Source organism: Vigna angularis, chromosome 7 (assembly GCF_016808095.1).
Source record: "Vigna angularis cultivar LongXiaoDou No.4 chromosome 7, ASM1680809v1, whole genome shotgun sequence".
Classification (NCBI taxonomy): Eukaryota; Viridiplantae; Streptophyta; class Magnoliopsida; order Fabales; family Fabaceae; genus Vigna; species Vigna angularis.
The window spans coordinates 650,430-716,650 of NC_068976.1; the positions used below are offsets into that span (position 1 = coordinate 650,430).

General features: G+C 35.2%; 1 protein-coding gene and 1 long non-coding RNA gene across 2 annotated transcripts; both read left to right on the top strand.

Moving 5' to 3' along the window:
* The first annotated feature begins 35,332 nt into the window (after positions 1-35,332).
* LOC128197989 (uncharacterized) lies at positions 35,333-36,133 on the top strand. The gene is made up of 3 exons (XR_008250772.1): positions 35,333-35,468; positions 35,928-35,959; positions 36,060-36,133. It is a non-coding gene; the product is annotated as an uncharacterized LOC128197989 (long non-coding RNA).
* A 4,283-nt stretch (positions 36,134-40,416) lies between these two features.
* On the top strand, positions 40,417-41,793 carry LOC108336849 (uncharacterized). The gene has a single exon (XM_017573297.1). It carries the CDS (start codon positions 40,417-40,419, stop codon positions 41,791-41,793), a length of 1,377 nt encoding a protein of 458 aa, XP_017428786.1.
* Positions 41,794-66,221: the final 24,428 nt, after the last annotated feature.

The following is a 66,221-nucleotide window of genomic DNA, read 5'->3' on the forward strand; positions in this document are numbered from 1 at the left end:
AATTTACCCTGTCTTTTCTCTAGAAATTCTAACTCCCTACCCATCTATCGAACGATCAGACACCGCTTGAGAGTTCCTTGAGGCGAGATCTTCATTTCTACCCGATTGAATTTAGCTATAGAGAGCAAATAGAGATCTTAGACCTCTACGAGGAATTTTATAGTTTTTAGAACCGTTGAAGCGTTAACCAGGTAAGAGAAGCTAGTTTATTTGGTTTGGATTTGGTATGCATGTGATATTTGATGTTTATATGATGATGTGATGATTGATTTGTGAACTTCAATTAAATCCTGAAATTTTGTATGTTGGGTGCTTGAAAAGGGTGGTGTGTTGAATTGAAAACTTATGGATGTTGGTGTGTAGTTGGTTTGTTGATGTGAAAAGTTGTTTATTGATGAATTTGTGAATGTAGATTTAGTGAATCTGAATTGATGTATTTTTACATAACTTTGGTTTGGAATAAATTATAAGAAGGGTGAGTTTTGGGCATAAAATGAGGGTTTTGACAAGTAAAATTCTAAGATCATGGTTTTAGGGAAAATCTGTAGTTTTGAGAATTGTCTTGGGGTCATTTGGGACTTAGTTGGTCTCTTATTATACTAAAAATCTTGTGGTAAGCGTCTAATAGATCGTTTGGTAAGGAGTCGTCTAGTAAGGAATCGTCTGGTAAGGAGTCGTCTGGTAAGGAATCATCTGGTAAGGAATCATCTGGTAAGGAATCATCTGGTAAGGAATCATCTAGTAAGGAGTCTTTCGGTAAGGTGTCCTCTGGTAAGGATTCGTCTACTAAGGATTTGTTTGGTGATAAGTGTTTGGTAAGAAGTGGTCTGGTGATAAGTGTTTGGTAAGAAGTCGTTTGGTGGTACGAGTTGTCTGACAATAACGAAGTTGTTGGGAACCTTGAATTTGGGGTTCTAAACATCGTATTTTTGGACGTTCTTTAGGTCGTTTTGGACTCTTCCCAAGACGTTGTTGAGGGTTTCCAAGTCCTTTTTCCATGCCTAGTGTGTGTGCCGAGTTGCTGTGAAGAAAATTGTTTTATGGTGTGATTTTGTTTACGGTGCATATGTTTGATAATTGTTGTTGCTTTTGGAATGGTACGAGTATGTTGTAAGAATGAAATATGGGTGTGTGAGAAGAATCTCAAGGGGAGATTCTATGTTCAAGAAAGTTGTGGTGAATGCTTGATAGAGACTTTAGAGAGAAGTTATCCTGGTATTTACCAATCATTCAACTCATGTCAAGTGAATGACGTGGCAGAGAGAATGGAAAAAGGTCTTTACCCTAGCCCTTTGGATCGTGTAAGGGAAGATTAACCCCATGAAGAAGTAGGTCGTGTTACGCTTGTTTATGACTCTACAAAGTATAAATACTACCATGGGTGTAAGCTTTTACCGAAGTCTATGTCAGCATCATATCCAGATCATTGAGGGGAGAGGTTTAATTGTGATATGATCACGTGTTTTGTGAATGATGATATATGATTTCTTATATTAAATTATAATATGTTTATTTCTTTGTATACTAGCTTACCCTTACTTTTGTGTTGTTTGTTTGTGTGTTTTATAATCTCTTTGGTAATGATCACCATTTGATGTGAGCAAATGATGTTGTAGATGTTAACCCGTTGTTGATGGACCTAGAGGATATCGCCGAGTAATATTTAGAGTTTAACATATAAATATGTATGTAGATGCAGACATATAAACACTTAAAAGTTTTGTATAACAGTTTACCTCTTTTGAAATAATATGTGTTTAGGAGATTCTACTAATATGTGTTTTTATTGATGTAGTTATTACTTTTGATAACTGTAACGATAAACTACATATTTTCTTGTCTATATACTATGTTCTATCAAATATGTAATATTTTGTTTAATAAATTACTATATTAAATGAGATGTTAGACACGAACATAAGTTCATTACAAATTTTTTCTTAACAAACAACATTTTTACGGAAGAGTAGCCAATGTTATTCATGAAGTTTGAGAATTTTTGTAACGTCAAATAAAAGAGGGACAAAATTATAGTTTAGTCTAAATAATATGATATGAACGAAAAAGATTTCCCTGTGAATTAAGTGTTCAAAAGATAATTACTTCATACTATAAATAAAAAATGAAATAACATATCTATATTTAAAAAAAAATAATATATCTATATAAAGGAATTTTATTTTGGTGTTTATTTTTGTTTTTCTACTTTTACCTTTTATGTTACTATTTTATTTAAATTTAATTGAACTTTTAAATTTAGATCTATATATAAACACTAGTATAGTAAGGGAAAATGACAACAATTATTTTTTGCTATAGGTAGCGGTTCCGCAACTGAGGCATATACAGGCAAGGCGAAAAGGGTAAGCTTTTTGCCTTGGTTACGAACTGAGGCAAAAAGGGGTAGGATTTTGCCTCGGTTCATACATAATCGAAGTAGTAGCATGCTTTTTTTTTCTAGACTTTAGGCTTCAGTTCGTATAGAGAAGGCGATGAAGAATGGCCAACGGCCAACGACGACAACGACAACTAGTGGAGCAACCGCGAACAGCAAGCATGCTAGAGGAGACGAGATCACAGTGTTGAGGCGGCGGAGAGGACTGCACGACAAAACGACGATGGCGGTGCAACGATGCAGCGGAGCTGGAGACACGAAGGAGATGACACCACAACGAGACGATAGCAGTGCAGTGGCGGTGCAGACGCGAAGGAGACGACACCACAACGAGACGACAGTGGCGGTGCAACGGTGCAGCAGCGGAGCAACGACGGTGGAAAAGTATAGGAGATGACACCAAGACGAGACGATAGCAGTGCAACAGCGGTGCAGACGTGAAGGAGACGACACCACAACGAGATGATGGTGAAGGTGCAATGGTGGAGCAACGACGGTGCGACGAGGAACTTCTTTGGAGACGCGAAAGGGAAGAGGAAGAACACTGCGTGAGAAAATGCATTCGCGTTTAGTGTTCTGAATTTGAACATACGCAGAGGTTATTACCTTGGTTAAGTAAAAGAACCGAGGCATATACTCCAGAGAAAATATTGAAAAAAAAAATCAAAATTCCAAATTTGAAATTATTTCACACTATACGCACCGGTTCGAGGTTAAACCGACGTAGAAAGGTCCTACAGCACCGATTTTACTAAGAACCGAGGGAGTATGTCCTATTTCGAAAAGCTTGTCATGTGAAAAGACATATTTGCAGGGAGAGGCAAGAGTTTCTACCTCGATTGGTCAAAGAACCGAGGCAGTATACCCTTTTAGACATCGGTTCCTAAGGAACCGAGGCATATAATTTTACTAAAATTACAAAAATGCCATCGCATTTTGATAAGCTTGTAAAACCACTTTTTCTACTAGTGAAAAAAAATTTATTTTCTGGTGTTTTTTTTTTCACTTTTATCCGCGGTTACTGTTAATTTAACTGATTTTTTAAATATAACATTCTTTAGATTAAATAAACAAAAGTCATCTACTAAATAAATAAAAATTATTTACAAAATAAATAAAAACTATCTACAATTAAATTTTATCTATACCTCTCTCTCTCTATATATATATATATATATATATATATATATATATATATATATATATATATATATATATATGAAAAATTTATTTTTGTTATCCAATTTTTTTTTCTACTTTTATAATTATATTCTATTTAAATGTAACTAATTTTTAATTTAACAATTTTTTAAAATAAAATAAATGAAAATCATTTACATAATAAATAAAAAATATGTATAATTAAATTATAAAAATGATTTATATTTATTTTTATTATTATTATTTTGTTAATTTTTATTATAAAAAAAAGGTGAAGACACATGTAGGTAAGTGTTTTCACTTGTACCTATAAATTAAAATAATTTTATGTGTTTTGTTTGTGTACATATTTTTTTGGTTAAACGCTCATTTGGTCCTCATATTTGTGTGTCAATCTCAAGTGGGTCATCGTTTTTTCTTCGGTCTCAATCGGGTCCTTAAACTTGTTAAAATAAGCCAATTAAGCCCTCTCCGTTAATTTAGCAGTAACGTCGTTTGCCTGAGCTTAGCTGTACTTTGTTTTAGCTGACGAGACATTGTTTATTAAATTTAATTGGTGTTGTGTTGTGTGAATAGATTGCCACGTGTGATGGTCTTAGCCCTAAAACTTAATATTTATTGGAACCCTGATTTCCAAAGTCTTTTACATCACCATTTTCGTTACGAAGAGTTCTGGAAGCACTGTTGAAGTGACTCAATGTCTGGTTCTTCTTCTTCTTGCAAATGCATGGGTTGGGTGTAAAACCCATATGCTTTTGTGGTCGACCTGCTGTCTTTCGCGTTGCCAGAACCCCTAAAAACAAGGGCAAAATGTTTTGGGGTTGCCCTAACTTCAAGGTGAGTTCAATGGAAGCAGAAATGTGATTTATTGTCTGGTTATGATTTTCCACAGGGTGGGAGTTTTGATTTCGTTGACGAGGGAGTGTGTTTTGTTCTTGCATAGGTTGACAGTGAAGATTTCGTTGGATGCAACTTCTTTGAGTGGTGCATTGAAGAATTAATTGATCCTCCAAATGTGGTGAATGTAGAAGACAGTAGTGCAAGTGCAAGGAATGAAGAAGTGGGCAGAAGTTTGATGAAGATGGAAGAAAGTGTGATGAAGATGGAAGAAAGAGATGTTGAAAAGTTGAAAATTGGCTGTTTGGAGAAAAGTGTAGTTGTTTTGGAGAATAGGATTAAGGTTTGAATGGGGATGGTGTTTCTTACATTTGTTTGTAATGTAGTTTGGATATCAATCTTGATGAAACTAGGTTGATGAAAGTAGGTTGATGAAAGTAGGTTGATGAAAGTAGGTTGACATGAATTTAATTTGAAATTTGGACTGATGTTTGGAATGATGATTTGGAATGATGTTGTCTTTTTAATTATAAAGTTGTTTTGGAATTATGTAGTTGTCTTTGCAAAGGTATCATCATAAAGAAACTTTTTGTTAGTCAGTGCATTAGATAAAAAGTGGACTTCATTATAATTTAACAAACCTGATATTACTTCATCAATCTTACTCAGTGAATAACATAAACCTGATATTACTTCATCAATCTTACTTAGTGAATAACATAAGAAAAGAAACCTGATATTACTTCATCAGTACATATTACACCAAATATGTCTTCATCAAGTACACTTAGTAAGAAAAAAGTGATACTACATTTCTTCATCACTAAATATGTCTTCAGCAATACACATTACAAGAAAAAAAAAAGCAAAAGCTGATATTAGGGTTGTTCCTTCATCAGTACAAATTAAATATGACTTCATTCATGACAGGGACATTCAGCAGACTCCCGAGAAATAGGCACATCTGTTGGTGGAGGTATTGTGATTTGTGTTTGTTGACTAGGTTGGTCAACAAGCACATCTGGTGGAGGCACATCTGGTGTTGTAGGTCATTGTGGACATGATTTTTTGTTGTGTCCAAGTTGTTTGCAGACAACACAAGTTTTTTTGCTCCCACCCTTTCTTAATTTAGTGTCATTCTTCTTCAACTCCCAAGGCTCTAGTCTTCGTTTTTTCTTGGGTCTTCCTGGCATTGTCCTCTTCTTTGGGGGTAATACATCTGGATATGAAGTTATGTCCCAAACAAGTTGACCATTAATAGGATAAATGATGGTGTTGTAGGTCTCTTCATAAGTAGACTTCCTAAACCAATGGCCAATGTAGTCTTCTGCATTTAAATTCAAGAACTTCATTGCGGTTATGGCGTGAGTGCAAGGAATGCCAGTAATTAACCACTTTCTACAACTGCACTCCTTGTTTTCAAGATTGACAACAAATTGCTCCCCAAATTGTGAAATGTGTAAGATTTCAAATAATTGATGTGATGACCATCTGACATGTGCAAAAAAAAATAACAACACAGTTAGCAACATCTTCTTAATGATGAACAGAAAATAATTGTAGGTGTGAAGTTACCTTGGTAACCAATATCTGGTTAACCATGACTGCTTTTTCAAATCTGTTGAGAACCTAAGGGCACACAAAACCTTGATATAAAGCCATTTTTGTCCTGTTCGTAGCCCATCTCTTCATGATGTAAACCCTAATGTCTTCTAACATAGTGATAAGTGGCTTATACCTACTACTAACCAGCACACTGTTGAAGCCCTCACACATGTTGTTCACAAGAGTGTCAGATTGTGATCTAGGAGTGAATCTAGATCTTGACCAAAACCTGGCAGATTTAAATGTTAGTAAATATAACTGTGAAAGCAAATATAACAGTAAAAGAACAACTAGGTTTGGAGAAAAACAAGTATACTTACCTAGGTGGAATTGCAATCAAGTATTTAAATGCGTCTACATTTATCTCTTTAATTTTCCTCATTTCAGCCTCCCATAGTTGTGGATATATGGTTGTTGTTGCCCTCCACATCAAACATTTAAGGTTTTTTCCAAGAAATTTCTTTTTGAAGTTGGAATACAAATATATGACACAAAATCTTTGGTCTACCCTGTTACCAATGAGGAGCATTGGTAAATTTGAAGATAAATGATTTTGATGATGCTGAAAGACGATAGATTGTGATAATTGTTTTAAAAGCACTTTGTAGATTATAAATGTATTAGGAAAAGCCTTAAACATGTAATACTTAGAAAAATTCGTATTTCTAGAACTGTTACGCATTTAATCGATTATTAGAAGCTATAATCGATTATCCTGAGTCCTTCTGGAAAATCTCGTTGCTCTAGAATAATCGATTATTACTCCAAATAATCGATTATCACTAGTTCTGATGAGAACTGTCAAAGTCTCTGGAATAATCGATTATTCCTCAGGATAATTGATTATCACTTTTGAAAAACCCTATAACGGACTCAAATAATCGATTATCACTAACAATAATCGATTATCTGTGGCAGTTATAATTCATCTCTGCGAACTTAGACCAGTTGGCTATATAAGTTATTTCCAGAACTCTTAGAAAATAACTCTGAGCTTTTGAGAATACAGTGTGATCTGAGGAAGTTCCATAAGCTAGTTCATTCCACTGCCTAGTCTCGTGAAAAGGAGACGCTCACGCTTTGTGGGTCAAAGGTCGGAGCGATTCTCTTCGAGTTGGCAACGCTACTGTTCTTCCGGTTCGTTGGTCGAAGGAAGAACTGTTCTGCACTGTTCCGGTTCGTCAGTCGAAGGAAAGTGTAGATTGCTTGCTTCCAGTTCGTTGGTCGAAGGAAGGTTTTATCTTTCTGTTTTTATCCACTCTTAATTGTAATTTGTTGAAACTGATTTTAGTGAAATCGTTAATCACTTTTTATAGTGATTAACAACTGGACGTAGATTCTTTTGAATCGAACCAGGATAAAAATTCAGTGTGTCAACTTTTCTATTCCTTACACTCGTTACTGTTTTATGCACATCAATTGTTTGTTAAATTTTCTCTAAGAAAATTGATTTTCTAAAACGGACCATCATAACTTGATTTGTGACCGTAACACGCTTTCCGAGTATTTTATTCCGCTGCGCAACTCTATAACGATACCGATTGTTCCGACATACCCCAGGTAGAAGATCTTGAATTGCTGGAAAAAGTCCCTACAATTTCATATACTAAAGTCAGCTGAGTTATTTCTGATGTAGGTTGTAATTAACATTTGTTTTGAGTGACTAACCTTTTGTTGTTTTGAGTTATTTCTGATGTAGGTTGTAATTAACATTTGTTTATCCTTTAATAGCCATTATTTTAAATTAAAATAATTATATTTTCATTTTTATCCTTTAAATAACCATTAATATGAATTTAATTAATTTACAAATTTAAATAATTACTTTACTATTTTATCCTTTTAATAACATTTTTTCAAATTTAAATATTTATTTATAAGAAAAACTGTTTAATAATAAAATATTATACACAATATTTTATAGTTTAATAAATTTTTGTTAGAATAAAAGAAAAGCGACACACATATATTTCCGCTAGTGTTTATAATCAGAATTGTGAATGTGACATCCCAAAATATATAGTATAAACTATATTCAAGAGAAGCTACATGCATGATAAAATAATACAATTATCCATCTAAAGTATAAAGTGTTACCTTTACAGTCATCCAAAAACAACTATAAATTTAAACTTTATATATACATACTAAAGGATACTCCAAAATATACACAAACGTCTACTAAACTAAGCCAACTACTCAGCAGCATCACCTCCATCCAAAGCTTGCTCCAGAGAAACCTCTTCTTCCGCTGCTCACATCCAAAGGATGATCATTGCAGAAGAAGAACATCAGAACATACAAAATACAAGCACACAACAGGGTAAGCTAGTTTAAACAAAGATTAATCATACATCAATTTATTTAACTTCATACAATCATACTATTCATTCACATTACATAAACTCTTCCCACATAACACCACACTGACTTTGACTGTCCGGACTTAGAATGATTGCCGAGCTATGGCGAGTCGTGCACTCGTGGTGGGTTCTATTTCTTTGCAAAGTCATTGCCAATGGGTTTCACCCTACCACACTCACGAGGTTAGTCCGTTATCACTCACCTTGGGCCATATTGGAAGCACTCAAGACTAGGATCTCCTGCTACTCCTTATGACATGGATCAATCCTGTCTACTTGAGAATGAAAGACCATTTGAGTGTAAGGATAACCCCCAAGACTAAGCTCCTGCATTCATTCTAAACTTACTTGTATCTCAACTAGAGATTGCACTTTGAATCACAACATAACACACCACCATGTCTCCTCTCCTTGAGGATCATGGAATTACGTCCATTAACCATACTTTGAACTTTACACTTTGGAACCACCAACTTACACTTTGAAATACAACATACACTTTGAAATACAACATACATCAATAACTAATTATATTACATGATACAACTTCAACTTACTTCATACAACTCATAATGTTTCATTTAGAACAACTTAAGATCAAAAGAAGAATGACTAGAACTGAAACCCTCGCACAGCGCACACATTCACATAGCGAAACTAGAGGCTTCTCGCACAGCGACCTAGCTCGCTGTGCGAATCCTCAAACAGAGACCACACCCTCTAAACCATTCGCATAGCGGTTATACTCGTTATGCGAATAAACCATGACTTGAATCAGACCCCAGACCCCTCGCATAGCGTCCCAGCTCGCTATGCGAGAACCTCAGACAGTGGCTCATGCTCCTTAAGCACTCGTAGAGCGAAACTCATTCGCTGTTCGAATAAAAGTATAAGTGTTCCAGACCCCAACCAGTAGCATAGCGACTTGATTCGCTATGCGGATCGACAAACAGAGAGCAACCTTCTCAATCCATTCGCACAGCGCACCCATTCGTTGTGTGAATGCCTTGGCAGAGAGCACCTTGCCAAGGTGACTCGCTATGTGAATCCATTCGCACAGCGAGTCTGCATAATCTGCAGAACGAAACTCTACAGAACGAAATTCTACAGAATTATGCAACTCAACCACAACTTATCAATTCTACTCAATTTTCCCAAATTCTAACACTCATAGATTGTTGTACAAACCTAATTAAACTTGACTAAATGATCCTAAACCTTCCTAACATCAATCTAAAGTGTTTATGCAACAAATCCTACTCTAAAACCTCATTTTCATCAACTTAGAGACCCAAATTCCAATTTACCACTTTGAACCTGATTTTGACGAATTTGATGACTCAAACAAGTCGCATATGACTTATCTAAACTACCCCAACAGACCATAACATCACTTGACCTCAAATGCTCAAATTCACTACCGCACTTCCCTTAAATTACACTAAACAAGCTCAATTCACTTCACTTTCTATCCATAACAGGTTTCTCACATAAAATACCTCCAACCAGTTAAATCACCACTGATAAATTCATCCAACTCAATTCATAAACATCACAATACAGTTTCATACATTAAACATTCCAGTACATACTATTCAATCTACTTAGCATACAACCAGTGTCCCAAAACAGCATACTAATTCATAATTTATCATACATACATATCTTACAACCAATTGAGACAAAGTTTCTAGCTCCCCTTAGCTCAGAGATTAACAGCCTAACTCACAGAGATACTTTGACAATGCCTTACAATGCAAGAAAACTCAACAGAAACCTACAACTCACCAATTGCTGATAGAAAACAGCTCTTAGAGCTTGAATTTAACTAGAAATTGAAGGAAGAAACTGCTAACCACATGCAAAGCAGAAACTATGCATGCTCATAGTCCAATGATGAACGGATAACAGTGGAAACCACTTACCAGCTGAAGAACACGAAATTGATCGGTCCAAAAGGAAGCCTTCAACGCTAGGATCGCCTAGGCACCTCCTGATCGTCGAACAGATAACTCAGCAGTGAGAGATTGTAGAGAGAAGTCAGAGAACTCTGAAGAATAGAGTTCTAGAGAGATGAAGTGTTCTTAGAATAATGAGAAGTGTTTATAAAATTCTATAATACTCTATTTTCTAGGTCTTGCCGTGAACATTAAAATAAATAAATAATACATAATTAGCTTATATTTTCTTAAAATACGCTTTACATTCATTTAATTCATTTAATGTCTTTTACTAAATATAAAATTAAAAATACCCTAGTCGACATTTAATTAGTTTTATATCACTAATAAATTTAATTTTTTTTACAAAACTTAAATAAACAACTTTATAAATTAAAATTAGTTTTATATAAATTAAAATATAATTTGAAGAAGTTTATCTCTAGAAACAAATATACTTCATCATCATATATGATATAAGTATAATTCTTTAATAACTTAAATTTACTAATATAAATTTATCTTTTTATAAATATTAAAATCTTCTTTTATAAATTAAATATGTTTTTAATCTTTAAACTTTAACACAAAATTATAATTTATTTCAAAAATTTTATATTATTTGGTTCTAAACCTTTTAAAGGAATAAATATCTTATCTTACCCAACGTGTTAAAAGATATTTCATCCTGACGTGTTTAAGTAGTTTATATTATTTAACACTTAATAAAATTTATCATCATTAAAAGGATTAACAGAAATATATCATTATTTTTTTAAGTTTGAAAAAAAATATTAAAATTTAGTTTTTTCCTTTTACTTTTTGCCATTAATTACCACTAACTTTTTTTCTCTAAATATCATGAAACCTTACATCCTTCTTCTCTGTCCTAGGATCATAATCTCTTCCTCTTCAACTAAGTATCATTGTCTCCTTTCTCGTCATTCCTCTGCTTCCCACCCTTCACTCTCCATTGCACAACATTTTTCTTTCATACACAATATTTGTTTTAGATCTACTTGTATATATTTTTCACCCCTTATTCATAACTCTTTACTATCTTAAATTCTCATTTCTCGTACTTTAGGTTTTAAAATCTAAACCTTTCTTTCATATATTTTTCTTATAAATACCAAAAATCATATTATTTTTATCATTCTTTTATATATATATATATATATATATATATATACACTAGTACAGAAAACGGAAATGGCACCGGTTACATTCGTTTATAGGCACCGGTTCTGCAACCGAGACATATAGAGACGAGGTAAAAAGGATAAGTTTAATACCTCGGTTGCGAACGGGTCAAAAAGAGATCGATTTTTGCCTCGGTCCTCCTTTGAACCGAGACCGTATCTTAGAAAATTCAATAAAAAAAATTCAAAATACTGCTGAACCTGCTGGGATTCATCGAGCATCAAGTTCATCACAGAGCATCAAAGTTCATTACAGAGATCAAAGTTCATTACAGAGATCAAAGTTTAGATACATTACAGAGCATATAACAAAAGCCACTAGGATGAAAGAATTCATGTTGTTCATTCCAGAGCATATAACAAATGGAAACAAAATCAGAAAATAAAATCCGAAAATCATATCAAAACATCAAAGTTCAGATACATCAGAAAAATCAGAAAATAATAGTTCAGATACATTACAGAGCATATAACAAATGGAAAAAAAAATCAAAGAAACCAAGGATTCATACTTTTGAAACCCAGCCTCAAACCCCATTTCCCAGTTTCTAAAAATCGTCAACGGCAAGCGGCTCCCGACGGCAAGCGGCAAGTGCGAAGCAGCGAGCGCGAAGCGGCAAGCGACGACAAGCGGCAAGCGGCAAGCGGCGAGCGCGAAGCGGCTCCCGACGGCAAGCGACTCCACCACTGGCACGGGATCTGGATCTGGATCTGCCACCGTTGCTCTTCACTCGAGAGGCGATGCAGTCGCGGCGTGGTTGAACGGCGGTGCTTGCGGGTTTGCACGTGGTGGCCGGCGGTGTGGTTGAACGGCGCTGCTTGCGGCGCTGATGATGGGGTTTGGTGGAGAGGAGAAATCGGAGGGAGGGAGGCAAAGATGAGAGCGAGAGCGCGAGATATGAGCGAGAGCGTGAGATATGAGCGAGAGTCTGAGAGGTTTTGCGGGAAGAGAGGTTTTGCGTGAATAAAGTTTTGAACTTTAACCCTCAAACCCAGTAATCGAGGCAAATATAGGCCTCGGTTAAAATAAAACCGAGGCATAAATGTCTCGTTTAATTTCCAACCGGTGCAGTATACTCTTTTCAAAAGTGGTTTTAAAAGAACCAGTGCAGTATACTCTTTTCAAAAACGGATTTAAAAGAACCGAGGCAAATAGTGTTTCCAAAATTACATTTCTGTCACCGCGTGTTTATATGTCTCGGGTTTTAAAAAACCGAGGCATAATACGCGATTTAAAAACCCTATTTTTTAGTAGTGATATATATATATATATATATATATATATATATATATATATATATATATATGTATATAATATGAAATATACCGATCGGAGTTAATGGTCATTCATGAACAATTACCAAGTATTAATAAGTCAGATTATCTTGCGCTTTACAAATATACGGTATTAATTATTGATTATTGGGTTTGATTCCCTAAAAATATACTACACTAATGGTTAATCAATGATCCTGACTTAAGCGTCGAAGTATCTTCTGTAGGTCAACAACTCATTGGAGTGAATCGCGTTTTCGGAGAGAATTGAAGATCAAAAGAGAGCGACTGACCCTCAGACTTATTCAACCGAAACAATATATATATATATGAGAAGTTAAATTTTTATCATTCTTCTATATTTATATATAATAAAAATCACATGTAAAATTTAATAATAAAAATTATTTACAAAAAAAGTTAAAAAAGCAGAAAGAGTTTAAAACAAATTAAAACAGTATACTAAATAAACATAATTCTTTTAAAATAATTAAGTAAAAAATTACAATTTTAAAACACAATGTCTTTATTTTTAAATCGTGTTTTTATTAATATTTTATTTATATATTTTTTAAATCTATCGATTTTGATCAATTTCATAAAAAATTGCACTTGATTTTTAAAAAGTTATTTTATTTTATAACCACATGTTTTCGTATCACTTTATCTATTTCTTTTACTCGCTTTTGAACAATTGTTTTTGTCTATAAATAGCCTACAATTCTTTTGCAAGGTAAAATTCATCAATAACATTACAGTAGAGGAAGATTGCCTATGTATTTCTCTATTTGAAATATAATCATTTTTAAATATTTATAGGGATTAAACCTTCGTTGACTAAAATTAAATTAGTTTGTTTTTTTATTAATTTTGTATAGCTTGAAGCACTACTTAAGGAAAAAAAATTATGAAAAAAATATTCAATGCTTACTTTTTAAAATAATTAAGTGTATTTAAAATATATGTATTAATTTGATGTTTAAAATCTATAAAGTTTATAATGACAAAGGCAATATCTTTCCATACAATCGTAAAGGTATCTACTGTCAACCAATTTATGTACGATCTTTTATTATTAAATTGAGGTTTAAATTGAAAAACCGTTAATAGATGGGTCTTGAAAGCTTTGGATTCTTAAAATGAATGAATTTTTTTTTTAATGATACTCTTTTAAGGATATATTGAAGAGTGCACGGAGAGGGTATGCTGTGTTGCGCAGAGGAGGAGATGTGAGAGAAAAAAAAAATTTTGTATATTTAACCGAAGGAATATGATTGGGTAAATTATTGAAGTCTCATATCGATAAGAGATAAGACCAATATATAATAGATAAGTGGGTGCAAACCTCACCTTACAAGCAGGTTTTGTGGGGTTGAGTTAGGCATAAAACTCACTTTGTAATATAGTATCAGAGTCATGGTTAAAGTCTATCTTAGCGAATTCTATTTGAGCATTTCTGTTTTCACCCGTTGTCGGGCTCCTATCGGACTACCCCATTAATTTTTACTTTCACGCACGGGATGTCTATACCTCGATGTGGGTATTGAAAATTCCACATCGACTAGAGATAAGGACAATTTATAATATATAAGTGAGGTGCAAACCTCACCTTACAAGCCGATTTTGTGGGGTTGAGTTAGGCTTAAACCCCACTTCTTAACATGGTATCAGAGCCATGGTTAGAGTCTATCCTAGCGAGTTCTATGTGGACATTTCTGTTTCCACCCGTTGTCTGGCCGTTATCAAACCACCCATTAATTTCTACTCTCACGCATGAGATGTCTATACCTTGGCGTGAAGGAGGTGTGTTGGAAGTCCCACATCGACTAGAGATAAGACCAATTTATAATATATAAGTGAGGTGAAAACCTCACCTTACAAACCGATTTTGTGGGGTTGAGTTAGGCTTAAAGCCTACTTCTTAACATGGTATCAGAGCCATGGTTAGAGCCTATCCTAGCGAGTTCTATGTGGACATTTCTGTTTCCATCCGTTGTCGGGCCGCTATCGGACCACCCATTAATTTCTACTCTCACGAACAAGATGTCTATACCTCGGCGTGAAGGGGGTGTGTTGGAAGTTCCACATCGACTAGAGATAAGGCCAATTTATAATATATAAGTGAGGTGCAAACCTCACCTTACAAGCCAGTTTTGTGGGATTGAGTTAGGCTAAAACTCACTTCTTAATATGGTATCGGAGCCATGGTTAGAGCCTATCCTAGCGATATTTCTTGTTTCTTAATAAGTTAGGTGCAAACCTCACCTTAAAAGCCGGTTTTGTGGGGATGAGTTAGGCTTAAAAACTTACTTTCTAATAATTATACCAGGTATTGACGAAATTGAAACTCTTTTTTTAAAAGGTAAGACCAACTCGACAAACTACAACGAAACTAGGAACAAAAAAAACAATTGAACCTCTATTGTAATACAATTTAATGTAAAATATTTTTATATGTTCTCAAAATGTGATCAATAAATTTCTCCAATATTATATTTATTGATGGTTTCAATGTCTACTTAAGATTAATTTGTAAATAATGTTGATGTTTTATTATAATTAACTTCTTTCTTTGAATTTTTCTAACAAAAATAGTTCTTTTGATGTGATACATAGAATATATGTGCACATTCCCAAATAACCGATCTAATACCTTAAATTGAAAAGATAAAACAAACATGGGTTCCCTCTCTCATCTTGAATACCTTAATTCCAACCACAATTAAGAATCAAACATTAATACACATACACAACAATCAACAACTAGCAACATGCACTCATTTACATAATTCCTTTAGCTGTTAAACACATTAAGAAAAACAAATTGTAATGATTGTAAGCATTAATCAACATCACATTCTCCATTCAGTTTTCCATTCCTGAATCAAAATGAACACTAAATAAACCCAAAAATTAATCCAAATTCACTCATTCAATCAAAGACAAAACTAGTTTTTCATGCAAACAAAGCTTCCTAAAGCCAAATCATGCGTATGATATCCAATAGAAAAGAACTCAAGAAAATTACACAATCATCTCATGCAATTAAATACAATTTTCCAAACTTCATAAGCAATACAAATCATCACGGGGAATTATTACCTTCAACATCTCCATTTGGTTTCAATAGGCCCTTGAAATACCCTCATTCAACCCTAATAACCCTTAAAATAAACCCAAATTGAGAAATAACAAAACAGAAAAAGAGGGTAGGAGGGTGAAGACAAACCTCGTCAGTGTCAGAAATAATGGTCTCGTTGGAAATGTGAGTGAAATTTTAGTGATGATGGCTGGAGCAAGATCTAACAACAATACCAAAGAAGAGTGGAGGCGAAACCAAGCGGGGCTTACACACAATAGTTCGAACTAGAGGCAAGAGAGAACAAGGAGGTGCTCACAATAGCTACTATGGAGGAGGAATGACCAGCGACTAACACACGGTGTTATTGGCTGCGTTGAACATCATTGGTGATTAAAGTGGGTTTGCAACGAGGGATGGTCAATAGAGGTGGTGCACGATCGAACTTGTGAGTTGGGTGTGATAATGAGCCTAGGGGACAAGTGGTGGAAGCTTCAATAATGTACGCAAAATGGAGCTTTAATGGTGGCAAAAGAAGAAGGACGAAAATGACAATGGTAGCTTCTTAAGGACGTGCGATAGGAAAGAAGAAGAGAGAAAAATGAAAAGAGTTTCACGTTGGGTTTTGAAAAAGGCCACATATTAGATCGATTTCCATAAATGAACGATCTAATATGTCATTCAAATTGTTTTCTTGTTTTAAAATTGACATATTAGATTAGTTTCTCTTAGAACCAATCTAATATACTTTCTAATATTTATATAATTGTCATTGTTTTTTGAATTACATTTATTTTGCTACAACTGATTTAATATCTTTTTTAATATATTTTGCTCTAGTGTCAATCTATTATTGGATCACCTATTAATGTTTAGTTTTATACTCGAAATATATACATTTCGGTGAAAAAAAGTGTGTTGAATATGTTATATCAATTAGACATAAGATAATTTTTTTACAAATCAATTTTGTAAGATTGAGTTAAATTTAAAATATGTTAGTTAACAAAATATAAATTTCTGTATAAGTCTAATTTTATGTAATAGTATAAATCTTCAATGAAACTTTAGAAATTGTTGAGGGTAGTTGAGGTATGTTCAATCTAGAACATAACCTATTTAGGTGAATGTCCTGGCATGAGAATCAATAGAATAATAATACATGAAAATAGTTTACTTGATCTCTTTGTTGGTGACTTATTATCATGTTCAAGTGAAAGTTATGGGAATGTGACATCGAAGTAAGTCGTACAAAACATGGGATGTCTTAGTAGGTTAGTTTTCTAATTAAACATGTCCCTGATTCGTGAGTTGAAGGTATTTTACTGTAGACATTTGAAATGGTGGGTTATAGACCTCGAAATGGTCGTCGAACTAGGACAGCATTGCACCATTTAAGGCTTTTTTATTAGGAAATGGAGTGCTTGAAAAGTTGAACTTCACTTAACTAATTTAGAACGGAAAAGAAATTAATTATTGTGCAGGCTAATTAATAAAATTTGACTTTCGATAAAAGTGAAACAATCAGTTTAGACAAATACATTACGAAAATATAATTTTTTATAAGAAAATCGTTATATGTATATATTTTTAATAAGTTACGGGGAAAGTTAGAAAATATGATGAAGAAAATCACATCTTCAAAAAATAATTGCATTTTTACCAAGACTCATCTCATAAAAAAATTTATACTTTACTCTCTTTTTTTATTATTACTGTTATTATTATTATTATTATTATTATTATTATTATTGAAATGTTTTAATAAATTAGTTTGTGTTTATAATTATGGGAGATGACACACAAATTATATATAAAATTAATTTATAAGTTTATAAATAAAGTCAAACGTTTTATTTAGTCCGCGAGGTGAAGTTACAGTTAAATTTCTTTATTTATCATATATAACAAAATCATAAAGAGTTTATCATAAGACTTAAGTTTATCGAGTTATTTACTATTACCCTCCTCTCAATTCTTACATCGTGTTCTCGGTGTGAATATATCATCTCTTTAAAATGGGAGAATGTGTTATACATCTCATATTAACTATTTATATAAAACTAATTTATAATATATAAATAAATCAAACTTTTCTTGAGAGTTTATAAAATTTAATTAGACAAATTTTCTTACTTTAATAATATATTTATTTATTGATTTTTCTTTTTTACTTTGAAGACATACAATTCAATTATAATTTATTTTATATTGTACTTTACAGTGTTACTGTGATGTTATCTTAAAACTATTACATTCCAGTAAATTTAAAATTTTACTATAATAAGAAGATATTTGAATATTTTTAACGTTTTTTTTTGTAAATTTAAAATTTAGAATTATAAATGATGAGTTAATTTGAGAGAGAATTTTTTAATCAAATATAAAATGAGCATAGGTTATTAGTAACTCTTTTTCATTTCTAATTAAAAATTAGTTTTTGTAGGTGAATTAATTAAAAATTAAGTATAAAGTAGAAGTATTACTAATAAAAGAGTAATTAATTTCATTAATATGATAGAGTTATGGTCGTTAGAAACGTTTTTAAGATATATTGAATAGGGATAGAACAGGAGGGGTCGGATACGGTTAGTTTTATGTGTTTTTGTTTTCTAAAAAATTTGTCTCATTATTTGATGCATTTCCTCCTAGGTATCTACAAAAACCTAAAAAGCAAAATTGCAAGTAACCATTGATACTTATATTCTTCTCTCTCTCTCTCTCTCTCTCTCTCTCTATATATATATATATATATATATATATATATATATTAAATTTTAAATAAAATTATTTATTTATTTTTTAAAAATATGAATTCAAATGACAAAATAATTTTTAAGTAAAATTCAAATATTATTACTCAATAAAATATTAACATAAATTAATTTAGTCTTTTAAAAAAATAAATGTAAATAATTTGCGTTAAAATCTAAATTTAAAAACTTAATCTTTTATAAATAACTTCAATTTTATAAATCTAAATAAACAAAATAAAATTACATGAAGTCAAATTTTAAATGATTATTTCATGATTGATACTTGATGAATTTAAATAAAATTTATTAATAATTATTAATGAGAAGTGAGTATTTGCAAATCAAATATCATGATACATACACCCCATTATCATTAAACGGGTAATATATGTGTCCATTATCTAAAAATATCTATTAAGAATATGAGTTTAATATTTGTCACATGTAAATATTTAGGTGTTTGAATGTTTTTGTTATTTTTAATATTAGAGTAAGTTTGTTTAAAATTTATTGAGTAAGTTTGTTAATAAATTCAATTTTATCATTGTCTCAAATTTTGCTATAATTTGATCTCATTACTTTAAACAACCTTAAGGATTTGTTGATGTGCTAATTAAATGGCGTTGCCATATGTGTGTCTACGTGTTGTTAAAGTATTGTTAAAGTGTTGTTAAAGTGTTGTTAAAGTGTCAACGTGTCGACACATGTTTGTCAATATGTAATCATGTGAGCACACACATGGCACGATCATCATCATGTCAACAAATCTTTAATTCTATTTGGTCACGAGAAATACATCCATTAATAAAGTTTGTAGATTAAAATGATTTAAAATTTTAGACAAAGACAAAATCTAATTTCATATAAAATTTAAGAGATTAAAAATATGCTTAACTTTCTAAAATAAAAAAGAAGATATGTTTCCTAATTAATATTGAATGATTTTGAGTTGATATATATATATGAATTTTTGTTTAGTAGCCAGTTTTAAAAATGCATCTATTGAGTCTCAAAGTTGTAAAAATTGTATAAATGAAGTCCCCTCCATTAAATTGGCTTAAACAGAGTTAACTCCGTGATGACGTGATTTTGTTTTTTTTCTCTCTCCTATGCTATTCCTGTCATCTTTTTCTCTCTCTTTTTCTCACATCCATATCTTTTTCTCACGGCAAAATAAAGAATTGCGCGTCCTGTCACTTTTGTCATGGAAGTGTCCACACGCATGCCAAAACTCTCCATAACATCACCTCTGTCAAAACAGAATTAATTGGGATATTATGATTTTGGATATGGAATATGGAATGAAGCAAGTCACAATTGAATGAAAAAAAATGTTAGAATTAATTCTTTTTTGGAGGATACTAATTATGAGATTATGTGGTTTTAGTGTTTTGTTCTAATTGTGTAAATTGAATTTAAACATATATAATTATTCATTTTGATTGTGTAAATTAAGTCTCTATATGTTGTATTGTGAGATTTTTAATACACTCACTATTTTAACACGATAATACATTTGAAAGATTGAAAAATCATATATAACTCTGTAAATTTTAGAAGACTTACAAATGACATTTAGGTGAAATGTGACATATGCTTTTTATTAAAATTAGTGAAAATGAAACTTAAAAACTAAAGTTCTGTAACTATAATAGAAAAACTAAAGTTTTGTTCTATTTGCTTTGAAGATTTGGAGGCACTACTTGTATGGATCCACATTCCAAGTCTTCAGTGATCACAAGAGTCTCAAGTACATCTTTGATCAGAAGGAGTTGAATATGAGGCAGAGGAGCTGGCTTGAGTTCTTGAAGGACTATGAATTTGAATTACTTTATCACCCAGGGAAGGCTAACGTAGTTGCGGACGCTTTGAGTAGAAAGGTAGTTCATGTCTCGGCAATGATGGTCAGAGAGCTTCATCTGGTGGAGAGTTTTAGAGATTTAAGGTTGCAATTCGATCTGGAAGCAAGCAGTATCAGATGCTGTAACCTTAGAATATCCAGTAACATCTTTAACCGAATTAGGGAGAAGCAATCAGCTGATGAAGACTTGCAGAAGATCTTAAGCCTGATCGGAACAGACAAAACCAAGTACTTCAATACTGGAACGGACGGTCTCCTCCGATACAGAGACAGGACGTGCGTTCCGAGTGATGGTGAGCTGAAGAGGATCATTCTTGAGGAAGGACATCAAAGTCGTCTAAGCATGCATCCTGGCATGACTAAGATGTATCAAGATCTCAAGAGATCCTTCTGGTGGCCAGGAATGAAGAGTGATGTCACTCGGTTTGTGGCATCATGTTTAACTTGTCAACGAGCCAAGGAAGAACATCAAAGATCGGGCGGTCTACTCTAGCAGTTGGAGATTCCTGAATGGAAGTGGGACAGCATCTCGATGGACTTCGTGACCCACTTACCCCGTACGGTCAAGAATCATGACTCCATTTGGGTGATAGTGGATTGGCTGACTAAGAGTGCACACTTCTTAGCTTTCAACCTGAAAATGTCTATGGCGAATCTGGCTAAACTCTACATCAATGAGATCGTTCGTTTGCATGGAGTATCGTCCAGCATCATCTCTGACTGAGATACAAGGTTTACGTCTCGGTTCTGGCAGTCTTTGCATAGTGAATTGGGTAGCAAACTTCAAATAAGTTCAGACGCTTGAAGACTTGCTGAGAGGACCATCCAGACGCTTGAAGACTTGCTGAGAACGTGCGTACTGGACCACTTGGGCGTTTGGGATGAAATTCTTCCTTTGGTTGAATTCACATACAACATTTTTCAGTCCAGTATTGGAATGACACCTTTTGAAGCTCTTTACGGGAGGAAATGTCGGACGCCTCTCTGTTGGTTCCAGGAAGGAGAAAAGGTGTTGACTGGACCTGAGCTTATTCAGCAGACAACCGAGAAGGTGAAGTTAATTCAAGATAGGTTGAAAACGTCACGGAGCAGGCAGAAGTCCTACGCGGACAAGAGAAGAAGGCCTTTGGAGTTCGCTGTAGGAGAGCATGTTTTCCTTAGACTAAATCCAACCACTGGAGTGGGCAGAGCCGTTCGTTCTAAGAAGCTGTCTCCCAAGTTCATTGGCCCTTACCAAATCCTAAGGAGAATCGGACCAGTTGCGTACGAGTTATCCTTGCCTCCTCAACTATCCAATCTTCATCTAGTCTTTCACGTTTCTCAACTTCGTAAGTACATAGCAGACCCTTCTCATGTACTGGAGTTAGAAGACGTTCGTATTCGTCAAGACCGAACGATGGAGATGCAACCAGTACGTATTAAAGATAGCCGAACCAAGTATTACAAGAGAAAAGCCATAAGATTCGTGAGAGTGGTCTGGGACGAGAAGACGGGCGACTCTACATAGGAAGTGGAAGATGCCATGAGAGATTTGTACCCTCGCCTGTTTTCAGGTAAGTCTTAATTTTCGAGGACGAAAATTTTTGTAGTTAGGGGGAATGTCAAACCTCATTAAAAACGCACCCAAAACCCCTCTGAGCGGACACCAGGTGTCAAGCGAAGGAAATCTGGAATTCAGAAAGTGGGAGACAGGTGTGGGCAGCAGAGTGGCCATTCGTCCTTGACGGTGGTAGCAAAACTTAGTTTTTCAAAACTCACGCCACTCTCTGCATGCAACCTCTCTTCCAAACTCTGAAACTTCATTTTTCTCCTGTTTCTCTCTAAAAGCTTTTCCTTCTCTCTACAAAACACTCACTCTCTCTTCTCCGATCACCACTCAGGCACCGCTGGAACACTCCCAGCGTCAAGAGCTTCCAGTTGAACCGATTAGTTTTTGGTTCTAAAACTGGTAAGTCATTTTCTCTTTAGAACGTTCGTTCTTCTTACACATGCGAACCCAGATTCTTGGTTGCATGAATAGGTCACTTTGTTTTGAGTATTTCTATTTTTCCTGTTTGGTTTAGTTTGTAAGGGGTGATCGTCGAACTCTAAAGATTTCAGTAGTGAGGAGATAGATTTATGCATTGTTGAACATTCGGTCACATTAGAGGTAAGGGAAGCTTATTTAATTTAATGTCTATGTTGCTTGTGTTGCATGTATGTTGGTTGAGTTTGTTGAATTAATATGATTGTTGCTATGCTAGGATTGTATGAAGTATGGAAATTTACTATGATATGAATGTATGAAAGTATGAAGATAAATGTTGAGAAATGAGTTGAGATAAATGATTTCTAAGTATGAAATTTCCCTAAGATAAAATGTGTTCGTTACTGAATGGTCCTTGACCGTTCGGTTTCTATAGGGGACTCGTTTAGAACTGGATTCTTTCATTTGGAAAGAATTTATGTTGAGGACGAGCGTCTTCGTCTAGTACAACTTGTGTACAGGCGTTCCCCCAACGATATCCTTTCCTTGGTATTTTAAAAATAAAACTTAAGTATATCTGTGTAATAGTATGACTGTTCGTTCTTGAACATTAGTAAAATGATATTCTATATGCACCAAGCGCTCGTATCATTTAATGCTAGGTCTTTCACTAAGTGCTCGTACGATTTAGAGCTAGGTCTTTCACCAAGCGTTCGTACTATTTATTGCTGGGTCTTACACCAAGCGCTCATTCTCTTTTCTATAAACTACCTTGATGAAAATAGCGTTCGTCTAAATTCAATATTATACTCTCTCTACCGTGTTCGGTCTTTGACTAGCATTCGGTTTCTTGATGTTAAATTCAAATAAGCTAAGTATCTATAAGCGTTCGGTTTCTTCATGTGATTATTCGATGTATTAGTCTTTGAACGTCTTGAAGTGTCTGTCCCCATTGGTTTCGGCCTAGAGTCTTAGTACTTGGCTTGGGCTTGTCGGCGTTCGGTTTCAACTCTCAAGAGTCAGTTCATTAAATTGGCTCACTTTGTAAATAACATTCGTTTCTATTCTTTGTTGTGAAATATGGTTGTACTCGGTCTTCTTCCCAATCCCGATGGCAATTCTCCCTCGATTTTGATCTATTCTGGAATTGGGAAACCTTTTGGTCTTAGTCCAAGTGTTCGGTCTCGTTAAAGATTAAAGGTGAACGTTCGGTATTTTTGTATCTTAAGTGATCTTAGTTAAAATTGAAGTTTGAAAATGGAAGATGATGGAACATGATGTATATGAAATGTATTTGAATTATGGACGAGCGTTCCGGGGAGGAATATCTCATGAATGTATATTGGAATTTGGTAAAGTATGAATGTGGGCATGCTAAGCTGGCGGTTTATCCTGATGTTCCGTGATTACTCGTCCTCACGTAGAGGAGGGTAAGTCATGTGTGGGAACGACAGGAGGTCCTAGTCCTTATGGTTAATTTGGACAGATAGGACTAACCTCGGGTGGCAGCTGTTGAGGGTATCCCAGTTACTTCATCACCCGGGTGCACGAACGTCGTAGCTACACATAATTCATACAGTCCGGACAGTCAGTCTAGAATTAGGCTTTGTGTGAACGAGTAATGAATTATCTTGTTCGGTTTTGATTGTGTGAAATATATGTTTATACATGAATTAAATTACATAAGCTTACCCTATGTTTCCTGTCTTGTCTGTTTTGTACGTTCGGTTGTCTTTCTGTTGCAATGATCATCCATGTGGATGTGAGCAGAAGGAGACGAGCTGCTAGAAGAGGCGCTGGAAGAAGAAAACTTAGTAGAGGTAGAAGTTAAGACCGAACAGTAGAACCGTTCGGTCAATAGTTTAGTGTGATAGTAAGGTGATCGTTCGATCACCCTTTTCCCTTTGTTTTGTATGACCGACCGGTGTTGGCTTTTGTAAACCATTTGGTCAGAATAGCTTACCTTGTACAGTTTAAGTTTTTAGCTCTTTTTGTAAGGCCGTTCGGTCATAAGCGTACTTCTATATTTTTAATGTAAGACTGATCTGTAATATTATTTAATGTGATTATTCTCTTATATAGTTTTAGACTGTATTTTTGGGATGTTACAATTAACATGTTTTCAATTTAAATAGGGTTTTGGTAAAAACAAACCAACTCCATAGGAAAGTAAAAAATGTTCAAATTATAACTCCTAAGGTGAAGAACCAAGCCTTAAATTTATTATTTTGTATAAAAGTGATATGTGATATTAATTTTTCATTTTGTTATTTTAGTGTAATAGGTAAAATAGTTCTTTTGAATGCAAATACTATGTTATGCATTGGATGAAAATTATCATTAGGGTAGGAATCGTTAAAGATTGGACATATGTATGTAAACCCTTATAACATGTTAATCAATTGGTTTAAGAAATTCTACACATGCATTGCTTTAGAACTTTGCTAATGCCTCTCCAATATCAAAGAATGACATGTTGGAAATAAGAAGGTAGTGGACAACTTATCTCTTCAAACATTTACAAGAGCAAGAAGATTATATTTTAAGCAGTTTTCTTCCTTTAAGTTATCTTTTTTATACATTATATATGTACTTTGAGGTTTTGGTTTCATGCCAAAACAAACAATTTTTTTTTTTTAAAAACTGTAAATTTATGTCTATTGTGACATTAATAGTTGTAAATTTACGTATGTTAATGCAAAAAAAAAACGTAAATTTTTCTAAAATGGATAAATTATATGTCAAAATTTACTTTTGACCCTCTTACACCATGCTTAAGTTTACATACGTTATTGTATTAACAAATGTAAATTTATGTCTTTTATCCCAACAAATGTAAATTTACATATCCTGAATATACATTTGACCTTAGTCAGACATAAAAAGTCTTTTCTATTTTAATATATATATATATATATATATATATATATATATATATATATATATATCATTCTATTTTATTTTATTAAATTAAAATTTAATTTTTGTAATAATTTTTATTCTTTTACAAATTAATATGTATATTATTTATTTTTTTAGTTAAATATGTTTTTAATCTTTAAATTTGGATGCGAAATTGGAATTCGTTCATCTATCAAACAAGACATTTTGACTCTAAACGTTTAAAATGAATGAATATAATTTTTTCAGGATGCAATTTTAGCTAAAATGTGTTAAAATAGTGTAAATAAATGATATCCTAAAACACGTTTGACACATAAAAAAATTTATCCTAATTGAGTTAAGAAGATTATATTCATTCATTTTTTAAGTTTAGGAACAAAATATATCAAAATTTGAGACAAGACAAAATTCAATTTCTCATCTAAACTAATTAGGGACTAAAAATTAGTCTTTATTTTTTTAATTTTATTTATTATTTAATATTTAAACTTGAATTAAGGTTATTGAAGTATATTTTGATAATTATTTTGAAAAGAATAAGATATGTCATATATATATATATATATATATTAAAAGGTAAAATGTTTATAACTTTTTTAAAAAGTTGAATATGATTTTAGTTCTTAAACTATGATGAAAAAAATTGAATTTCATCCATATCCTAATTTTGATATAAATTTTAGGGTTAAATATGTTTTTCGTCCCTTAAGTATCACACGATTTTGGTTTTAGTCCCTACTCGAAACTTTGATGGTTTTTAGTCCTCGTAGTTTTGAAACTATTAGTATTAATCCTTAAAAATGAACGACGTTAAGTTTTAGTAGATGTGGCAAACAGCGATGCCCAGCTGCACTCTGCACTCTCTGTCACGTTGCTGGGCAATAAGAATCTGACACTCACGTGGCCATTCTTGTTCTTCCTCCCTCACCTGACGACGGCGAAGATCTAGGTTTTCGCTACACTGCTCGCCCGCCTCTGTCTCTCTCCAGGAACACTGTCGAAAGTTTAGAAATTTTTTGTCTATCACAGACTATCTCTTCATCGCCAATTGTAAAAGTAACATTTTGAGAAATGCAGTTCTCATTGGTCATTCTCCCCACAAAACTTACATTTACATCAAATGGAAGATGAGATGCTATATCTACAGGTGCAAACTCCTTCGCACATTTACCACAATTGGCAAGCAAGTCGGCTATTAGTTCTTCCTCTTGCTTCTCATATTTCAACCATGCCCCAAATATAATCTTCTCATGAACAGTGTTGGCTTTCTGCCAAGCTCCCTGAAGGCTTCTACGCATCAGTTTAACTTCCCCAAGGCCCTTAAAGACCTGGTATTGTAACAAAAACAGATTCCTCTTGTGGAGGACAAGACTCGGGCTCTTTATGGATTTGCGCCAAAACTTCCACATAATCAGCAGGCTTATAGAAAGGTCGTACAGCTGGCTGAGGGACCTTGACCAGAGATTCTCTAAAGTACATAAAAGAAAACAAAATCCCATCCCAACCCCACCAAAAAACAAAAACACCTAATTAAATTGGCAGAAAGGGAAAGCTTCAATTGAAATAAAGGACCCGTTCAGAGAGAAAAACTCACATTGAGGCAGAGGAAGGATACGATGACAACTTGGGAAGTTTCCCTCTTTCAATTTGAAGCCAAGACTGAGGATTCAAAGCATTTGGATGTGTCTCTTTACAGGATTCTGCAAGGAAGAAACTCCTCATGGGGCATAAGAGACGAAACTTTTTTTTGTGCCTTTGCTTTTTGGTGATAGGGAAAGTATCTCACTTTCCTTCTCCTGGAGACAGACCATACTACAAATTAACCTTTTCTTTTAAATTGGAGATTGAAAGTTGAAACTAACTGTTACACCAGACGTGATTTTCTTTCAAATGGTAATAACTATATCTTTGGAGAGAGATAGAGGCGGGGGAGCAGTGCAGTGAAAAGCTAGATCTTCGTTGTCGTCGTCAGGTGAGGGAGGAAGAACGAGAATGGTTAAGATATTTATGAGTAACTAACCAGATTTTTAGGTAAGGTTATTTTTATTGGCCTATAAATACAATGACAGGGCAAAACACCAGGTACGTTCCCTCTACGTTACACTTAGGCCAGATGAACTCTAAATAATATTCTGCAGTGATAATATAATCATTTTCTTGAGAGCTGAGGCTCCATAACTCACATCTGACTTGAGCGTCGGAGTATCTTCGCAGGTACCTCCCCCTTCTTTGGAGCATGAACGACAACAATTGAGGAAAAGCAAGCGTCTTAGACATCTAGAAGCAACAAAGACACACCGGACAACATTTACATCGAAACATTTTGGCGCCCACCGTGGGGCCGAGTGTCATCCCGCAGAAGCCGCAAGAGGAGCACTCGGTCTCGACGAATCACTTCTTCGGATAAGGCTACTCCAACAAGATGAAGCCTCTGCATCGCCGCCAGGATTCTCCTCCGTGAGCCATTGACGCCACTCTGAGCACCTTTGCGGAATCGTGTACCTTTGCAGGTCAGACCCAGCGCAGAGACACCCCCCAAATCGGGTCCGTCCATCAGCCTCTATCGTGCCACCAGGCACTGCTGTCACAGGGGCACAATTAGGTCATCCACATCGTCTCCACGATCGCACAATCCTGCAAACGAAAAACCCTAAATTCCCAAATCACAACCCAAAGATCGCGCACACCACTTACAAGGCCGGAGCCGCTCAGACGACAACCTCCGCCTCTTTGTCACCAAAACCTTAGGTGGCATCTTCAACCGCGCCGGTGCCGTCGCAAGGTCACGGCCGAGTCTGACTAGCGATTCTGCCAGGAGCTCGGTTCCAGTCACATGAGCAGGCTCGCCGGCAGTAAACTTGTCGTTTGCACGGTAGACTCCCACACGAGAGATCGCCAAACAGATCGCAGACTCAAGCTCCGTGCCATCCACCTCGCCGTTCGGTTCCGCCTCCGCGCCATCCGCAACGCCTTCAAGCCAGGACTAGGTTTGCGTTTCCACCACTACTTCCACATTTACACCGCGTGTGTCGCACTCAACCTCCGTAACCGTGATTCACGAAGTCATTTCTCATGCCTCTTGTGCAAACTCGACGTCACTGACATCCACTGTGAACGCGACAACTAACACCTCTGTACCGACTGGTCCTCCCGACACATAGAACGAGCGTTCCATCTAGGACTGACCTTTGGCCAACTGTACATAGAACGAGCGGTCTCCCAAGGTCGTCCTCATCTGGTCGCCTAGTATGCAAGCCTTATATTAACGAGTACATAACAAAGCGATCGCCAATAAGCGATCGTCAACCTCCACGAAAGGACGATCCTGTCACCGTGAAAGATTATGCCAGTGACGCATTCATCGGGTACACGTCAATCGCCCTCTATAGCGATCGACTTAACAGCGATCGTCCAACAACAGGATAAGCGATCGACAGAGTCCAAGACAAAACGATCCCGTCATTCTCCAAAGGCCGCCCAACAAGGTCGACCATCAAGAACACCTAACGCACGCTAGTTTAAAGGCAATCTACCTATTATGGAACCTGGTAGGTGTCCGTCAACTCGCCCTTAAAACATTCGGCCACTCGACCTCCCTGGCGATCAACCATTCGGCCTCACTGACGTTCGGCCACTCATCCTCTACCGCTCGACCATGTATGGCCCCACATGTTCCAGCATTCGGCCTCATTGACGCTCGGCCATCCGTGGCCTCAAGCGCCCCAGCGTTCGGCCGTTCGACCCCTTTGATGTTCGGCCTTTCCGTCTCATTGCCGGTCGGAAATTTTCAGCCTCATGGACGTTCGACCATCCAGCCTCACAGACGTTCGGCCTTTTGGCCTATGTCGCTCGACCATTCATGGCTACGAGCGCTCCAGCATTCGGTCATTCGGCCCCACTGATGTTCGGCCATTCGGCCTCACTGACGATTGGACGCTCAACTTAAATCTCGATCGAACGGTCTAACCTATATGCTTGATATTATGTATCTTACAGGTCACAAGGGACAATCAACCAAAGACCGAGCGATCTTACTCTATCAACTGATCGGCCTTATAACATAATCTATTTTTTATATTCATTTTCTAAATCGTGTAAATGCATTGGTTTGTTTGGCTACTCTTTTTTCTCATTCTATAGTGCAGATAAGCACACCTTGCATACAACAGCGGACGCTAGAGAGTCATCCATGCTCAAGCACTCAAAACCGGGAAAACACTTCCTCTATTCGCCCTAGAACACCTTGAATAAAGGGATGCACTCCCTCTGGTAGATGTTCGCCCTAGAACACCCAGGTGCATTGAATAAAGGGATACACTTCCTCTGGTAGATGTTCGCCCTAGAACACCCAGGTGCATTGAATAAAGGGATACACTCCCTATGGTAGATGTTCGCCCTAGAACACCTAGGTGCATTGAATAAAGAGATACACTCCCTCTGGAAGACGTTCGCCCTAGAACACCCAAAACATCAAAACTAGGGGACCATCCCCTATCCTACCTTATGTTCGCCCAAGAACATCCCATTTTCAAGCATTCAACCGTTCGGCCTCAAAGGTGTTCGCCCTATGGCTTCAACCGCTCGACCATTCATGGCCGCGAGCGCTCGGCCATTCGACCCCCCTGATGCTCGGCCATTCGGCCTCACTGACATTCGACCGCTCGGCCTTTACCTCAAGCGTTCCGGCATTATGCCTCATTGACGTTCGGTCTATAGCGCTCGGTCATGCATGGCCTCATGTGTTCAAACGTTCAACCGCTCGACCATTCATGGCCCCGAGCGCTCGGCCATTCGACCCCACTGATGCTCGGCCATTTGGCCTCACTGACATTCGGCCGCTCGGCCTTTACCGCTCGGCCATCCGTGGCCTCAAGCGTTCCGGCATTATGCCTCATTGACGTTCGGTCTATAGCGCTCGGCCATGCATGGTCTCACGTGTTCAAACATTCAACCGTTCGGCATTTTGCGACCTCAAGCTTTCCAACTTGTAGCCGTTCGGCCTCACATGTTTTTGGTCCTTTGACCTCCACCGCTCGGTCATCCTTGGCCTCAGGTGTTAAAACGCTCAACATAGGACAACGACCGGAAACACGCTCCCTAAACACAGCGAATACAGCTTCCCTCAAACTCATAAGTCCTATAGTTACCACGTCCATAAAACAGAACGGTTAACTCGAACTTAGGGGGCATGTATCATAGGATATTTATTAGATAAAATATCTTAGATATTTTGAGCGGTTAAGATATTTATGAGTAACTAACCAGATTTTTAGGTAAGGTTATTTTTATTGGCGTATAAATACAATGACAGGGCAAAACACCAGGTACATTCCCTCTACGTTACACTTAGGCCAGAGGAACTCTAAATAATATTCTGTAGTGATAATATAATCATTTTCTTGAGAGCTGAGGCTCGATAACTCACATCTGACTTGAGCGTCGGAGTATCTTCGCAGGTACCTCCCCCTCCTTTGGATCATGAACGACAATAATTGAGGAAAAACAAGCGTCTCAGACATCTAGAAGCAACAAAGACACACCGGACAACATTTACACCGAAACATTTTTTTAGGAATGAAGACTACATTTTTTCATGTTTAAAATCAAACTATATCAAAATTTAAAATATAAATAAAATTTAATTTTGTATTATTATTTAGAAATTAAAAATATATTTAATTATTCTAAAATTACAAGCAAGACTTTAAATTAAAAAAAAAAATCTGTCTCTCCTTTTGTTTTCCTCCTTTTATTTTTCTAGTCTCCTGTTTCTTTTATTTTTTTCTCATACATTATTTTTTTTTCTCCTTCATCTTCGTTTGTAGCTTACGTGAGCACCACCATCATTGGAGTAATGATTTCACCTCTCTTCTCTCCCCTTAAATTTTCTCCTTACAAAGTATATTTTAAAAATGATTCAGTTTAACATGTGATATGTTGAGTTATTCCTTTAGTGACATTAGAAAGGTTCGCAACATGGTTGCTATACGAGGATCAAGAGTGACTATAGCTATTTCCAAACTCTACTAAAAAAACATTTGTTAATTTAGAAGAACATAAACAATATACATAAAATAAGAAGAATTAAACAAAACTTAACCTCATAAGCATTAATGAATAATATTACATGTTCCTACACCAAGAATCTTATCCTGAAAAAGGCTTGTTATGTTACACAGAAACTAGAATAAAATATCAATTTGATGGTAAAAGTCAACCACATTACTACAGCACATGTGGATGATTTCCATTTATTGTTTGGCCCAAACGGAGGCCATATATAGAGAATTGACACAAACACAAACCCTACCTTGCCCTAAGATTCAATCATTCACTTTCACACCACCACTCAACAATTCCTTCAACTACTTCCATTATTCAAGAAGAGAGTGCAGCTCTGTAAACGTCACTATAAGAGTTGCGTGTGTCTTTGTTCAACGAATGAATCATTGTGCCAGAAACAAGCATATGTCACCTTAATTTCGTTGCCAAAGACCATCAGGTCCCATAATTGCCTCTTTCCATGTGACAGACTTAACCATCACCACTTGCAATTCAATTCATGATGTTTAGATTTTGTTGTGATTGTAATTTGAAAGAATTGCGATTGATATCATTGATTTTGAAAAATAATAATATTAAAGTTGAAAAGTTTAGTTTTGTGGTCAAGAGTGATACTTTATAAATAATTTTAGAAAAATTGGATTGATTTATAAATAATATCTTTAGGAAAATCAACTACAGTTCATAGTTTAAATGGAATTTTTTCTATTACAATGTGAGTTTGCTTAATTAGTTCACTGAAATGGTTCAAAAAATTCGTATTTGAAAATACTAAATAATGAAGTTTGAAGTAAATTTGACTGAAACAATAATTGAGTTTAGGAACACAAATGTTTTAAACAAACGGATAAGGATTCCTGGTCTATCTTCGTGGCAAATAGGGTTTTAGATGTTTGTACTGTTAAAATGAGAAATTCTGAAGACCGACATAGAGAGAGATGGCTAGTTAATGCTGTGTTGTCCTCTTTGGATCAAACCACATGATTCATGAAACAGAAATATGATTCATATGTTATTGTATGTCATAATTAATCACACAACTCAATGCTACATCGTATCGTGCTCCGTGAACAGTTTATCAATTGGCACTATTGTTAACGATATCAAGGTTTTCATGGGTCCATGAATGGATGCTCAGCAAGAAGCATAGAGACATAGTTTTAACGAAAATACCAACAATACACTTCTTATTATTTTTATTGTTAATTAAGATACGATAATTATTATTCTCAATTAGAAAGATTTTATGATAGTATAATAATGTTATAGTTTTTAATAATTTTTAGTAATGATAGATATTGTATAACAAAGGGATTTTACCAGAAATTATCTTAGAATTATATTTTAATCTTACTCGAAAAAAGAGTGTTTTCATAGTATGGACAGACATGTTTCATGGTGTAATCTTCTGACCCTGAAAGTCTATGTTCATCCTCCGTGAAAATTGAAGGACCCAGCAGGGCGAGAACAAAAAAACAAAGAAGTAGAACTTATATGATTTGTCAGACGTTAAAGGGGCCACTTCCATAATACACTTTCATAGCTTCAAGAATATAACAGAATCTATTAATGGTGGTGGAAAGTTCCACATAATTTGTCTTAATTTAATCTAACTTAATTATATTTCTTTAGGTTGATTCGGATTATTACATTACATTTTATTTTATTTTAACTGTATAATATAATATAAGAATTTAGTAAATCGTTCAAGAGTACAACTGATATATCTAAAAAATATAAATATTTTATTATTTAAATTTAAAGTTTATAAATAAAAATTAATTATTCAAACTTTATTTTAGAGAAATTTTTATTTTTCTAAAATTTTTATTTTTACTTTTCCTTTCTAGATTTCTAAAAAATATACTTATTTTTTGATAGATAAGAGTTTAACACTGAATAGAGCAAGCTTGTCTAATCATAACTTCATTTAAGAGTAAGTTTCTTTTTATCTCTATTAAATATATTGAAAATTATGTATAAAATTAATATTTCTTGTGTTAAATATACACATATGGTCTTCTATTTATAATAGAAAAATATGAGCTAAACCCAAAATACAAATAAGAAATAATAACAAACTAAATAAAGATAAAAGATAAACATAATATATCTAACACTCTCTCTCAAGCTGGTGTATACAAATAGTATTTGGCAAGCTTGTTACTAATATAATTAATAAAGACTTAGTGAAAATATCTACTTTTACACTCGTATGACACTAAATTGTTAATGATTTGCAAAGACGACATAGAAGACAAAATATCAACCCAACTCTCCTGAGCAACAAATTTAGGAAGTTGCTCCATGTAAATTTCTTCTTACAAATTGTCATTGTTGAAGAGCCACCACGATTATAAATAAACCAACAAAATTCATCTTTGTCACGGGAGAAAGAACATATATGGATGGGTCAAACGTAATGGTGACAAAAGGGAAGTCAAAAAAGACAACACCGGAAGAAGCCATGACTGAATAGAAGAGAGAAACCTTAAAAAGAGCAACCTTAATGCTCTGAATAACTTCCTAAGAGGAGACAAGATGTGACAATGCATGACAATCTGGAAAGAGGAAAAAGAGCGACCTCGACACTCTGAATCATAGCCTAGGAGGAGACGAGACGTGTCACAAGCACAACGAAAAAGGGAGCAGATCCACAACTTCAAAACGCACTGAGAGCGCATAGGAGCAACGTTGAAGGTGTTGTTGACAACATGGTGGTTGTCTGGATGAGACAATCAAAGTTGTGTGATTGTTAGTCGAAACTTCTAGTAGTGATTGCAGTAGACGACGACGATAGACGATGGCGTCGCCGATAGCGGTACATGGCATTGCTGCCAACAGCGGTGGATGTAGTGGTAGAGGCAACATACTTTTTTTCTCAAAAGAACTTGACTCTAGATACCATATTGAATATAGTGAAAGCTATGTATGAAATTAATTTTCCTTGGTTTAATATACATATAGGATCCTCTTTTTATAATAGAAGAAATATAGATTAAGCGCAAAATACAAATAAGAAATAAATATAAGATAAACATAATATATCTCTAATAATCTATTTTTCTTTTCTTAAGTTAGTTTCAGGTGTACAAGAGTATGAGTTTTGCATATGATCCTTCTAGAATAAGTTATGATAGAATATTTAGATTATCTTGATTTCTTTTCTTAAGTTAGTTCTGGGTGTACAAGAGTATAAGTTTTGCATATGATCCTTCACTACAAGAAATAATGGAATTACATACGGAACATTATATACGGATTTAAATTCGTATATAAATCAGGTATTATATATGGAAATTATATACGGATATCAGAAAGGCATTATATACGGATATTATATACGGATTTTTATATACAGAAAAATCCGTATATAATTTATGTATATAAAGTTGGCGCGTTGTTGCGGGAAAATTACCTAAGGATATATCCCTATGTAATTTCCATGAACCGTATGTAAGTAGAATGCATTATATTATATATTGATTTCAACAATAATTTTTTCTAAAAAAAATATTTTGAATTAATTAGAAGCTGAAAAATATCATTCTCTCGAACCGTGGAGCTTTGCTGTCTCTGTTGAACCCTCGAGCTATCTTTCTCTCTCTCTCAAACCCTCGAGTCCTTTCTCTCTCGAGTCGTCTTCGCTCTCCCTGTCCCTCTCTCCAACCGTCTTCACTGTCGCTGTCCGTCGTGCTCTGCTTCTGTCTCCTCTCTCTGTATTGAGCTGTCCGTCGTGTTCTGGCGTTCACCAAGCAATGTCGTTGTTCGGTCGGGTGCCGTAGTTGAACATTGAAGGAGTATCTCCATCTGGTAAGTAAACCCTAATCCTAATGCTTAGTATTCGATGAAATCGTTAACTGGTGAAAATCACAAGCCCTAATATTGTATTTTTTTTTGTTTTATTTGACACATTTGTGGTTGGTCTCGCAAGCTGTGGTTGGAGTGTTAGGAAACATCAATTGAGGCTAGTGTTTGGCGATTTAAGAAGATTGTTAGTGGTATGCAGGACTGAGACATACCATTTGGAGTTGCGAAGGCCCTTAGTGAAGGAACCAAAGGTGAGTGAGTTCCTTTCCCTCGTAAAATGATGTCCCAAGTAGGAACAAACCCAATATCTCAAACACTACCGTGGTCATAAAGATCATCTTTGACCATGCCCATAATCATTTATTCCATCTTTTGCTCAGGTGAACCATTCAGTTATTATTGGATTCTTATATTGAGATAATTTCTTAATGCCATTAGATTAAGTACATGATGAATGGATTTTCACCTATACCTGGGAAATGTCTTGTGGTCGTTGATGAATATTTTTCATTTTTCTTTGTAATGGAGGTTTTCAACTAACTAAATTTAACAAACCCATGTTTCAGCTAATGTTCCCACAGCATCATTCACTTATTAGGTACCTATTTTGTAAAAATATAGCACCAATCTTGAAATGAAAACTTGAAACCAATCTCTTTCTTTATTCTCTGAGATATGAAACCTGAATCCATACTTTGGTGCATTTTTAGGACATTGAGTGAACATTCAGAGGCGTGTTAAGGTATGTTTACGCAATCTTTAAGGACTATAACATATAATTTATATTATTAATTATATATATGTTTGATATGGTTTTCTCTAGTTGGATTTGTGTGATATAGGACTGCAAAGTATTTGAAGGGTAAGATAAGTGGAGGAAGCTTTTGGGATTGAAAAAGGAAAGCACCACAAAAGGGTAAGTAGTTATTATGTTTTGTTTAATGAGTAAATAACTATTGTATTTAGTTTAATGGTTTTGATGTGATTACCATATACATTGTTAATTGAGAAGCCATAAGTTGCTTTGGGTAATTGTAGCTTGATCAAAGAAAGGAAGCTTAAGCTCTTCCTCATCTTTGTTAATTTGTACTATCAAGGAATTACTTCATTCACAAGACGGAAAGATAATATTCCGTTAAACTATAAAATGGCAAATTATTGAATTTGTTTTTGTTTAGGAATTTGTGGATGCCCACACTGGCCACCTGCTAGCAGGGTTTAGCTCTGCAACTCCTTTCTCTGCCTCATCAAAAAACATCCTTGTCCTCTTTATCTGTCCCTTCATGAATTTACTAGGTTTATCTATAACTTTACCCAGGAAAATGTCATCATCTAAAAGCCTAGCTTTTGCCAATTCATCTTGTGGCAGATATAATCTTCCTCTTGTGGCACTGCAATCATAAAAAACTACACCAAATTACAGAGAACATAGTTTCAATCCTTTTGTGTTTTTATTTAATCTATTCTGTAACCTTGAATTTTTTTGTTTACTTTACGATATCAAGAAGATATTCCCTGCCCTTAATTTTTCTTCCCGTGGTTATATGGAGTAATGTTAAAAGGTTTGTGTTGAGACTACATAGCCTCTTTTCTCTATTCAAGAGTTTACTCATTCCAAAATCTACTTTGCTGAAAGTTGGCATACTAGAAAAGATAAAGAGTAGGAATCATTGCTTCTTAGATAGTATCAATAAACTTATTACTACATATTTTCCCTTGCTATGGCAGCTATTAAAGGATGGTTTTGGGAGAAACTGGATGTCAACAATGCTTTCCTTCATGGAGAGCTTCATGAGGAGGTTTACATTGTCCCTCCTCCTAGTTTACTTCCCCTTTGTTGACAATGGCATAGTACCTTATCTGCTACTCTTCTTTCTCTTAATTACGAATAATCTTCTGCAGATCAAGCTTTGTTTGTCAAATCTGCTTCTACTTCTTTTACTGCATTATTTGTTTAGGTGGATGATATTGTTTTAATTAGCAATGATATGGCAGAAATTAATCATCTTAAGCACATCTTAGATACCAAATTTAAAATGAAAGACCTAGGATCTTTAAGATACTTTCTCGGTCTTGAAATTGCAAGGTCCAAATCTGGAATTCACATGAATCAGAGAAAAAAAATTCTTGAACTTCTCGATGATAGTGGTTTGATTGGTTCTAAACCTACTAACACTCCTTCTGATCCTTCTATTAAACTTCAAGCAAATCATGGACAACTTTTATCTAATGCTGCTGGTTACTGGCAGTTAGTTGGCAAACTTTTGCATCTCACCATCATCAAGCAAGATATTGATTATGTGTACAACAACTCAGCCAATTTCTATGCAAACCTCTTGATACTTATTACAATGCTGCTCAAAGAATCTTTCATTACCTCAATGGATCCCCTGCTCATGGCTTGTTCTTCTTTGCTTCATCAGACCTTAGACTCTCGGCCTTTGCCAATTCAGATGAGCTTGCTGTTTGGATACCAGAAGGTCTATCATTGGCTTTTGAGTTTTTGTTGACTCTTCATTGATCTCTTGGAAATCAAAGAAGCAGACTACTGTTTCCTGTTCTTCCTCTATAGTTGAATATAGAGCTTTGGCTAGCCTTACTTGTGAAATCCAATGGTTGGATTTTGTCCTTCATGATATTTATGTTTCCTTGGATCCAAGTGTCGTGTTGGATAATCAATCTGTCATCCACTCATCTCACAATCATGTGTTTAACACACCAAACATATTGAGATCGAATGCCATGTTATTCTCGACAAAATTCAACAAGGCTTAATTTACCTACTTCTTATTTTTACCTAAGCCTAGCTTGCTGACGCTTTCACTAAACCTATTCATCACACCTCTTTTGACATTTTTGTTACCAAGTTGGGAATTTGTGAACTTCACTGCCCAACTTGACGGGGATTATTACTAGATATTTCCCTTTTAGTTTCTGTTTTTGTAATAGTTGACATAAGCAGTTACAGTTTATTTTTTTTTGTTTTTTTTTTCTGTTGGTTTTGTAACAGCTATTCAGTTATACAAAATTTTATATAAGCTCTATTTTTCTTTATGTAAGATACCTTTTTCTCAATTTGAATACAATGAGAATTCTTGCAAAATGTGAGAACTAAGAAAACTGTTGTGTCTGCAACCTCTATATAATATAACAACTCAACAATAATGTCTAAGAGTTATAAAAAAACTACACCAAATTACAGAGAACATAGTTTCAATCCTTTGGACAACTAAAAGTAGAGTCTAACATAAATAGTATAAAAGCTTTTGCATTGTTAACCATCAGATTTCTGCAAGATCATGCAACAAACTTCTTCACTATTGGTGCATATATTATTTAAACATTGTCTTTCATAGGCCTAGTTTATATTGTTCAGACCCCTTTTAGGTAAATCAATTTCATCACAAAGTCACATCTATGGGAGTTTCTTTTAATCAACAACCATATTTACTAAAATACAATATCAGGAATATTTTAATCTTTCACATGCAATGACAGAATGTTGTACTGGTGCAGAGAGGCACTTGTCAATTCATAGTAAATTTGATAGGAAGTGTTTTGTTCATTACAAACTATATAAGTTAAATTAATTAGATTCTCTGAACCCAGGTCTAGTGGTTGTGTTTTGAAATATTCTTTATTTTAGACTTTGATTAGGATCATACTAAACATGTTAGCTATTAAGATCATGCATTTAGGCATTACTAAACATTCAGACCCAAATTGCAAACATATGCATAACTACCTTGGTGTTCTTACTTTAAAACTTGTTCATCCACTTTCCAATGACTTTTTTTGTTTTGTTGATTCCAGTAGGGATTTTATTATTCAAACATTTTTGTTTAATGTTAGATTCATGTTGGTATCATGTTTATACAGTTTTAAGTCATTTTACAGAATTTGACCGATTAAGTTGTTTTGTAGGTTCACATGCGTCTATATAATTAGGCCTTTCTTATTCATTACACATTCTAACCAATTCTGCATTTTAGCATGTAATTAGCATCATATTAAGCATGTAATAATCATAAAATCATCCAAATATAACCTTCAATATATCAGAATTAAACTTAGGAGAAAACCCATTTGATGTTAACACTAGTTTTGACTAGTTTGCTCTCAAATTTGGTATCACCACTGATTTTACATTTCTCTTATTCCAGTACTGTTTTGAGCATTTTATTATCTTTCTTTAATGATGTCTGAACCCCGAATTACCCCATTCCATGCATTTTACATGTTTTGACTCATTAAGCACATTTTAGCCTACCTAGACTTAAGAATTTTGTAGTTGACTGCCCCTCTATTACTTTATTATAAATTGATATGTGATGTTCTTTCTTTTGTAGTTGCACTCGGTACCTGCAATCCAGTATAGAACAAGCTTATTTTGACAATCAACCAAAGCTCCTAGTAAGACCTAAACCTTCAAATAATTGTCCTTTTGCAAATGTATGCTTATGCAACTGTATGTAACATATTAGGAGGGTTATTTAGTTCTTTAAATGTTGATTTTTTAATTAAAATTATTTAGCTAAACAATTAAACACATCAAGCACTATCTACCCTAATTTGATATTTCTTTAACTATGCTTGGTTGTAGTGAAAGTTTTAGCTCAACGTTGTAGGTTGGCCAATATCCTTCTATATTGAAAGCTTAAAACAATATTGTACATAGTGATTAATATAAAACAATAATATTGTAGATAGTGATTTACATGTACAAAACAAGTATTAAGATAGAGACATGTTGAAAAACATTCTATGATAGAGAGAAGAGGACCTAAATTAATTTAGGTTATTGTTTAGGAAGTCATTTGATAGGGCACATGTCCTAATATGGAGACGTGTATTAACCATTGGCTAATTGTTTTGTAATCGATTTATGTACAGAACATGGATGATGCTCAACCAAATCGTTCATGGATGTACGATAGGTGTCATAGAGGAAGAGGTGCTTTGAAAGAGTCTTTTGTATTGGGTGTTGAAGAGTTTATAAGTAAAGCTTGTGAACAAGAACGTTATCGTAGAGATGGGGGTCTTCGATGTCCATGTTTAAAGTGCGATTGTACAAAGATTCTGCACGAAAGAGTTGTGAAGGTTCACCTTTACAAGAACGGTTTCAAGCCTAATTATTTCATTTGGGAGGATCATGGGGAAAGAATGCTAGAAGATGATGTATAGAATCATGAAAGTTAGATGGCTATAGACACGGAACGTGGTCAAATTAACCAATTTCAAACAATGGAAGACATGGTGCATGATGCTCTTAAGCAAAATGAGTCGTGTCAAGCATCTACTTCTAATAACATTGAAGAGGCTCCGAATGAAGAAACACAAAGGTTTTTTAATTTTTTGTTGGATGCAAACCAACCGTTGTATGAAGGAGCATCAGATTCGAAATTATCAATGTGTGTCAGACTATTAGCTTGCAAGTCAAATTGGAATATTCCTAACCAATGCATCGATTTTATTGCAAAAATGGTTATGAATGCAACACCCATCAAATCAGGTTTGCCTAAAACATACTACGATGCAAAAAAGTGCGTATCAAAGTTGGGATTACAATCGCAGAGGATTGATTGTTGCGTGGATGATTGCATGCTCTTCTATGATAATGAATATGGTAAGAATGATGGCGCGTTGCTTGAATGCAAATTTTGTGGAAAACCAAGATATCAACCACGTAACATGGGAGCAACTACTACAAAGCAAGTTCCTATGAAATCAATGTTCTATTTGCCATTAATTCCTAGACTACAAAGAATGTATGCCTCAACACAAACTGCAGGACAAATGACTTGGCACTATCAGAACATGTCGACGAATGGTGTTTTGCGTCATCCATTCGATGGAGAGGCTTGTAAGCACTTTGATAGAGTATATCCTGACTTTGGTACCGTGCCACGCAATGTACAACTCGGTTTATGCTTTGACGGTTTTAACCCATATGTACAGGCATCAAATATACCATATTCATGTTGGCCAGTTATTGTCACCCCTTATAATCTTCCTCCAGAAATCTGCATGTCTAAACCTTACATGTTCTTGACATGTCTCATTCCCGGGCCATTCAATCCAAAGGTTGGCATAGATGTGTACTTAGAGCCCTTGATAGACGAATTGAAGAAGCTGTGGACGGGTGTCATAATATATGATATTTCAAGGAAACAGAACTTTATTTTGAGGGCCATGTTGATGTGGACAATTAATGATTTTCCTGCTTATGGTATGTTGTCCGGCTGGAGCACTCATGGTAAACTGGCATGCCCACATTGCATGGAGCATACAAAGGCTTTTAGATTATATCATGGGGCAAAAAATTCGTGGTTTGACTCCCATCAGAGGTTTTTACCGAATGACCATGCCTTTAGGAGGAATAGGAATGCTTTCAAGAAGGGGGAAGTGGAGATGGATGATGCACCACCATATCTTACGGGAGCAGAAGTTTGGAATAGAATTAATGGTTATCCTAAAATAACTGAAAATGGTGCACCAAGAATTGGTGGATATGGTGAGTGGCATAATTGGACAAAAAAAAAGCATCTTTTGGGATCTACCCTGTTGGAAGGATAATTTGTTAAGGCATAATCTTGATTTCATGCACATTGAAAAAAATTTCTTTGACAACATCTTTAATACTTTGATGAATGTTATGGGGAAGACAAAAGACAATGACAAGGCCCGAATGGATATAGCTTTGTACTGTAGACGAAAAGATTTGGAGCTAAAAAGTCATACCAATGGAAACATGTATAAGCCAAAAGCAAATTATACACTTTCAGCAGATCAAACAAAAGAAGTCTGTCATTGGGTAAAAGCTCTTAGGATGCCTGATGGATATTCTTCTAACTTGTCAAGGTGTGTTGATGTGAATAGGGGAAAGTTCATTGGGATGAAAAGCCATGACTGCCATGTGTTTATGGAATACTTACTTCCTATAGCGTTTAGTTCTTTACCGTCTCATGTTCTCAATCCCATTACAGAGATAAGTCATTTCTTTAGAGATTTGTGTTCTACTACATTGAACAAGGATGACCTAGCGAAGATGGAAGAAAACATTCCTCTCATTCTGTGCAAGATGGAGAGAATATTTCCTCCCTCATTCTTTGATTCTATGGAACATCTCCCTATCCATCTTCCATATGAGGCACGACTTGGTGGACCATTCCACTATAGGTGGATGTACCCATTTGAAAGGTGACAATATGACATCTTATCATTCAATTTACTAGGCATAATTCAAAAATCCTAACATATCAGTTTCAAATTTGTAGGTTCATGGGATATGCTAAACGTTCAGTAAAGAATAAAGCTAGGGTTGAAGGATCTATTTGCGCATCATACTTGCACAGAGAAACAACTCATTTTTGTTCCCACTATTTCAAAAACTTCATGTTAACACCACAAGGCAGTAGAAATGAAGTAGACATTCAAATAGAAAGCCTAACGACAACATTATCAGTGTTTGACCAACCTAGCCGTCATTCTGGGAGGGAATCAACACATTGGTTAAGTGATGAAGAATTGAGATAAGCTCATGTTCATGTATTGATCAATTGCAATGAAGTTGAACCTTACCTTGAGTAAGCCTCCAAAATCAATTATATTTCCCAATTTTTTCATTTGATATAATTAATTGTCTTTGATCTAATCTTGTCATACATGTCAACAGCTCATTCTTACATACCTATCAACTATCTGAGTGAAACAGTTCGACATACACACATGCTAATTTCCCATTGTGGTTCAGGCAAAAAGTACGACTTCCTATCATTCTAACACATTCATTTCTTCCTTAATTCTTTAATCATTACATTGTTGAATAGGTTCATATCCTGAATGGTTGTAGGTTCATAACAATCCTTTAAGTGTGAGGAACCAACATCTTAGAGATTTATCACTTGATCCTTTAAGGTGTGTAAAGGAATGGCACACATTCTTTGCTAATGGATACAAATTTCATACCCATGCATGGAGTCAGGGCAAGAAGACAATAAATAGTGGGGTTCATGTTAAAGGGCTAACAGAAGGAGGTCAAGATGATTTTTATGGTGTCGTTAAACACATTTATGAGTTGGAATACAATTCAACAACCACAGCCAAGAAAATTGTATTATTTTATTGTGATTGGTTTGATCCATCGAGAGTAGGTACAAGGGTGAATTCAAAGTATGGCATTGTGGATATTCGAATGGATAAAAGATATGTGTTGTTTGATCCTTTTATAATTGCACATAATGTACAACAAGTGTATTATGTACCATATCCTACATCACGCACGGACAAACGAGGTTGGTGTGTTGCAATAAAAACGAAGCCTAGAGGTCGCATTGATTCGAATGATGTAGAAGCCGATGTGCCATACCAAGTGGAGGAAATGTCACATGTTAATGACGTCATTGAAGTTGAAGAAGTAGTCCGATTACAAGATGTAGAAGCTGGTCTTGAAGAAGTGAACCCTAACAATATTTCATCATTTCAAGGGCAGATAAATGAAGATACAACGGAATAAGAAGAATACAATGTAGAGGGACAGGGTGAAGATGACAATGAAGATGAATTTCATAGTTCTAGCACTGAATAGAGTTAGGGTGTGTTCCTCCTTATTTTTGTTGCATTTATAATGTTGTCCACAATCTTAAGTTCTTATCAATGTAAGTCTTAAGATTAAACATTTACTAATAGAGTTTTATTGCAAAGCCAGAAACAATGTGATTTCATCTATTGTTGATGTGTTTGTTTGTACTCGTGTTTTTTGTTTGTTTTTGGAGTATAATATTGTTTTTGGTTTACTTGTTACACATTTTTATCTCTGATTGTACTATTTCTAAATTTTCTTTTCTTCTATTGTATAAAAATATATATTATGTTCAAGAATATGGCATCAGATCCTTCTGGCCCTCCTATTCCACCTTCAGGAAATTCTGATAAGGGGAAGGGGAAGAAATCTTATGTAGTGAAGTTGATGACACGTTTCAATAATGAAATTGGTTCAACCAGTCAACCAACTACACGTACCTCTACCTCCATTGGTAGATCTGTTCCACCTCCATTAGTTGTTCCTGCCTTCACTCCCACTCCACATCAAGTTCCTACATCTACACCTACCTCTATTGGTACATCTCTTCCACCTCCGATACAAGTGCCTGGCTTGACACCCACTCCATACCAAGTGCCTCCTCATCGAATGGCTTCACTATCTCCCAATGTTGGTTCTAACCCATCAACTCCCAGAAATATTGCACCATCACCTGGTATAAAGGATGCAGATCCACATTCTAGTTCAGCCGCCAATTACGTGGAATCATGTTCCAATAGTCGTCCAATGATTACACCCGTTGGAGGAGGGTAAGAAAAAAATTAACTCAATTAATATATAGACAATTCATTGTTGTATTATTGTAATGTTTGAGTTTAATTTTGTTTTAGGTTTTATCCTACAAAAACTGCATCGAAGGCAATCATAGCCACCATCAAGGAACAGTTTGATGAGCCATGGCTAACATGGGGCTCAATCCCTAAGTCAACCAGAGATGTCTTCTTCGAACGTTTTAAGGTAAACACTTTTCATTCCCAATCCTGTTACAAAGTCAATAGTTGGTGTCCTGCATTTAATTTATACTTTGAACTTGTTTACTTATTCAAACCTATTATTTCTAATATAACAGAGAAGGGTTTCATGGAAGCCTGAAGATGAGGAAAAGGTCAAAAAAAATTATCACACCAAGGCATCTCATAGACTCTCAGAGATGTATAAAAAAGCTAGAACTCTAGGAAAAAGACCTGATTGGCTGGGGGACGATACTTGGAATGCTCTTTTGGAAAAGTGGAACATGCCACTTTATAGACAAAAGTGTGAAACGGCAAAGAAGAATCGGACATCTGAAAAGAGTGGTTGTTTGCACACTGGAGGATCTATAAGCGTGCATGAGCATGCTATTCGTTTGGTATATAACAATGGTGAATGTTCACTATAATGTCCAGGTCTGCTTGTATATTGTGCATGGGGAACTGCTAAATACAGGGTGTTTATTTAGCTCTTCTTAAACCATTATATACGGATTTATCCGTATATAAGTTATATACGAATATTCGTATATAATTTCTGTATTTAAGTTATATACGAATAAATCCGTATATAACTTATATACGGATAAATCCGTATATAACTTATATACGGATAAATCCGTATATAATTTTCGTATATAATCCGTATATAATTTCCGTATATAAGTTATATACGGATAAATCCGTATATAGACCTAGCTATGACGGTATTATATACGGATTTTTGCCCGTATATAATTCGTATATAAACACGTATTATATACGGATTTTGGGTCTTATATACGGATTTTTGCTGTATGTAATACACTTTTTTCTTGTAGTGCTTTTAGAATAAGTTATGATAAAATATACGTGATTTAGTCAAAATACACTACAAGAAAAAGATATATAGTAATCAATTTTAGTGATTGAATATTAATCACTAATCTTTTTTTAAAATTAGTTACCAATTTGGTGATAAGATTCTCAGTCACAAAAAAATCAACGACTAAATCAGTCATTATTTATTAAAAAAAACTAATAAATGATGACCAAATCTTAAAAAAAATATATTAGTCACTAACAGTATCAATGACGAAATATTTTTTTTTTAAATTAATGACTAATTTGATGACTATATTATCAATTTAAAAAAAATCAATAACTAAATTAGTTACTATTATTAAAAAATTAATAAATGGTGACCATATTTAATGACAAAATATATAGTCAATTATTAACTAAACGAGTGACCAATTTTTTATTCCAATTTTCTGTCTTATTTGAATATATATAAGTTATAAAAAGAAAGTAGTTAATAAAACAAATCATCATATTAACGTTTCAATTTTTATTTTGATGTCGTAAAAGCTATCAAAAAGATGTTGAGTTATATCGTGTATTGTAATTACAAGACACAATATTATTGAAAACAAAAATTGAAGAAACATGTTTATGCGAGAGCATTCTTTGTTGTTTTAAAACATATAAATCATCTTTAAACTAGTCTAGAAGGAGCTCCTTCTTGTTTTCCTAAGATTTAATAATACAAATGTCAAGATGAAATTCAAAGAAAATTTGATTATTTTTGTAAATTAAGATACACTTACAAGACTTTTTTCTAAGTAAAGGAACACAAAAGATTATCCAAAGAAAATTTCATATTTGAATTTGTTTATGCAAGGATAGAATGCCCTACATGTGATCGACATGCTGAGAATTTTATTGTTTCCCAATGTAGACCATACATTGCATTGTAATAAATTTTATAACCAAATAGAAAGATCAGGTGTCAAGTGATTGGTAGCCTTGGTGTCAAAAGTACCAATAATCATTCACTATATTTGAGTTGGTGATAGCAAAAAGCATTTCTTGAACAATGGTTTGGTGAGTGTTATATGTTGATCACAAGGTTTGATTCATATTGGTTTCAAAAAGATTCTCATCAAATCAATGTCAACAATTGAATATATTGTGATCAATTCTTCCATACAATTGGCACTAAACTTTTGTACCCTAACCTTGGCTAAATTTGGATTTACCACCACTACCATGTTGTCCTTGACCTCATTCTGTTAAAGAGAGTAGTTATAAGTTATATTAGTTACGTTAGTGTATACGTTTGCATGTGCTTCCTTCAAGTATATAAACCTTATGTTTCTCCTCCAGAGTAATCAATTCATTTCATTCAATAATATCTCTTTCTTTAATATTTGCTTTCTTTACATGGTATCAAAAGCTTGTAGTTCTTGGAGGACTTCTAATAACGATTAAATATACCGTTATCTATGATATAATTTTGATACTAAACGCATCCTTTTTAACTTAGAAACTTATTTGAACTCATGTTTTTGTTTTAGTTTTTCAAATAACTGAATAGAGGGTATACATGATTTTATCACTAATTTCCCTTGATTTTGTAGATTATTAGTATGATTTGGAAGAAGAGCAAAAGTATCAAGGGGTTGGAATTCAAGAGGGATAGTTAAAACATCAAAAACGGAGCACAAGAGGTCACGTAGGGCGCCCCATTTTGGGCGTTGGGCGCTAGTTTGTGTGGTGCAGGGCGCCTGAGCGCCAGCTTTGTACCTTGGGCACTTGGGTGCCCTAGTAAGGGCGTTGAGCGCCAATTTTTTCGCGCACATCGCCTGGGCGCTGAGCGCCAGCAACGTGGGCCTGGACCCCTTTTCTGTTATTTTTAGCCCTATTTAAGGATTTGCACGACCTAGGGTCGGGATCTCTTGATGGCTTGAGCAAAGAAACAACCTTTTTACCCCTTGGAGGCAGATTTGGGGATGTGGGAGCTCTCCTCTTCAATTTCCAGGGTTTTTCTTCTCTTTCATTCCATTGCTCATCTAGTTTCCCCATGACAAGGGCACTAGTGCAGCGAAGGGAAACGACCGCGGTTGTTTTTGAATATACATCGCGGTTTTAGAACCGCGGCATATACGGACGAGGTAAAAAAGTCTGGGACTTTAGGCCGCGGTAATAACCTGGGGATATGACAGCGGTTCTTTCTTGAACCGCGACCTAAACCCCCTTTATTTTTTTTTTAAATTTTTGTGTAACCTTTGGCCGCGGTTCCAATCGCGGTAATAACGTGGGGATATGACAACAGTTCCCACTGGAACCGCGACCAAAACCCTTTTTTTTTAAATTTTCGTCTAACCTTTATACCTCGGTTTTGGCCACAACCGCGGCCTATTCTCTTGCAATTTTTTTTAATAGCAGGTCTGTTTTTGTGATATCCACTATCACAAAAACAGACCTGCATATCAAACAATATCATAACAACACAGATTCAACACAATAGTCAATATTTATATCACATAATGTACAAAGTCTAATAACTATAAATCAATATGTTCTAATGTATTTTAAATCTAATAACTATGAACTATTATATAATCTGACTAAATGTTTTGCAATTGTTTTCCTCAGGAAATGTAAGTGGCTTCTCAGGAATTGGAGTAGAAGTCTTGAATCTCTACACAAGACAATTGTTATTAATTAGTGTATATGAATTCCAAATGTTGGAGAAAATCAAAATTCATTAAATTTAAATATTACTTTTTCCCAGTATCTTGTGATATGGGCACGAATAATGTGGGTCATCCGATACAATACATAGTATCCACACTCATATGAACCATTCTGTCTATTACACTACAATATACCATCATAGTTGTAAATAGTTAATGAAAATCATTAAAATAAAACAACTATAAGAAAGTATGGCTTTAGCATATGTCAAACCTTGAGAGCAATCCATGCAAGTTTTCTATTGTTAGCAATTGATCTCCCAACCAACATCATACTTGCTGAAATAGAACTATATATAAAAATAAGGTTTTAGCATTCATTTATATAACAAAGAAAGTCCAAACATTGAGGTTCTTACTAATCAACTACTTGTCTGAGATGTTTGGGAGGAGACTTGTGCAATGAGCAGAACCACAAAGCATAGCTCTCTTGTACAGAAATAACAAGTAGCTGCCAGTGGCGCTTGAAATTCATAATAACTTAATTATTATATATTAAAATCACATATGGAACTTTATTATGTTAACAAAGTTCACTTACCCAGATATATAAGGAATAAAAAGTATGTTCTTCCCGCTTGCAAATCTTCTTGTGAGATATGTTGTGATCTCATCAAAATCATTTGTTTGGTGAATGACATGGGGATCAATGAACCCATAGACATCATTGTACCCCAAGTTGTTACTGACACCAAACATATACTTGAAATCAAAAATTACCTTTGATATAAGTATACTTGGTATATAAATCAATTTTATATAAACAATTGCTCATAGACTTACATCATCCATAGTTGAACTAATGTAATATTCAACTCTTATGTTCGCGACACAAGCTCTCTGACATCTTGGCTATGCAGGTATATTGGGACCTCAGAGCCTCTCCCAAATACATTAGCATCATATTCAACCTCCAAAGGCTTATTTCCAATGATGTCAGCAAGTTGCTGCTATGCACCAAGAGGATCGTCCTCAGATAAACGAATCTTCTCCTATGCATGTGTTTGTTGTTACATGGAAAAATAAGATAAGTTTTGACATCAATAACATGTAAACTTTAAAATTGAGAAGTGTAAAGTAGATTCCATACCGGGGGGTCAGAAACCGAACCAACCGAGGCAACTGGTATGATAATGTCATCTACTGTGAAAATCTCATATGTGGGCAGAGGAACTGAGGCATCTGGTATGATAATATCGTCTACTGAGACCTTCAACTCATCCTCTGATAGCTTCATACCATGAACAACAGTCGCTGCCTGAAACACTGTTCCACGAGCTACCAGCATCATCCCGATACCATCTAAAATGTATAGCAGACATGGACTAGCATCGTCCATGTCATCCCCTAGGACGGCTGGTGCTAAACAACTTCGTTTCCCACTTATTCCTGTTAGAGTAAATGTTAGATTATACAAAACATAGAAATTATTGAACATAAATGTTTATTAATTTTACCTGTGAGAGGCACAACATGTTCCTGTTCCTGTACAGGAGATGGCATCGGGCGCATGCCATAACTCTTAAACTGCTGCTGGAACTGACACATAACTCTATCAGTCACTTCTATAGTGACCTCATTATACAATTCCTCCCTAAGCTCCGTCCTATGCTCCTCCCTAAGGTCAGCTCGAAGCTTTTTTGTGATCTCTTGTGCTTCGTTGTATGCATATGAAGTCTAACGAGAAGAACTCCCAAAATAATCTTGAATGCCTACTCCAATTCCAGCAGCACACACATGTCCAGGGTGCTCAGGTTGTCCAATTGCAGTGGTAAGAATATCCTGACGACCCTCTTGAGTGAAATGACCTTGGGAGCTCTGCTTAACCAAGGAGTCCTGTAACATAACAAAGCACCATTATTCTTAAAAAAGTTCAAGGTAGTATGTATAATGAAATTATTATTATTTTAGGAACAGTGATAACTTACAATTCTTTCAGATATTTCTCGTGCAGTGTTAGAAGAGTAGGCGCCCGATGATCTTAAACGAGCCAACTTCCATTTCTCATGCCGAGAAGGTGGAGAAGGAGGCTGGGGGCTACCACCCTCAGATGATGGTCTAGTTTCTGCCTTTTTCTTGAGGATTTTCTCCTCAAGCTTCCTATACCCACCACGAGATAATAGGTGGGGGTTTTTATTTTGGAGCACTTATTCCTTGTTCTTTGCTTCTTTTTGCCTGTCACATATGTTTAATTAATTAGTTCATATGATATATATTTGTTAATGAGGTTTTGAATAATATCAACTATACTAACCTTCCATTCCTCTTATGTCCGACTCTGTACAAAGAGGCGCCAAGTCTCCTCATCAATGGCCTTATATGTTTGACATGGAGACTTTTCTTTTTGCTTCCAAATATATATCTCGAGGTCAACTTACTCTTAAAACCCCGAAAGTTTTCAGCAACAGTTGATAAACACTTATTTTTAAGTGTTGTGACATTTGGAATGTCAAATGTCACTTGAAATAAACAAAATAAAGTTGTATCAGTACAAAATTATCAATATAAACAAACTCTAATTCAATTGATATTAATTAACTTACCAATATATCGTTTCATATAATGTTCCGATCAACCTCGGACACATGGTCAAAAGATGGAATAAGAATATTAATCTTATCACGCGCCACTACTCCAAGGTATGATTGGAAGTCATCTGCATTTGGGTCAAATGCCACACCCGTGATCACATTAACATTCACGAGTGTTCTTTCACCACTATTTTTTCTGACCAAAAATTGTTTCATTCTGGTGGGTCCTCTAGTAGGTCTGGATGGGGGAGCCTCATCCCCTGATGAATGTGGATGGTCAACCATATATCTGTCAACATAAATAACAACATGTAATATTAATAAAATATAATTTAACAAAATATGTGCTTTTATCATCCAAAGTCTTCGTATAGAATGTGCAATTATTGACTTCATAGCCTGTACAACATACGACATCAAACTTTAAACCATTTGCAAGCCACAACAAAGTCTGAGAAGAATGTGGCTCTTTGTCAATTTCAGATTTGAATCAAGACATAAATGTTTTGTTATGCTCCATCAACTGCCATTTCTCTGATTGTCTTGGATTTTTATTCTTCCCAATGGCTTTGTGTGCTTGCAAAAAAGGGATCACCTCATCTGTGTTGTTCAATATATAAAGATGTTCTTGCAACAATTCTTCGCGATCCTTTGTCACCACATTCACACCTCGGATGCTTTTACTTGTAGAACTTTTATTCATCCATGATATGCGAGGAACTCCTATTGGATTTGCTGATGTCATGTAGTTTGAACAAAACTCGATACTTTCTTCAGTAATATAGCTTTCAATCATTGATCCTTTGGGACAATATGGATTTTTAACGTACTCTTTCAAAATCTTCATATAACGCTCAATAGGATACATCCATCTTAAGTATACTGGTCCGCACAACTTGATTTCTCTAACCAAATGAAAAAGTAAATGTACCATGATGTCAAAAAAAGATGGAAGGAAAAACAATTCTAGTTGACACAAGATGATAACAATCTCGCCTTGAAGTTCATCTAAGTTTGTAGGATCGATGGATTTACTACAAATTGATGAGAAAAATGAACACAAATTGTTTATGGTCTGCCTAACATTTTTGGTCAAAATTCCATGAATAGCCACCGGTAACAATTGTTGCATTAAGACGTGACAATCGTGAGACTTCATGCCAACAAGCTTTAATTCTTGCATCGACACTAAACTCTTCATATTTGAAGAGTATCCTTGTGGTACTTTGATACTCTTTAAACAAAGGCAAAAATTTATCTTCTCTTGTCTAGACATTGTGTAACATGCAGGAGGCAAATAAGTACGTTTACCAATCTCCCTGGGTGCCAACTCTTCTCGGATATTCATGTCAACCAAATCCAAACGAGCATTCACTCCATCTTTTGTCTTCCCTGAATGTTGAGTAGTGTATCAATCAAGCTATCACACACATTCTTCTCTACATGCATCACATCTATGCAATCTCTAACATCTAATTTTGAGCAGTATGGAAGATCAAAGAATATTGATTTATTCTTCCAAGGGGTCGTTACAGATGACTTCTTGGATGTTTTCCCAAATACATGATGTATTTTATTAACTTTTTCAAGAATTTGAAGGCCAGTAAGTGGATTTGGTGCTTCGTCCCTCTCTTGATATCCATTAAATGCTTTTTTTAACCTTCGATATGGATGATTACATTTTAGAAATCTCCGATGATGCAGATACACCGTCTTTCTTCCGTGTTTCAATTGATGAGCTGTAGTGTTTTCTTTACATATAGGACATGCTTTATGACCCTTGACACTATATCCTGACAAATTACCATAAGGTGGAAAGTCATTAATGGTGCATAATAACATTGCACGCATCACAAAAGTTTCAGAAGCGAATGCATCAAATATTTCAATCCCATCCACCCACAACAACTTCAAGTCTTCAACTAGTGGTCTTAGATAAACTTCTATGTCATTTCTAGACTGCTTTGGACCAGATATCATCATAGACAACATCATGTACTTCCTCTTCATGCACAATGCAGGAGATAAGTTGTAAATTATCAATATAACTGGCCAACAACTATGATTGGTACTTAGATTACCAAATGGGTTCATTCCATTAGTGGCTAAAGCAAGCCTAAGATTTCTACACTCTTTACCAAATTGGGGGAATTGTTGATCAATATTTTTCCATTGCTTTGAATCAGCTGGATGATGAAGCAGTCCGTCAATTTTTCTCTCATCTGCATGCCATCTAAGGTTTTTATCATGTTTTGGATTCGCAAACAAACGTTTAAGTTTGGGCACAATTGGAAGGTACCAAACAACTTTCAAAGCAGATCCATTTTTTTCTATCTCACCATTATCTTCACTATTGTTTTTTGACTTGTATCGTGATAACCGTCATTTTGGACACTTTGTCAAAAATTCAAACTCTTTCCTATATAAAATGCAGTCATTGGGACAAGTATGTATCCTTTTATACTCCATACCCATCGGACAAAGAATTTTCTTTGCATCATAATTACGAGTGGGTAGTGTATTTTCATCTGGCAGCATTTCATTCAACAACGTCAACAATTATGTGAAACTCTTATCAGTCCATCCATTAGTCGCCTTCAAATTCATGAGCCTTAACACTATTGACAAACGTGTGAACTTAGTTGAACCGACATACAAAGGTGTTTCCGCATCAATCGACATCGTCTCATACACATTAGCTTTGGCAAAATTTTATACGCCAACATTGCGGATCATGTCCTCTAATTTGTCTTCATCCGGTCGATCTTCTTCCATGGTGCAATCAATAACATTTTCAGTTTAGGATTCAGTCGGAAATTGCATTTCTTCGTCGTGCCATATCCATGTTGTATAGCATCTTAGGAAACCATCATAGATAAGATGTTCTCAAATTTGGGTTGCGTTCAACTTTCTCGCATTCAAACAGTTCACATAAGGACATCTAAACTTCACTTCATCATGACTTCTACCCTCATTACGTTGTGCAAATTGTATAAATTCGTCTACCCCTCTCTCGTACTCAGCATTAATGCGTGGTAAATTAATCCAATTTCGATGCATACGTAATATTCTACAAAATTACAATCATACAATTATACAATATATTCAACATACAATCAATTCAATCATACAATCTATTCAATTATACAATCAAACAATTAATAAACATTCAAATTATCAATTCAAACTTTCAATCATACATAATTATTCATATTCAACACACAAAAAATTAAAAATTAACAAAATAAAAATTAATAAACAGAATAATACAATCATACAATCAAACAATTAATAAGCATTCAAATTACCAATTCAAACATTCAATCATACAATATTATTCATATTTAACCTACAAAAAATTAAAAATGCACAAAATGAAAATTAATAAACAGAATAATATGAACCTGGGAGCGTGAAAAACCACACAATAATGAAGAATATTGAACAACTCGTGGTCTGAACGGAACAAATTTAAAAGAAAAAACACAATACCTACAAAAAAATACAACAAAACGTAAGTTTGATAATCTGAATCAATAAAAAAACGTATCAAACCAACCCAAAAACTATAAAAAAAAACGAAAAAACTCGAGCGACCAAAGCCAAATTTGATCGGATACAAACATAGGTGATGAAAAATGAGGAAGGAAGTCCTTCTACAGTGACGGCGGCGGCGCAACGGTGGCGGAAGAAAGAATGGAGAAAGATCGTGGCGGCAAGAACGTCGTTGTAGAGAAAATGGCTGGAGACTCTTCGCGTTCGAAACTGTTCGAGGAAGACGAAACTGTTCACTCTGTAATATTTTTTTTAACCTAATCAAATGTTACTACCGTGGTTCATTAGAAAACCGCGGTAATAGAGTGGATACGGCCTCGGTTCCCAACATAATCGAGGCCTATTCTCTTAAAAAAAAAATTAAAATTGTTCTGAAATGGCAATTTGGAAATTTTTTTCAACCTTTATGTCGCGGTTCCACGGCCAACTGAGGCCTATTCTCTTAAATATTTAAAATTTGTTCAAATAAGGGAATGGGCCGCGATTCCCCCAGAATCGAGGCTTATTCCCTCACGATCTGACTTCAAAATTTATTTAAGAACTGTTTTGGCGAGAATTTCAGAATTTTGCAGGGACAATAGACCGTGGTTCCCCCCAAAACCGAGGCCTATTCCCTGACGGTCTGACTTCAAAATTTATTTCAGGACTGCTTTGGCGGGAATTTGAGAATTTTGCAAGGACAATAGACCGCGGTTCCCCCCAGAACCGAGGTCTCTTCCCTAACGGTCTGACTTCAAATTTATTTTAGACTGACTTAGGTGGGAATGTCAGAATTTTGCAGGGACAATAGGACGCAGTTCCCCCATAACCGAGGCCTATTCCCTGACGATCTGATTTCAGACTGACTTGGGTGGGAATGTCAGAATTTTGCAAGGACTATAGGTCGCGGTTCCTTGGAGAACTGCGACCTAAAGGTGTATACGGTCGCGGTTCTGTTGCAACTAAGGCCTATACTGTTGATATAATTTCAAAAATGCCACTGCGCAATATTATGATTCGGGTTCTGGTTAACCGATGCATAATGTGCGCTGTAGTAGATCAATTTTTTTCTATTGGGGGAAGTAAATTCAATTTGTTGTTGGAGAAGATGTAACCTTTAAACTCTCATGTATTTGAATTGGTTTTAATTATATTTTCTTCTTTCATCAATTGTTAGGGATTTTCTCCTTTGTTCTATGCTTGTTATGTTTTGATCATTCATGACATGATTTTATGGTCTTCTTTGTTATTGGGAAATACCTAGAAACCACGATCTGGAGAATCTCTCCCAAGAGCAATATTGCCTAAGGATGGGGATAGGAGAATTGGTTGTCTGAAGCTTCTAATCGTAATGTAGAATTAATTATTAGGTATGCAAGGGATTGTGGTCTAGTAATTAAGGATATGCTTTCTTCGTCGAGGTATCAGGTTTTAAGTAATTTAGAAAGTGATGTTAACAATTGAATGAAGAAGATGAATTGTTATATGCATGAGAGTAAACTAGGTGAAATCTAAACCCCAACAACATACTCATATCATATTTTCAACTTCATCTATTCATTCTAGTGTTTAGCCTCAATAGATCAATTTGCATTCATATTTACTTTCTTATTTTGCATTCAAACCCTAAAATATTTCTTCAAAGTCTTAATTAGTTAAGTAATTACATGACTGTTTAATGTTGTGAGTCTCTTGGGAAACAATACTTGGTCTTACCACTTATTATTACTTGATACGATTCGGTACACTTGCCGATATCTTAACAACTTCTCCCTGCACCTCACCAACTTCACCCTACACCTGCCATTATTTTGATATTTCCAATTCCAACCCTGTCAGGAATATTTTCACTTTTAAAAAAATCTGACCCATCCATTGAATAATAAAAAGAAGGAAACCCTACACCCCTTTCTCCACTCTAGTGCCGCATTTCACATTTGAAAACCCTACACCCATTTTTCCTCCCTTCTTCTTTTGTGCCGAATTGCATATCTCACCCTATACCCCTTTGTTTCTCCTCTCTTCCAACATTTCTCTCATCCTCTCCTCCTATCTCTCACTTTGACCATTTATTTTGAATCTCGTCCTCCCTTCCTGTCTAGTTTCTGGTTTGCTGGTTGTGTGGTGTTGATGTTGGTGGTTGTGTGGTGTTGTTGTGGTGGTGAGGTGTAGCATAGTAGTGGTTGTTTTTCTTCAAGCTTAGCTTTGGCGTATAGGTTAGTTGTTGTGATATTTCCTTAAGTTGCTCGTATGTAATGCATGATGATTGTTTGGTTTTGTTATCTGTTGTTATTATGGTACGCTTGCAGGTTGGGATGCTTGATCTAGGGTTCAGGTTGCTTTATCTGGGTTGGGATGTTGGATCTGTAAATGCGGTTAAGGCACCACCGCACATGAAAGTGCATTTTAGAGTCGCGCCGCAATTAGAGCTATGCTTAGTGTTCGCGCAGAGTCGCACTTGGGAGTGCGGTTGAGGAGCACCGCAGTTGGAGGTCCGACTGGTGCTGTTGGCTGAAGTTCGCGAAGTACGGTTGAGGAGCGCCGTAGTTGGAGGTGCGCTAGTGCTTCGCCGAAATTGGAGTTGCGATTGATGTTGGGCGAAGTTGGAACTACGGTGAAACATTTTTTTAGGTTTTCTTTCTTCGGTTTTCTTATTTAAAATTATGTTAATATATTGAAATAATATTTTTAATATTTTATATAAATTTTTTTGTTAATATGATTTCGTAGCATATTTTGCTTTTTTTATTTTTTTGTTAATTGTTTTTAAATTTGTTGTTTTTTTTATAATTTTAAATTTATTATATATTATTTATTATGTATATTTTTTTGTTTAATTTTATTTGTTTTGTTTTTGAATTTTTTTTAATAAGTAATTTTTATGAAATTATTTATTTCTTTAAATAATAGTTATTTTGCCTAAATTTTTTATTTTTGACTTATTATTTTCTTTCTTAATTTATTTTTTATTTTTAATGTTTTTGTTATAATTTGTAATTATTGAAGTATTGTTTATTAAGTAATTTTTGTTGTTATTAATTTTTTCTTCATTATTTTATTATTAATTTTTTATTTTATGATTATTTATTATTGGTTTCAATATTTATTATTACGTAATTTTTTTGTATATAATTGGTTAATGATATAATTCGTTAATAATATAATTGGTTAATAGAAATGGTTAGAACTAAAGGCAGATCATCTTCTCGTGGTGAGGCTTCATCTTCTCGTGGTGAGTCTTCATCTTCATCACATTATGAAAGGAAATGACCTACGACATCTGCTCATAGAAGATGCGTAGAAGAATATCATGTGAATGTTATTCATAAGGATGAGTTTGAGGAGCAGGACGAAATTATACATTAGGGATATGGTGAGGACGACTATGTTGAGCAGGAAGATGTTCAACAGCAGGATGACTATAGTGAGGAAGAAGATGAAGATGAAGATCAAGATGAAGCTGAAGATGGTGGATTTCCAGGAGGTCCATGTGACACCTCCTTTCTTACACATTATACCCAGCATGTTGCATTTTCCATATGGCAAGGTTAGGTTAGTCATCAACCTAAATGTTAATTATTCATTAATTATTTATTTATTTTTGTTATATAACTTTGCGTTTTTATGTAGGATCGAGGGGAGATCAAAGTGATGTCCCATAGTAAAAAATTAAAACATTTTGGAACGTACCATGAGGTTATTGAGCCTTATATCTCCATGTCGGGTTTGGCTTCCTTAGTCAACCTATCATACGAGTATGCCGATCATGGATTGATCGTTTCCCTTGCGGAGAGGTGACACCTAGACACAAATACTTTCCACCTCCTAATAGGAGAGTTGCGTGTCACATTAGATGACCTTCACAATCTGCTCCACCTTCCTCTCATGGGGCAATTTTTGTGAGGTGGAGGAGTTAGAGTATGATGAGGCTCGTTCTCATATTATGGACTTGCTTGGCGTCGACCGCGCCAAAGCTTCAGCCGGGATGAAACAGTCACGCGGTCCAAAAGTTAAGCTCAAATGGCTCCGTAAGGTCTATTAGGAGTGCATTGAGCAAGAGCTTTGGGAGTGCGCTGCTCGGGCCTACTTGTAGCATCTACTTGGATGCACAATTTTTACGAATAATACCTCCTTATGTTGCGATACTTGAATGCTTGTGCGAGATAAGCCTGGAGAATAGTTGCACTGGCACATATGTATGAGCAACTAGGAGATGCTAGCTTCATTGTTGTCAAGCAGATAGCTAGATATTCCATTCTTCTACAGGTACATTTTAGTTTTACAAAAAAAAATTAATATATTTTAGGAATGTATAAAAGAATTTAAGTAATGTTTTTTGTAGAGTTGGATATATGAGCACCTTCCTGACATGGGAAGGAGGCAAGTGTCGGATAGGTACACAGACCTCGATCCACGGGCGTCACGATATATAGCTCCGAGGCAGGGTTGGAGTTTGACGGAGGGGCGGACATATCTGGATGGGCTCACTTATGATGCAGTCATCTAGCATCCATACATTTCGCACAGACGTACCTGTCCATTCATGGTCATATGTATGTTTTCATGATAGATCCAACTAGGCGACATGATTCACCGTCATCTACCTGAATGCGTATTGCGTCAGTTTGGTTTTCAGCAGATCATACCACGTTTGCCTAAGAGCCTTTCGATGCCAAACATTCCTACGATTGATCTAAATTGGTTGAGGTATGTAGAGCATGTCATTACTAGTGTTGCTGAAGCTCATGAGCCCCCTACGTGTTTTGATGGATACTTAGTGTGGTTTAGACGGGTGTCCCACCCGTACATCACTCCAGCTGACAACGATGATCGACCTAGTCTTGCACCGCGCATGAGGCAACACCTTCCAGATGACATCCTGGTGCCCCTAGTTCGTCGTAGACGGTCGCCTGAATCTGGATTGTTGGTATGTAATGAAACTAAGTGTGATTGTTTATTATATCAATTTTTGTTTACATAGTTAATTTATTTATTTTGTTATATTCATTTCAGGGTGGTATGAGTCGTGCGATCAGGATGTTGCAGAGCATGTTAACCTGTCAAGACGTCACATTGGGCATTGTAGCTTATCAGTGCACTTCTGAGACACTACAGGTTGCTCTTAGATCCGTTGAGGAGTATGAGGCTAGTACTAGAGAGGTGTTCGTCATGTGCGTGGACGAGCATCATTTTCTTGAAAGGACATTGTTATATATGTACTTTTTTAATGCTTATTTATGTAACGTTTAATTATACTTTGAATATTCATAATGCATATTTATGTATGGTTTCCATACTGTGACTAATTATAATTTATTGAACGCGTTAATATGATTCATCTTCGTTCAATCAAATTATATAACGAGACACAATTCAAATAACGGACAATTAATATGACAATCAATTCAAAACAATGAATTAGTACAAAAGATATTTACAATTGAAAAAATATATCACTACAAAACAAACTTAATTTTAGTCTTCTCCAAGATCTACATAAGTTCTATTAAGTCCCATTAACTCTATAAAGGATTACATCCTATGTGTATAAAATGAGGACCATGATCGCGCCTCTAGGTAACAATGGTTTGAGGAAATGATGTCCATCATGGGTAATGGACAACCATCTTGTAATTGAACTTGGAAACTTAATATTAGTAAATGAATAATAATGGGCAATGGTTATGGTATAATAGAAATGGAAGTTTACCTGTACGAAATGACATCCATTAATAAATCCAATGCATAAGATCTGATGTTGTCTGGTATCAGTAGGCGGTGAAGTGCGTAGTGGGAGTATAGTTATACTCTGAACATAGGACAAACATACTAAGATGACATTGTATCTATTTGCAATGGCATAGCCAATGTTTGGTATAGTCATCCACTTCTTAGCATTAACCTGTATTTCTTGAAGGTAAGTATTTATGAAAACAAATACAAAATAACAAATAAGTAATGTTTATGAGGTAAATAACAAGTATCTATGATCGATCGTGGACAACCAGTGACTGTCGTAGTTCTTCCAATCGATTGTAGCTTCCTACTAATTTTGCGTATTCATCACGCCACTAAGTTAGTTCTTGATAAAGGTCATGTCGTATAACGGGCCATGCCGATTCACCTAGGCCGAACAAAGCAGTAATGCATCGATAACGGCAATGACAATCGCCAACAACATCGACAATGTATGGATGATAGATCAGATGAAATTGATTTAACATCGGTATTGGCCTTCACGCAACTTCTTTCGGCTTCGATTTGCTTTTGATTTTCGTGATGAAGGCTTTGTCCTAGAATGAAAAGTGTCAACGTGCTTAAAATATGATGGGTCACGTTTCGTAGACCTCTCATGACGTGCAATTTTAGTTTTTTGCACCTTTTGTTTTCACTTTATGCGAAGGAGCAACTATAAATGTCATCTCTTGGCAAGCGATTTCTAGCATCTTCTGCTTGAAGTTGACTTTTTAACCAATGTCAACATTCTTGAATCGTTCTTGTACCAGTTTAACTTCACGATCTAAGCTAAACTCTAGAAGCGATTCAGTAGAAACAGTACTTGAAATGCTTAAATGGGTCCACATAACATGTATTTCACCCAGAAGAAATATTCCAAGCTCATATCGTGCTAATACACAAGCACATGGTACGCCATACGTTGACCTCAAAATACATTCACAACGAGCACAGTCCAAACCTATTTGACTCACTCGCTCCCTTTCATCGACAATAAGTCCTAGAGCGTATTGTGAAACACGTCCAACAAGTCTTCTATATCGCAATCCTTTATAAGCATCACTCATTACGTTAAGACTTTTTTTCAAAGGAGGCTGATGGACGAACACCCAAGGTGATGACGATAGAAGCTTTGCGAGCACGATTCGAACTCCTCGAGCCTTCCTCGACGAGAGAAGACGCAGCGGATATGTAGACGAAGCTCTAAATCGGGAGCTGACTTGAAGGAAAACTACTAAACTATGAACAGACTCAAGAAAACCCTAAGATCTAAGGTTTAATCGGTAGATAACCCTAGAGACACGAAGGAAACCCTAGAAAAGGGGGAAAGCTCAAAATGAACCGATTAATCGGTTCAAACTCAAGATTGAACGGTGGGAAAGCTAGATTGCTCAGTGGAAAGTGGATTAAACGGTAGAAAAGGGAAAACAATCGGTGGAAAGTCTGGATCTAGGGTTGCAATGAAAGAAATAATATAGAATAGAAGTTGAATGTGGAATGGTGACGGAGGAGCTCTCGAGTGGACGGACTCGAGAAAGATGCAAGGTGAAATCTAAGGTTGAAGACGTGAATGAAGCTGTGGTTTCTATGAAATGAAAATTGATGCGCTGAGGATGATGTATCAAAGCGCTAATGAGGAAGCGAAATGCTGACGCATGCCACTAAAGATGTGGCTGCAGATGATTAGCGCTTCGTGGAGGATGACGTCGTGGATGAGAGAGAAGCATCGTGGAATGGAAAAATGGAAGTGAAAGAGTGTACTTGGAAGGTGGCTAGAGGGAGTCTCTGGACTCTCTAGCCTTTGACTTTCAAGAGAGAATAGTTTCTGATTCAGAAAACTCAATTCTCATTAATCTCCAAAAGTGCCAATACAAGAGAGGAGCTGTGTATTTATAGTAACCCATGCTCCTTACAAGCTAAAATATGTGCACAATAAAATGTAAAAACTACAAAAAGAGGACACTGGGAAAACACATCAGGCAGGATTCCATCATACCCTCCCTCTTAAAAAAAAAAGATTTGTCCTCAAATCTGGCAATCGCCTTATGAAGAAGCTCCACACAATCTTTGGGAGCATGGCCATCTTGGAGTTGCCTTATTCTTTTATATCCACTTTTTCTTCCTCCTGGATCAAACACAAATATGCAATAAACATCAAGTATATTTTCAATTAATATCAATCCAAGAAAGAATTTTTCTATAAAAACAAGGAAATAAGGACTTCTAATATTTTGTTTTATCACATTTGAAAATTCTAGAAGTCCAAATTCACTTTTGTCTTGAGTTATTTCTTTCCTAAAAGATAAGAATAATTCAAGATTTGAATTGTCATATTTTGAAAAAGTTTGCATAGAATATGAGATGACAATTTGTTTGAAAGAGAAGTTAAAAATTGAAAAATAATCAATTATTGGAAAAGAAGTAAAGTTTTGGAAACCTTCCCTTTTAGGTTCCATGTTCTTTGAAAGAATAGGATTTGTCATCAGTAACAATTTCTCCTTTTCTTTCTTCTCTCTTTCTTGCCTTTCTCTCTTTTCTTCTTCTTTTCTCTCCTTTTCTTTTCTCTCTTCTTCTTTTCTTTTATCATCTTCTCTTTCTTCCTTTTCTTCTTCTCTTCTTCTTCTCTCTTCTTCTCTTCTTAATTCCTCTCTTCTTCTCTCTTCTCTTTTCTCGTTTTCCTCTCTCTCTCTCTCTCATCTCTTCTTCTTTCCTTTCTTCCTGGTCTTTTCTCTCAATCTCTCTTTCTCTATTTTTATCCTTGATCTCTTTAAGTCTTGCCCCAAATTCTAGTTCTCTATGAAGAAACCCATGATCATTTAAACTCTCAAGAAATAATTTTCCATCATCAATGCAATCTTTAATTAATTCTAGGTTTCTTTTAATGCTTGAAGGCACAAACTTTCTTCTTATGCAAGCTTTTAAATCATACCAATCACGAATAGGAGACTTTCTATCTTTCCTAACATGATATTGTCTTTCATCCCACCACTCTCTTGCATGCTCTTCTAACTTAGAGAGATATATGCTAAGAACATAGGATTCACTCTCTCTATAAAACCAAGGATTTATTTTATCAATTTCTTTTTCCCAAGCTAGGTATGTTAATGCACCTATGTCTTTACCAAAGAATGGAAGATTCCTAGCTTGTTTAAACATTTCATCAACATTATCTAACCTAGAAGACCTATATGAACTATAAGAAGACATCTTTGTTTTTAAGAGTTTTCTTAATTTAAAGGGTTAAAAACTTCCACTTAGACAAGTCCTAGGTAAGAGAGGTGAGCTAAAGAGCTGTTTAAGTACCAAGTTTTGCCTTGCCAGAAATGTCTTAGGCTACTAACTAATTACCCCTTAAACTAAAATCACCTTTAAAATCAAAGGACACGACTCAAAAAACAAACATATTCAAAGACTAGACTCCTAATTACGGACTCTAATGTGGTAAGGCTTAGAGTTTAATCTCTTTTAGCCTATCCATCCCTAAAACGTGAAAATATCAAAAATTCAAACAATCAAAACAAATTAAGAGACCAGCGAACTCTAATAACCCCTACGTGAAACACAAATCAAATCAATATTTAAAGTCTACTCCTATGGTGAGGCTTGTAGCTTTGGCTAATCAAGACACACTCACCTGTCTAGCTATGCTAAAATTAAAGCAAGTAAAGTTGCCAAGAGTTTGAAAGAGCAACAATGACTCTTCCAAAGCACTTGAACTTTATAAAAGGCCGTTTTACAAAACAAGCTAAAGCTAACAGTAGGCTAACACAAGCCTATTACAAACAATTTGAACAAATCAAATACAAAGAAAACAACTATGCTAGGCTGCTACGGTCCTGGTCCACTTCATTCAGCTTTGTTGCTCAACTTTGGTTACTTCTGCAAATCAATTGTCTTGAATCTCCTTGCCAGTCCCATCCTACAATCACAAATCACAATTTGGATTAGTGCACCGTTTCCACACAGACATCAAGAGGACTAACTTTACACAATATAAAAGAGTCTTCCCTTTTCTCCTAGTCTCCTGCACTTGATGCAACTATATAAATTTCTTTTGCTCTCAAATGACAAACTGCAATCAAATATTCACACTCAATTCAGCAGAGCAACCATCAATGCTATCAATTTCCAGTTAAGACATAAACAGTTAAGACATAAACAGTTAAGACATAAACAGTTAAGCAATCCAGGGTAAGAAAATTAAGCAACTCCCTTAATTAAATGGTTGGTCCAGCTTGCTCTAAACTCTACTGAGATTCTACTGCTGCTTAAAATTCTTGACTCCAAATATTTATCAACTCTGCACACAACACACTTATTCTACACTTTCTTCCTGCACTGATTCAGTTCAAATATGCACACAAAAATTACAACAATTCCAGCAAAATACACATAAACATGGATATTAAACCAGATGCAAATGTATGGAGTTCAAGCCTTAGTCCAACTGATTAAACAGTGTTGATGCATAAATGAAGAAGCTCAAAACTAATTCAAAGCAGCATTTGCAATTCCTGATGCATCTACCAAGTTCCCATAGGTCTTATCAAATCAAAATCAACATTCACATTCAAACAATTAATATACCAATGATTCTAGTAAACAATTTATAATCTAAAATGAATGCAAGAGCAGATTAAAATGAAAACAATCACAATTGCTCTAGGTTGATCACTCAAACTCCTTTTCCCTGCACAATGAACAATCACAAACAGTTAGATTAACAATGAATTCTCTATTTCAAAATGCCAAGGAATTAGGCCAAATTAGCCTCACTAAACTCACTACACTCAGGCTTCTCTTTTGAAATTTATAGCACATAAATGAAAAGGTTTGGAAGGGAGATTCTCCCTTGGCAGTTCAAGGCTTGAGAGTCTTTTAGACCACCACCACCTAAGATGCTACCAAGCACACAAACCTTCTTTCAAATTCCAGAAACCAAAGTGTAAAAGCTTCTCAATCAAGAATGGCTAGGCTAAGGTCAAAATCAGAAACCAGAACAGAACAGGACAACCACAAGCAATGGAATGACAACACAGAACAGCAACTGACTCAAGATCAACACTAGACCAGATTACAAAAGCAAACAAAAACTTCAATTAGGAACAGCAGATCAGAGTTTACACATGAAAGACAAAACCAAAACAAGCAATAATGACAAACAAGAAATAAGGCTATTGTTCAAAGTAAGCTCAACAAATAGAACCTAAGAAATAGAACTAGAACAGATTATTAAAGCAAGGAAAGGGACTTAAGTTGAACCAATACTGAACAGATTTGATTTATAAATTGGCATACCAAACTGTTTGACATTGGGCCTTAGAGAAACTTTTTTTATTTTTCATATTTGATGTTCTGAATTAGAGGCAGCTATTGTGAATTGCACTAAGTCCTTCAGTTCTTTTTTTTTTTAACTTGTAACACTAGGATTAATCCTTAATTGCTTCAAATGTTATTGACTTACAGCTCTTGCTACAATCCACAATAGACTAAGATCAATGCAGTTTACAAATCAGCACTTTACTTGCATCAGATTAATGGTTCAACTTAATAAAAAGAAACACACATAATTGGTTTCATTGATAACTTTTGACTCTAGCATCAAATTTCATTCTTAACCAAAACTGTAGAAATTGAACTTGAATAACAACATACCAAACACAAATGACTCTTGAATATGATTGAACTAGAAGCTTAGCAATGAACTAATACCAAGCAGAACAGACACACACTCAAAACATTTACACAGACTTCAAAGAAAAACCAGTTCGGTGTAGCTGGCCAAATCGTTGATTAATCAATGTGCAACCGAGCTAGGCTGAGCCTTTCATTGCTCACTTGGTATGCACGTGTTACTGATTAGGCAGAAACCAAACAAAGCTATCATTAAACATTAACAGATTCAAAAAAACATGAGATTCATTATCTCTACCACTGAAATCTACCACCAAGCTCATTAATCCAATGTCATAGCTTATATATGGTGAGCAGAACTTACTCACTGCAGGCAACTCAAATGAATCACAAAACATAAGCAACAACTAGTTAAGCTTGAATTCAAATGACAATTAAAACAAACCACAAGACTAGAACATGACAATAAGATTCAGAA

Excerpts from the sequence above, each read along its gene's own strand:
- LOC108336849 (XM_017573297.1), top strand. The coding sequence starts at position 40,417 with ATGGCTATAGACACGGAACGTGGTCAAATTAACCAATTTCAAACAATG.